Consider the following 72,089-nt stretch of genomic DNA (forward strand, 5'->3'; position numbering starts at 1 on the left):
ATTCATAACTGTTGTTATAAAAATCTGACACTGGGTCCGAGAGACACACACAATGAAGTGTATGATTTCAAATAACCTGTAGAAAAATTTCAAAACAAATACTGGTGTTTGAGGCTGAAAGGTTATACTTCCAAACTAGAAAGAATCAGTATTTTTATGCTATGTTTGACAAGATGCAGAGCAAGAGGAATATTAACACATTGTCTTAACATTAGCAACTTTTCAAAAGTTATTTTGAATAATTTATTTTAAAAAAAATTCATTTTATTTTAGAACTTCAATACAATTTAGAACATTTACTTAGTGTAAGTGGGGGGTGTTGGCCTAGTGCTTAGAGGAGTGCTCTTGTGCTTTGAGAGGGTTGCAAGTACCGCCTCCACTGTGGGTTCCTGAGCAAGATCTTTAACTCCACACTGCTCCCAGTAGATTTTCATAATTCCAATTCTCTTATCGATTCTGTGAAACAATGAATTTGGTAAGTGCACGGTGACATTCATCTACCTTCGCCAGGATGCCCTGCCCCCTCTGTTGTTATGCATAATCCTGAACCCCCTCAGCCAAAAAATCAACAAGAGTGGATGTGGATACTGACTTAGAAACTGGGCCACTATCAGCCACCTCCTGGTCATGGATGACATTGAGCTATATGCTAAGAATGAGTGAAACACTGACTCACAGGTCTACACCACCAGAATCCATAGCAGGGAAATAACCTTAGTACAAGACAGGCAAATAGCAACCACAAAGAGTCCACAAGGGAAGCAGTGACAGCCAAACATTTAAAGTAAGGCAAGTTCTTACAACACTTACTAACAACCCTGGCCTTGCCTTCCCGAGAGAGAAGGCACCAGCACAAACCACATACCGCACCATTGGGTTTGCTGCAGTGTCTTGGACTGCTCTGGCAAGAATTTGCCCAGCCCAGTACCAATATGTCCGCAGCCTGCTTTCGGCCTGGGTAGGCTTTCACGGAGGGATCCTGCCGCACCACCAGCTTTACTGTCTAATGCCCTAAAAGAGGCAACTCCTTGTAGACAGGTGCAGGCAAAGAAACAATGTTTATGGCAGCAGTGTTTCACTGCACTGCTCACTGCAAAAGTGCTTCTTCTACGAGTATTCAACACAAGCATTTTAAAATATGATACTGAGCTGAAAAGGCTCCCCAGGCGATAGCTAGTAGCGACACACTGCCCCGATGGGAGAAGAAATGGGCCAAGCCACCTATCCAGACCTTTATTTTGCAAATCTATTCAAAATAAAATCAATTCAATTCAAATGTAGAGGGTGAACTTATCCAATAATGCAATATCACTTTTGTGATGAAAAATGGAGGTCAAGGTACATTTGACCTTGAAGGCTAAAAGATGCGCACAAACTCAGAACAGCTCAAAGCATGTGAAGATTTCACAGACATATGTGGGGGTATTTACAAAAACAATGGCATAATCAAGTACTGTATTCTTTCAATGCCTTAGAAAAGTAAACATATTTCAAACTGAATGAGGTAGAGATAATCTTTTATTATTGCTTAATTTGCGATTATTATTCTGTCAAAGTAGAGCAAATTATAACAGAGAATTTCTACATTATATAACTCTGTCTATGAAAGAGGTGCAGTGTCCTCCTAATAGGAAATCAGAGACAATGGTCTAATCTCATCGCGGGATGTGGGATGTGTTTTGGCATTTGACTGCTGACTAATAAGGCTTAATGCCAACAAGTTTTATTAAGGCTGAACCTACAATGAGATATCAGCTTTGGGCACATGCGTTGTTGGGGCAGATTGAAATGAATCACCCCCTCAAATCCGTATCTCTCTCCCTCCAGTGTTGTTTTTCAAAGTGACATGACTGCCAAGACATCAACCCACCCAAAACGTGATACCTTTCTTCTTTTCTGACAGAAACTGGCAGAAAAAACTTCATGGAGGCTTTTCCTGTGCCTTAAAACAGATGCAAAAAAAACACCATCCACCCTAAATAGAAAATCTAATCCTATTTAACTGTGCCATTTTGGGGACCTGTGGCATTGGAAGGAAAACAGTAAGCTGCTCTTTTCTTAAGGGAAGCATGAGGAGAGTGGGAAACATTAATCACAAGGGCACGCAATAAGGGAGCGTAAAGGAGAGGATTGGAGTGGGGAGTGGGTGGTTGAAAGGTTGTGCTGGCAGAAATTACCAGCAGTTTGTCAGTGTTGTTGGTTTGCACGCTGGAGGCACCTGCAAACCAAGTTAGCACTGATTACTATTGGTTTCAGGAACATCAGGTTGGGGCTAACTAATCATGTTACAGAAGCCAGAGAATAAATACGTGTAAATGGTGGCTGCAAAGTAAGTAAATTGACAAGCTATATTTATGTACATGCATCACAGTTTTAACAGTCTATTGTTAACGGGGTTATGAGTTTGATTTTTGTAAATGTATAATCTGCAATATATTTGTTATGCAGGGAGACAGCTGATGCAGCAAAGCAACAATACATAGGGCTAAGCTAAAACCATATTTTTAGATTACTGGATAAACAGACACATGGCTTTATTACTAGCGTCTCTCAAGTAAAATCGTACTGAGATAAAATTTCATCTTAAATAATTTACCAACATTTACTGGAATATACTAACACAATGTGAGTAAGATAAAAAAAGGATAATTTTATTGCTTTATTAAGGTCTTAGGTTTACATACATTGGGATTTCTATAACTATTAACAGTTTGGAAAAGCCCAGATAGTAAAGTTATTGGCTCGTATGCTCACAAAATATAGGAATATCTGTGGATGTTCGGTTAGAGGGATTCACCTAGTTTTTTTTTATTAAAATAAAAAAAATAATTAGAATAAAATAAGTCTACTAGCCAGTTTTTGGTAGTTATTGTAAAAAAAGAAAAAAAGATGTATTTGTAAAGCAATCAGTTGTGTCAGATGCAGGATGATATAAATTAAAAGCCTAATAATTATTTAAAACTTTCCTGCTTATGGATCCAACACAACTTAAACATAGAAGGACTTTAGTAACCATTTAACTTTAAAGCAGGTCATGTACTAATATTTTATCAACTACAAACAATACCAACCACAACAACAAAATTAGTGTCTGTTAAAGACAGTATAACAAAATGTTAATCAATTTATGGCACAGGGAGTAAAGGGTAAAACCAATAGTTTGTGATCTTATTACTGTCAACCAATGGATTAAAGTTGTAGTGTAGTTTTTCTCACGCTCATTTAAATAAATATTCCTTGGCCTTTGAAAGGAATTTCAAACACCAGGCTGATGAATTCCCAGGGATTCTTTTTACCCTAGTAAAAAAAAAATGAAAATGGGGGTGTAAATCTTCAGTAGACTATAGGTTAACTGTTGGGATCTGGAGATCTGCCACCTGTCTCCAGCAGAGAGCGCTGTGGGGCTCTTGAGCTGGAGCCTTCTACACACCTGAGGATCATCAGCTCATCAGGAGACCTCCCTACTTAAGCAGCGACCAGACCTGTCTTCAGCGCCGGAGTGTTGACCAGTTTTGGTTAGCGGAACCTGAGCCTCTACTTGAACTAAGAATCTCTGTCTGCTCTAGAGAGTAACCTGATCCTAACCAGTCTCTGTCCTCTCTGCTCACAGGAAACCCGACTGAACTCAGTAGCTCTGGAGGAGGTCATGTTTGGAAACCAGCCTGCCTGCCCGAAGAAGCCAAACCTGAAGATCCTCAGCCTGAATCTTCCAACCAGTTCTCAAGAGAGAACTAGAAGAACACCTCAAGGTCTGAATCTCGCTAGCCTGAAGCTAAACTCTGTCGCTGCTGAACTCTCTGCTGGAATCACAGTCTCTGGACCCAACCGGTTCCCTCTCTCTACTGAACAGTCTGAACCTCATCAGGTACAAACCAAGATCCAAAACCCTGCCAAGATATCACTGCTGCCTGGCTAACCAAACTATCCCTCTCTACAGATACTCTGTGAAACCGAGTCCCGAACCAGTACCAGAACCAGTGCTTTGATACTCTGTGTTTTTGCATCTCTTTAATAAACTGTTAAACTTTTACCCTGCTTCGTGTGGTGTTCTGCATGTGGGTTTAATCACAGAGACCATCCATGACATTAACACAATTAGCCTGAAGCCAAAGCAAAAAAGCACTTAGACACTGAAGAATGATTGTCATATTCTCCACAAACACAGATAATCCCAGATTTCTGACCAGTAAAAACATCTCTTGTAAAACTTCGTAAAGTCAAGGCAGACAGAAAGGTAACCCTTTTTTCCCCAACAAGTGTATAAAAACAATTTGGTCTAAGAAGCTGAGCTTTCCCTTTTCCCCTAGATGCTGCCATATACTCTGAGGAGGGGTTCTAGTGAAACACTCTGCAATATAGCCATTTTTAATTGTCGGAGTGGGTCCCTTAGCATACTTTTAAATGTCAAGAGGTCCATGGTGCCATGTGTTTACTGTAAATTATGTTCCTAGGGTTTCTTCGAGAAAAAAAAATTAATTAAATACTTTATTTCAAAGGGGTTCAAAGTGGCACTGCTGTATTGCTGGATGAAGGTTCCAGGTTTGATTCCCAGCCCTGGGAATCTTCTTGGAGTTTGCATGTTCTCCCTGTGCATGCCTGGGTTTTCTCCGGGTACTCCGGCTTCCACCCACAGTCCAAAAACATGACTGTTAGGACAATTAGCCTCTCTAAATTCTCCTTAGGTATGAGCGTGTATGTGAATGGTTGTTTGTCCTGTTTGTCTCTATGTTGCCCTGTGATAGACTGCGACCTGTCAAGGGTTTACTCCGCCTCTCGCCTCTCACCCCAATTTCTTGCTGCTCCTGTCTGAGCACCAGAATACGGGAACCATGCTGTTCACTCAGTGGTGGGAAAAACGTTTTCATTATTACCAAATAGATGTTCAAGTTAGTTGTTTGTGTTGGGATCCTCAGGCTTGCCCACCAGAGGGTGCCGAGGATCCTCTTCTGCTCTTTGTATTTTTTCCCTTAGGACTGAAGTTACTGTTGGGACCTGGAGATTACCCTCTGTCTCCAGCAGAGTGCGCCGTGGGTCTCCTAGGGCTGGAGTGTTCCTGCACACCTGTTGTTAATCCACCCATCAGGAGATCTCCCCTTGATAAGCTAATGCCAGGCCTTGCTTCCACGCCGCAGTGTTGATCTTAGTTGGAAACCTGTCTCTGGTCTGAAGCTCAGGAAGAGCTGCCTCACTGGAACCCTGTCTCTGGTCTGAAGCTCTGGGAGAGCTGCATCACAGGAAACCTGTCTCTAGCCTGAAGCTCTAGGTGAGCTTAACCTGCTAATCTGCCCTGGTTAGCCAACCCGAAGATTCCTACGTGGATGTAACCTGAAGACTTCTATGTGGAGTTTACCTGGAGGTTCCTATGTGAAATCAGCCTGAAGAATCCTATGTGGATTTTTCCTGTTGTTCTCTGTAATGAGCTGAGGGCTCAGCTTGAAGAATACTATGAGGATATTCCCCTGTTGTTCCCTGCAAAGAGCTGGAAGCTCATCCTGAAGAATCCTTTGTGTTTATCCCCTGTTGTTCTCTGCAGTGAGCTGGAAGCTCAGATCTAGGTCAGCCATGCTAAGCCTGATGCAAGATGCTTAGCTTTTCATAAACTCCGCTAACCAACAATCTCCCGTCCCAGTACTGACTCCAGTGAACCTGCTCCCCTGCCTGAACCAGTTCCAGTATCATTATTCATGTTATTGTGCTTCAATAAACTCGTTAAACTTTTCATCAGACTCCGTTGTGTTCTTCATATTGGGCTTTTCTGAAACCCATCATGACAGAACACTGCGGCCAAACACAAAGCCCAGCAGATCACCTTCGTCGGTGGATTGAGGAACGGGACGCTAAGATCCATGGACATGCACAAACCCTCCGTGAGTTACATCTGAATCAAACATTCGCTAGCCACTTGGATAATGCTAACTCCACGTCAGCGGCACGTCCTGCCCCGAAACCACTTCCGTTTCCTAGGTCACCGGTAGTGACGTCACTTCCTAGTCAAGATAATAATCCTCCTTTCTGGTCAGAACACAGCCCGTCGTTTTCTTCACTCAGTCCTTCTCTGCCTGAGAGATTTTCCGGCAATCCAAGTAAGCTCAGGAGATTTCTGTTTCAGTGTCGGTTATTTTTTTAAATTTTATGAGTCTAGTTTCCTGTATGATAAGGAAAGGATAGCTTTTGTTATGTCATTTCTGTCCGGAGATGCTCTTGAATGGGCGGAGACCAGATTTCCGTCTAAATCTAGCTCCAACTGTACCTATGAAACATTCATCCAGGAATTTAAAAGAACCTTTAGTCAGGTCACTAAGTCCATCGTTTCTTGTAGTCTTCTGGAATCTAAACAGTGAAATAGTTCCGTTGCCGAGTTTTCTTCTGAGTTCCAGGGAAGAGCAGCCGTTTCCGGGTGGAACGAGTCTGCGCTCAAGACCACTTATCTCTTAGCTCTGAATGAACCCGTCAGAAACGAGCTTTCATTTTACGTCGAGCCAACTAACCTTGAGGACCTCATAGAACTAGCCATTGGGTTAGACATAGCACTACAAACCAGATCCAGTTCCCTTCAGCGCCAGGTTAGTCTCAGCTCACATATACTCGACCCTAACTTAGCTCCATCTGTCAAAGGACTCAAATTAGGCCCACAAGTTAAATTTCAAACTACTAGAGTTCCCCGCCAGCCTGATCAGACACCTGAACCTGTCACTTTCGTTCCTGAACCCGTTCCCATCCCCGATTCCCTAGCCACTGAATTAGTAATCCGTTCTGGAACTCTTATTTTTCAACCGGTTAATTTGTCGCCAGATTCAATCAGTAAACAGGTTAGCTTAACTCCAAAGACCCCTCGGCGTAAGAAAAGGCGTTGCCTTAAGTCAGCTCTGTGCCGTCTAGAGACCCCTGGGTCAGCTCTGTGCCGTCCAGAGACCCCTGAGTCAGCTCTGTGCCGTCCAGAGACCCCTGAGTCTGCTCTGTGCCGTCCAGAGACCCCTGAGCCTGCCCTGTGCCGTCCAGAGACCCCTGAGCTTAAACTTAAGAGGGCTTCAGAATTTGGAGTTGGTGAAGATATGCCTCCAAGAGCCCCTCAGCAGAGGCCACAAATTGCCAAGAGCCCTCTACAGACGCTTCAAGCCACCTCAGAGACTGAACATGTGCCTCCTTGGGTGGTCTCCCCTGTTCCTGAGATGGAACCACAGTCGGTGGTTTCTCCAGTTCCTGAGGTGGAACCACAGTCGGTGGTTTCTCCAGTTCCTGAGGTGGAACCACAGTCGGTGGTCCTTCCAGTTCCTGAGGTGGAACCACAGTCGGTGGTCCTTCCAGTTCCTGAGGTGGAACCACAGTCGGTGGTGTCTCCTGTTCCTGAGGTGGAGCCACAGTCGGTGGCCTCCCCAGTTCCTGAGTTGGAGCCACAGTCGGTGGCCTCCCCAGTTCCAGATGTGGAGCCGCGGTCGGCGGGCTCCTCAGTTCCTGTCCAGGAGCCCCAGGTGGCGGACTCCTTTGGGCCTGTTCCTGGGACTCGGTCGGTGGTCCTCCCTGTTCCTGATCCGCAATCGGCGGGCTCCTCTGTTCCTGACCGGGAGCCGCAATCGGCGGGCTCCCCTGTTCCTGACCGGGAGCCGCAATCGGCGGGCTTCCCTGTTCCTGACCGGGAGCCGCAATCGGCGGGCTCCCCTGTTCCAGACCCAGAGCCGCAATCGGCGGGCTCTCCTGTTCCAGACCCAGAGCCGCAATCGGCGGTCTCCTCAGAGCCTACTCCAGAGCCGCAGTCGGCGGTCACTACTGAGCCTGTTCCTGAGCTGCCGAGGAGGGGACGGTTACCCCGTGGGGGTACCTGCTGAAGTTTGGGCGACATCCTCCTGAGAAGCTGCTTCTCAGCAGAACCCCGGAGCGTCGGCTTCGCCTTCGGCCCCGCGGCAGACCCCCGGAGCGTCATCTTCGCCTCCGACCCCGCAGCCGGCCACCTAAGACTCTGCTCCGTTACCGGATCCTCGGCCGGCCCCCAGAACCTCTGCCATCCCTCCGGCCCGGCGGTGGTCCCCCTAAGACGCTGCTTCCTCCCCAGCCCCGTGGTCGGCCTGAGCATCTGCTACGCCTCCGCTGCTGGTTCCTCGGCCGGCCACCCGAGACTCTGTCCCGCTGCCGGTCCCTCGGCCGGCCACCTGAGACTCTGTCCCGCTGCCGGTCCCTCGGCCGTCGGCCATCATGACAGTTTGAATGTTCATTTTTCTTTATTTTATGAACCATATGCAGGATAACTGTTCTACAAAGCAATAACGCGGGTTACAGAGATTTTACAATGGTGAAGGGTCACTCCACTTACCCAGGGTTCTTTATAAATGATTTATATATTTCTCTTATATGTATAATTCAGTTCTTATATCAGAAAAAGACCCATAACTTTATAGGTCGTTTATGATACTTACCCAGAGGTTATTTTCCAAATATTTTCATTTGTGTTACTGTAGATTTTGTTGCAAGTTTGAAAAACTCATTCTAAGTTTTATCTGACCAAAGCACAAAATTCCAGTCAAAGTCACTGAAGTATTAAGTTCGATTCATACGCTTGTTTTGTAGTTTGACACTCATAAGATGCCATTCAGTGCTGCACTTTTCTCAAAATTGTATTGCGGGTTGATGGATTTTATGTTAATTTCACCTCATTCACTGTTAGAAATATACTAAAATCTTCTGCAAAATACTGCAACTAAAAAAGGTCAAACAGCAGTAAATCTCAAGGGGGAGAAAAGAACTCTGAGTTCATATTTGGCATTTAGGTCTTATAAAATAAATAACTGCATATTTAAATTATATTGCAGATGGACAAAATGCCAATTTCTTCAAACTATTAGAAAACTGCCTTGACCTTTTGTTTTTCTAAAGTCTGATAATAAAAACAAACTGTCAACATCTTCGATAGCTCTTCCCACTAAAACACACTCATGCTGATATTCATCTCACATTCTGTATGAACAGATCAAGAGAATTAATTAACTTTTTTCTTCATTTAGCTGTCAAAATAAGCACGTCCTGACAGTTAAATTTATTTTTAGTAGCTTCAGCAAAGATACATTGGAGATATCACTGTGCGTCAATGGTTAAATTCGCAAAAGCTTACAGTAAGAAAAGCAAGCTTTTAAATAAAAAGCAAAACAAAAACAACACTTTTGTGATAAGAGAAGGTCTGATATCTGCTGATTGCCCCTTGGTGACATTTAAAATCATTCAACCTTTTGTAGAATGTGTAGAGCCTGCGGTGCTTCACAGATCAAATTAAAGTTGTTTACGGTTTTTCAAAGGTTGTTCTCAAGCAAAAACATAGCTAAATGATGCCATTTCGTTTACCCTCTGTTCTGCTTCACAGAAGTACTCTGGCTGATTTCTTGACATTTGGCTTGAGGGAAAAAAATCTGAAGATATTGAGTTTTCTGTTAAGAAGTAATTACAGAATCTTTCATGCATGTGATTTTACATAAACTACTGTTTATCTGTTCCCAGGAATAACTCTTTGATAACAAAAATGTTATGTCCCTCTAAAGAGATCACAGGGATAATTTGTATGGCCACCAAAATCTAGTCTCTTACTCACTCGCTATATTGACCAGGTTGCTCCTGTTGGGTATGGTGCTACTCTTACTCCCTTTTTTACTGTACCTCTAAAGACAGCAAACCAAAAGATGTGCTGGCTGTGCCATAAAGTCACCCTTTGCAAACATGCAGATATATCATCTGGCCCTTCGTTAGGTGCACCTGATAGTATAAGCTAGTTAGAATAAACTTTCTGAAGGAGTGGTGAGGACTAAAGTTGATCTTACAGGAACTGTCATCATCAATATTTTGCAAGCCATATTTTCTTTCCATGTTTGCTGACAGTAACTTCAATGGTAGAGAGAGCGCTTTTTATTTCACTTTATTAAACGTAAATATGAGTCCTGTCGCTCCTGTCAATGAAACTGCTCTCACCTTCTTGCGAGAGCAGATTCTGTAAAGTGATTCTGATTGAAGTTCTCTCTTTGAGACATCATATAATTATCAACTACTGGCTATCAACTACTGTATGTAGGCTGTGTTACAACAGAAGTGATTAACAGCAATGCAGTACTGGTGAAAATCAGTTTCCCAGTTGTGATGGTGAGGTGAGGGCTAACTATATAATAATAATAATAATAATAATATTATATTATATATAATTAATAATTATAATATTACTGTTTTCAAGGCTGCACTTTAAAATACGAAATTGTCTAGAGCTGTTCTAAGCAAAATTTCATTTTGTTTACACTTGTATATACACTTGTGTATACAAAATCACAAAATAAATCTAATTCATAAGTAATTATTGTCTTTTATAGGCTTATAACAATGAAAAAATCTAAAAGAAATAGAGTTTAGCACATTTTCCCAAAGTAAGAGTTGTAGTCTGAACTAGATGAGGTTATCTATGTGTGCTACAAGTTTGGAGGCACTACAATGATCTATCCTGTCTGCAGTGTTGTGCCTGAACGCGTTCATTGAACGAAAGTTCATGAACTCGTTCATATTTTGGGCGAACGTGAACTGAACGTACTGCATTACTGCCTGATGAACGTTATTGTGAACTTGTTCATTCTGGTGTCTGTGAACGGCACGCTCTCTCAGTTCAGCTCCGTTCAATAGGTTGCCAGATTTCTATAGAGTCCTCCAGGCGAAACCCCGGCTAAATCAAACCGTAAACAGGCCTTAATATGTAGCGGGAAAAACACCCAATCTGGCAAATCCAGCTACCAGTGTCGTAGCCTACAGCCGCGTGCGTCATCAAAACAAAATGCCGTGTGGAAGCCACAGCAGCGTGGAGGCGACAAAGCAGCAGTATGATCACTTAAAACAGTTTTATGACCAGGTGGTCGGTGAGGATGATGGCAACAAGTTTGCCCGCCGGCTTTCAGTAAAAAAATCCGCACTTCAGTAACCTTAAATTCCTACCTCAGCCTGGTCCCTCAGTTTGTGTTAGTAAAATCTTCTTGAGTGGAGGTCTTCAACAGGGGATCCGCGACCCCTAGGGGGTCTACGGAGGTACTGCATGAGGGTCGCATGGTTAGTTGATATTTTTATATTCCCCCCTGCAATTTTTCCCCCCACTAATTGAAATGTCTTTAAATACTCATTAACATGAAATCAACACACTGTAGTAAACAGATAAATGGAGACAAAAGATGTCTTTCAGTCATCAATGCACACATTCAGCGACACACAGGAGCTCTTTCAAGCTGGGCACCGTTTCCTTCACAACAACCAGGAATCAGAATCAGAAAAACTTTAATAATCCCAGGGAGAAATTAATTTCTTTACATTACTCCATCTGTAATAGAGTGACTATAGGACACAATTTCATACAATATAAATAGTTAGGGGGTCCCCGCTCCATCTCACCATCAGTTTGGGGGTCCTTGGTCTGGAAAAGAAGACCCCTGTTCTTGAGGGTTTTACTATCCATGTAACTTGTTTGTTAAACCTGCCTGGTATAATTTTCCAGGATTCCAGTATTCCTTTTTAGTATGTATTGAAATGGAATTTCAAATGGAAAAAATTATTAAAATAAAAAAAAAAACATTTGCACCTTAAAGACTACTTTCCTATTTTTCTTTTAATAATTACTCATAAAAAAGACCATTCAAGCAGCACATTTTTCCTGATGTTTTTGAGAATATACTGTAGGGGTGAAAGCTGCAGCTGCTACTAGTGTGAAGTGAATGGACAGCAACAAAGCGTTAAAGCAACAATGGGGAAATGCTGTCCCCTCAATGCTAATGTAAACCCTGGTTGGATAAGGATTCAAAACTGGATAGGAAGATGAAATCTGACGCACAGTTTCAGAGTTACAACTGATAAAATAATTGCTGTCTGTGGTTCTACAGTAGGCTATGGTGTAATTGAGCAATATATGAAAAAAAACAAAACAAAAAAACTATGAACTAGTTCATTTTTTGGTTTTGAATTATGAACTATGAACTGAACTAGTTCATTTTAAAATGTGTGAACTGAACTTTGAACTAGTTCACGTAGAAAGAGAACTTTCCCAACACGGCCTGTCTGGCGATGTGGCAATAAGAATAATTGTCTTGATGCCAAAAAGATTTTACTTTCACAAGTGGAGCAGTAGGGCTATCGCCATAGTGTTCCGCTTGTTTTATGCATAGAAATTGCTTTATTATAATTATGCAGGGAGTTTTACAGATTATATGGACACTGCAATGTAAGTAGAACAGGAAAGGAAAAACAGAGATGAAAGAAAGAGGAGATAAAAGGGAGATAATGATAAAACATTTTGTCTGCTTCATCACCTGCAAAGAGAAGTACAAAGAACAGCACAACCAACTGACATGGTACAAGACATACAATAAAGTAACACCTAGATACTATCGCTGAGGTAGTATTATTTAATCTGACATCTACTCTGTGTTACCTGAAGATAAGAATATGGGCCTTCTCTATGGAAGTAAATCTCTAAGTACGAAGCAAGTTTACATTAACATCATTTATTTTTTTACACAATGCAGTCTTTTGTGTGTGTGTAGCATGTTTTTATTAACCTGTGGGGCCAACAAACGCCAAAGAATATGGTTTCATCTTTACCAGGGGTCGGTAACTCAAAATGTTCAAAGAGCCAAATTGGACCAAAAAACAAAACATAAAAATGTCTGGAGCCGTAAAAAGCTAAAAGTCTTATCTAAGCCTCTTATGGCAACATGGGCTCTGAATGTATTATCCCACTATAGAAAAGGACTATGTGGGCTTAAATATATAATAAGCATTCATGATTAAACGTTTATCGTGGAGCAAATGTCACATAGAAGCATAAGGGGAGGGAGGAGGAGTGAACATTCCCATTGCACGCCGCTTCACTGCGCGCTGCTTCACCGCCCTTCACTGCGTAGTTTAAGTTTTGTTGCATTGATGAAATTATAGAAACACAATAAAATAATCTTTCTATGGTGGACATGTTTTTGTTGGGAGGAGTTGATTGAGTCATGAGGAACTAAGCAGGAACCGACATCCATCAGAGCATTGCTTTCTAACCCTGAAATCCCACATCCTCCGTCTTTGGTGTGACTTATATTTTTAGGATTTGGGGAAAAAATTGAAGAAAGTTCACATACCTGCATCAGAGCGCTACCTGTTTGATCTGTGGATCGTTTTCCATCCTTGCAACAAAATTAGCAGCAGTAGTGGAGTTTGGATAAGCAATGCATTTCTTAAATCTATCTTTGCGCTCCTCTAATTTATCCAAAAGTTCTGCAATCACACTTTTTCTCTCCCTCCTAACTTGGTGGTCGGCTGCATATTTAGCTTGCCTTCCCTGGAAATTCCTTTCCAAATTACTCTTTTTATTTTTTGACAACCTTTCATTACAGTGCAAAAATGCAGGCAATCCTTCCGCATTGATAATGAAAGCAAATGATTTGGTCCATTCTTTGAATCCTCTTTTCTCATCAGCTAGCTTCCTTTGGGATCCATGGTCCGGAACACACCTGCAGCTTTGCCTGGCACCGCGCCACACTGGTTGCAAGTTATGACCACTGATCTCTATCCCTATGATGCAAATTGTTGTTTAAATGTATTTATTATAGAAATTTTTACAGTCTTGGAAAACATGATTAATTTTTGTTTGACCTCCTGCACACCATATATATATATATATATATATATATATATATATATATATATATATTTATAAAAAATCGATTTTCATAAATTTTTGAAAAAGCTCCGGGGAGCCGCAAGGGGAACGCCAAAGTGCTGCATGCGGGTTGCCGATCCCCGCTTTAGATATAAAAGTACAGTAGAGAGCTAAGGGAAGACAGTAGTTGACTTGGATTATTGTAATTTCACAGCAGAAATGTACTGACCAAATAAATAAGCAGGTGTATTTTCGGGAGTTCGGGACTTCAAAAATGTTGTGATAAATCATCTTGTTTGCAAGGTAAGCTTTGTCCAGCTCCACAACAGAATTTTAACCCTGCCCATCAGCGCAGACATACACTTTTGCCCATATTCCAGGCCAGGCACTGGTCATCTCAAAAGCATCCATTATTACTTCACAAAAACGTCACTTCTATGACACACGTTACAAAGTCTGAGCTTGTCTCAAAAACCACTAACACAAAAGAATTATAAAAGGATGCTCACACTGATTGTGAATTTTCACGTGGGTCACTTGGTGATGTTAGTTTGACATTTCAGCTTCCTATGAAGGGCACTGTGGTAAAATTACACCCAGCTCGCTTCACCATTTAATCAAACAAAAGGTGTCTGTTAACCAGTGTTACACCATTATCTGTGCACCAGCAGTAACAGTATATGAATGGGAGAAGAATGAAGTGTATCACCATTCTCTTTCCTTTCATTGTGGCTGAGACTGAGTCATGGTGCTGGATGTGGTATTAAAAACCAAACTACAGTGTCGTTATCCAGGACCTAGAGACAGAAGCTGCTCTGCTACTGCAGATCAAATGGACTTGGTGAGTTTATGACTAAAAGAAAAGATTTGAGTCTCCTGCATATGATTCCAAGCAATGTTGTAAAAATATTTATCTTGAAATGTGTAAGACCAAGGACACTTTTCAGTTATATTTCCGTCTTATTTGTAAATAAATAGAATTATATTTGATCAAACTGCAGAATTTCAAGATATCCTGAGAAAAAAAATATAAAACCTGCCTTATAGTCAGGGATTAGAGTAGCTTTAAATTCTTGCCAATAATGTTACAAAAAAATTTAATTCAGTCCCATGTGTAGTAACATTGTTTCTACTTTTATGCATAAAGAAAAACAAGCTAAGTCGAAACACAAACAGATAAAACCCTCTCAATAGCATAAAAGTTATTTACAGGACAGATTATTTCTAATTTATTATTGAAATATCGCTCAGCTATTTTAGTAAACAAGTAATCATTAATTGAATTTAACAGACTCTAAATCATGACATTTGCTAAGAGAATGATTTCAGAGCAATAATTAAGCCAAATCTACAAAGGTTATAAAGATTTTGCATTTAAATACATCTGATTTAATAAGGTGTATCAAAAACCCAAATGGCATTATTATAGTTTCCCATCACCTGGTTAAAATTCTGTAAAATTAATTGTTATTTGTCAATTTGATTATTAATCATTTAAATGGTTATATTCTTATATTATTATGTTTATATTTAAACACATATTATTAATATGAGATACAGCAAAGGAGGATGTAAATATTTTCCATGATACCGTACAAACAGATCATCATAAGACGGTTATGAAACAGAATAACTCACTATGAGCTTCTATCCAAACAAACCACTTGGATTTAAGATTATTTATTACACATCAAAAACTGAACAGTGTTGCAGTAATACCATGTGCAGACTGAATAAGAACTTGCTTTTTGTGTAGGATGAGGGAAACACGTGATAGATGAAACTCTCTTGGGGCATAAAAGATTTAACTTCCAACTTTTTTACACATCAAACCACCCTCATCATATCCCGTTGCAGGAGCAGCCTCTCACAACCCCCTGCGTCGCAGTAGCCCTGGCGAAACTGGTACCATCTGTAGCTTCAGTAATGATGATGGCAAAGAGACTAATCACAGCTTTGAAAGTCAGTGCTTTGACTTTGGTTGCCCAAAATTAGGATGTCCAAAATTGGTATGTTCCATTTAGAACAGTGCAGCAGTTTGATACTCACATGTGCTTCGATACCGAAGATGCATGAAAATCGCTTCCTAACTCTCTGTATAATGTGATTTATAATATAACAACGTCATAAGTCAATGGACTGATCATCAACAACTTAAAGACTAGTTTGATATAGCCTGACTAACTCACAGAATTATATAATTATAGAATGAGCATGACCAAAATTAAGAAATTTACTAAAATTACTTGTTAGGCAAATTTTTAGAATAAGGTACTTGAAAAATCTTTTATCAATAATTTAAGCCAAATCTGATTTGTCTTAAATAAGAATTGGAGAAAGTAACAGAAGTAAAGTGCTTTCCCAGCCTGCTGTCTTTAAGTGGTCAATGTATATCTAAAATTTTATTTGGTTATGCAAAGCAAGTTTTTTTTTTTTTTTTTTATTAGACAGAAGTTGCAGTAGAACTGCCTTTCTATATGAGTTTACATTTTAGACACTTTGCTTTTATATTTGCAAGGAGTATTACTTTCTCCATACTACCTTTGCAATATGCTACCCTACCTTAGCTTGAAGATTCTCTGAAAGTTGTGATTATTTCTAAATAATGAATGACTGATGAAATAGAGTAAAATATCAATGCTTTCTCCAGATCAACATGCTGTTCCAGAATATCTACAAGAGACTGTAATGGTTTTCTTAGAGACACTCATACAGACTACAATTACATACACCAAAGATAAGTTTAAATTGTTTAATAAATAAATTAATAAATAGTACAGTAAGATGCCTCAGTTTTTCTTTTTTCAGTAAGAGATATAAGAGATGTTTGAGCAATGGGGGTGGAAAGGCAGGTTAGTAACAATAAATGGCCAGAAAGTTGATTAGCGATACATGGAATAATTCTTGAGGTCAGGAATATAATGTTTACTAAAGAAATGTTTTTCCGAAAGGAGGATAAATAAAATTTAAACCCAGGAATTTCAAGCAACGCAGGAACTGAGAGAGAAGTAGGCCTGCTTAACACTAATTGAGCAAAGCAATGTCCTCTGCCTCAGGAAATCCACAGCTCTTTAAACTTATGCTGATAGTGCTTGATAAGCTCCAGCTGTGAGAACACACCTGTCAGTCCATGCAATCAGATGCAGACACCTACCTACACACACCTGTGGGTAACAGAGAAATAAAGCAAAGATTGTGTTTCTTCTGTTTTTGATGAAATTCAGCTTAGATCATTTTATTAAGTTGTCATCTGATTTATTTTGTCTTTGAAAGAGAAATAAATGACAAGTTACAGAAAGCATTTCTAAAAGGGAGGATATCTCCAGCACACCTTTAGCAGATTATTTGAATACTTTATAGAATAAAATGTGTTTAAGTAACCTCTACTAAACAAAAAAAAAGAAAACACTTTTCAGTGACAGTTGATTAAGGTGAAATCTAAAAAGTGCAACAAAGTAAGTGTAGACAATTGCATAAAAAGGCCTTTCAGTGCATTGTGAGGGTAATCATTGCGATACAAAAAATCTCCACATATTGAGACTTTATTTAAAACCCAACTGAATCAAGAGGAATAGTTTTAAAATACATTTTTTTCTCCCAATTAAAGTACAAGTTAAGACAATATTTTGATCTGAAGAAAAAATATAATACTTAATATATCTTTGTAATTCCAAAAAAGCAATAAAGTAAAATAAAATGATATTGTGGTGCTTTAAAAGGAAAAAAAAAAATAATCCGTAAAAAGTGCTTGAATTTTGCTGGGGGAAATGTATGAACACTATATATTGCAAAAACCACTCAAATATTTGCACCACCTTTGTCTAAACATTTCAGCACACGGATTTGCTCTTTTAGCAGTCTCCAATCTCAAAACAAAAAACAGAAGAATTCCTGCTCTGCCAATATATTTTCTGCTGTTTTATCTCTCATAAAACCTGTCATATCACGCAAAGCCAACATCCCTTTGAAAACATCTGAAGTAGCAAGTCACAATGTTTCTAAGAAATCCCCTAAAAGTGAAATCCTGATATTTGCTTTTATCTGCATTGCTCTAAGTCACTAAAATCCATGTCATCCGTTGTATCTCTGTGATACACACAGGATAGCAAATCTAGAAGTTGTTGGTTATGATAGCTAATTATGTGCAGCATTGTATATGATTTCCCTCTAATCTTCATGTCATACAGCCAGGGAAGAGTAAAGAGAATTGATCATTTATTCTCCAGCTTTTGCAGCTATTCCTGACACATTTAAACAGGAATTCTGCTCTTCTGTCATACTTAACAAAAAAAAAAACCGTTTCACACAGCTGATCAAAAGCATGCTTTTACCACTCATATTTAGAAGTGACATTTCTCTTCTGCTTAATTTTAAGTGTGTTTTAGTGTGTTTTTACAATCAGAGCAAAAAGTCAAAAAATAATCAAAAATATGAATTGGGCAATTGTTATTCTGACACAGTACACGTGGTAAAAGCCTAACCTCGCAGTAAAGATCAACCAGGGTTTTGTTCAATGCAAATTACAGTCACTGATCTGCTAATCCAATCTGCCTCACCTATCATTGACACCAGGAAATCTAATTGCATGTGACTGATCTGAACATCCTGGAATTGGTCTCGGATAACATCAAGAGACGGTTAGAATTGGGGATGAAATCCACAAAACAGCTGTGGCTGGAAAAGCATTGCTGCCAGTGAACTTAGAAAAATGAGAAATAACTTTTGGGCAATTGCGGTTTTGGCAACAAATATAAACTATTTACTTTTTTGTTATTTTATTAAATCTATCAATTTCTCTATAGTGGCACATTGTTATTTTTGTTGGGTATTTTGAGAGCTCTATCCTTCCAAATAAGATTTTTATTATGCAAAAAAAAGACACGGTGGTTGAAGTCTTAAAAGTAACCATTTGAGTTTTAGTGTGATATGGTGTGTTTCTTAACTAAATAAGTCTAGCTGTATGTCGATGACAAGTATATAACTGCAAACATCTCATTTATAAATTATTTGTACAACAAAATTGAGAGAAGAAGGTTTTACCGGAAAATTGATATTTAAAAACATCTGAGGGAAAAAAAATGGGAAAAAAAGATGTGGACCAAATGAAACATGTGATACACCAAAGCTGCAACTGCTGCTGCTATTGGGTGTCTCCGGCAGTCTATGGAAGAAAGGCGGGGTACACCCGGGACAGGTTGCCAATCTGTCCCAGGCGACATACAACTACGCCTACATAATCACACCTCAAGACAATTAAGGGAAGCCAATTAACCTAACACTTGCGTTGTTAGACTGTTTGAGGAAGCCAGAGTACCCGGAAATTGAACCCAGAACCATCTTGCTGCAATGCAAACAAACTGTGCCACTGTGCTGCCCGCTTATGTTTATCTCAGCAATATTGTAGCCACAGCCCTATTATGAAGTTTGAGGTACCCCCCACCGCCACCACCCTCCTCGCCCCTTTAATTGTTTCTGCAGCCAGGTCTGATGTTGGTAATAATAATAGTTTTGATTAAGCCATAAAATGAATAGAAAATGAAAGGAAATCAATGGACGGTTCTGTAAGGATAAATGGATGTATAACATATGTCTGTGTGTCTCAGCGTGGAAATAGACAATTGTCAAGGATGTATAAATGCATTCACTAGATGTGGAAAACAACAAACAGAAAAAAAAATCTACAAAGAAATGTTTTAAATGGATTTCAAGCTCTCAGAATTTCATTCCTTCATTTACCAGCAAGAGAAGCTAAAAAGGGGCCTGTCAGAAATATCCATCATCATTATCAGAAAAATCTCGTTTGTATTCATCATCAGATGTGGGTTGAAATGTGAACCTGCTTATCATCCCTCATGGGATACAGGTCATTCTTGAAAAGTCAAAGACAGTTCCTGCATGCTGAGATAGAAGTCATCATATACCACATTCTCCATTTCTTTTTGAACTTTAAATGGATTCTCCGGAGAAATAATACCAGCTCATGAAAAAAAAATAAAAGATACATTGCAAGATAGAATCTCCTGTTGGATCCAATTTTTTTTTATTACATTCAGATGTTTTGTTTTTCATCAAACTGTACTTCTTTTATTTTGTATGAGTACCATTTGTATATATTTACTTGGTCATTTTGGAGAATATTAAAGCACCAATGGACATCTTGTTCTCATCTGAGATCAAAACACATCATAGATCAGTATAAAAAAAACACTCAGATATTTTACAATACAAAAAAAGCCACTTAAAAATTTAAGTTTATGGTAATTGCTAAACGCAATTTTCTGTACGCTTTTTTTTTTTTTTTTTTTTTTCGAAACCCCTTTTGAGCAACAGTCAAGCAGAAGAACAAATCAAAGGTAACCACACTGGGAGTTAGTGTAAAACATCTGCTGCATTTTTTTCCTCATTGGTTGCTCAAAAGAGGCTTCTTCATATTCTTTGTTTCGTCTTTCAGGGCAAAGAACACAGTCAAACAGCCACAGAGTGATTCCACACCCATGAACTCCACTGAGATCATACATCCTTTACACAGAAAATTAAGATCTAACAATTACTAATTATTCAGGGCAGAGCAATAGTACTGTATGATATGGGGTTAGAGATGGGGAAATATTATATATTTTTTTAACAGTGTCCTGTCTGGCAATGTGGCAATACGAATAATAGTCTTGATGCCAAAAAGAGACCAACAGATTTTACTTTCACAAGTGTAGCAGTATGGCAATTGCCATATAGCTCCACTTGTTTCAAGCATATAAATTGCTTTATTATAATTATGCAGGGAGTTTTACAGTTTATATGGACACTGAAGAAGAAAAAGGAAAAAAAAGAGAAAAGATGAAAGAAAGAGGAGATAGAAAGGAGACTGACAAAACATTTTCAGTCTGCTTCATTACCTGCAACAAGATGTAAACAGAACAGCACAACCGAAAGACATGGAACGAGACATACAATAAAGCAACACCTTGAAACTATCGCTGAAGTAGTATTATTAAGTCTGACATGTACTGTGTTACCAGAAGATATGAATGTAGGCTTTCTGTATGGAAGTGAATCTCTCAGTACCCGGAACCAAGCACCTGTAATTGTTTATGAGGGTGCACTTATGCATGTAAAGTTTATCCATAGAGAAAATGCTCAATAGTCGTGGGGAGAGCTGAAGAGGCGCACCCCCCAGAGCACTGAGTCCAGCGCCGGGAGATCCAAAGCCCCAGACGCCCAAAGGGACCCCAAGAGCGAAAGCACCAAGGAGGGGCCAGCCCAGAAAATCAGACTCCCACCAAGGGAGGAGGAGAGACAGCCCCAAGGAAGCCGCCCAGCCACTGCAATGCCGGCGCCCCGGGGAGCCGCGGGGACGAGTCCGCGGGCTCCGCCGGCAACCAGCCACCCTGAAGTGAATCCGGTCCTGCCTCATCTCGATCTACCTGAGCACTTTGACCTCATTAGACTCTAGTCAAGATCTTGCTTTCCAAATAGCCCAGGAGTTTTATTTGTAAACGGGCTAATTCTGAAAGGCCCAGCAGTTGACACCCACTTATCTGAGGCAAGAGATTCTAGATGCCAACTGGGCATTTAGTCTCCATCAACCTTACTAGAATGGGTAAGGATCAAATTGAAAGTCCATTAAAGAGTTAGCTAATGCAGGTGAGATGTCAAGTTCCAACCTAGTAAAAGCTCCTCTTGCGCCTGCGTGATTTCACACAGGTGTATTTCATCCATTAATTACCTGTGCAGCATAAGAGGAGCAGTTCACCAGTAACTCATTGCATGTGTGGTAAGCTTCCATGGTAACGTCAAATCAAACTCAGCCATTTGTTCCCATGTTTGCCTGCATCTCTGTGTTCTATCTATGTCCTACCAACTCTTGTGTGTATGCTGACGGAAATGCATCAAGAAGTGGATCACTTTGTAAGTAATCAGGCTACAAGCTACAATCACTGCTTCCAGAGTATTTCTCTGTGACTGACCTACTGTCATCTAGCATCATGAGCTGCACGCTCTGACAACACACCCCAACTTCAGTCAGCGTTCAAGTTAGCACAGATAATTTTTTCCTATTTACATTCCTGGATCTGGTCAAACCATTTCCTTCATAAGACCAACCAACATCCCACAATCCCAGATTCCCTCATCTCAACCCCTTGTGGTTCTCTTAATCCACAACAGTAAGTTCAAATCAAACCTTTCTTAAGTGCTGTGCTCTTACAACAGTCTCACCTCTTGGAGCCCCTCATTATCCTCCTTTGCTGCTTCTCTGCTGGATCACCTGGTTAAATGATTATTTTCTTGTACAATAAAAAAAAAAAATCAGAATTTTATTTTTTGCTCCTTAGAGTCCTTCCTGCATGTGGGTCAAAAGAATAGGGAAGACAAACATGACATACAGCTTTTCATTTAAACACAATGTTCTCCTCCTTGCAAGTGCCATGACATCTAACAAAAGAGCAGCGTGTAGATTAGAGTGGGCAGTTTGATTAAGTAAGGATTTTTCTGTCAGGGAGGAAGAAAGGTGGGCCTGTGAGGATGCTGGCACATCCCTCCTTTCTCTTATCCCTTTGCTGATTAATGGTAAAGTCTCACATTCCTCTGACAGATCGTTGAGGCTCAGGGAAACCTCCAGAGATGAGGCTCCCCGCCAATTACCATCCTCAATAATGCCTGCTCAATGCCTGAATGACAGGGATCCACCCCCAAGGATCTAACCAAGCTGGTATTAAAACCAAAAAGGTGGCAGCTTTGTGATTTGTGTGGCTGCATAAGGACACATCTGTAGGTGGTGGAGAGTAAAAATGTATGATTGCTACAACACTCCTGGTGCCCAACACAAATGCTGCTGTGTGATTATGTATGAGTACAAAGAAGGTAGACTGTAATTCATCCACCATGGACAGATCAAATCCAATCTTGCTTACATACAATAATCTAAATAGCCAGATGTGTTAAAACCCTGGAAAAAATACTGTAAGTGGTAATAAATGTCTTTGCTGGAAAAACAAAAAAAACGGCATATATTGTAGCCACAGCTGCCCTGGGGCTCACTGACAGAAGCGAGGCTGCCATACACTGGCCCCACAGAGACCTCTGACCACCATCAGTTGGCAGTATGAAGTGTCCTGCCCAAGGAAACACCAACACTGAAAGCCAGAACCGACAAACATCCGGTTGCAGTGCAAGATGATAATAATAAAAAAAGAATAGGTACTACTTTTTTAATCTAAATTTTATTTAGTTTGGGCTCTTACAGAGTCTCAGCCTGGTGGATGCTGGATATGCAAGCTGGCTTTATTCAATAAACAAAAGTTAGCTCTTCTTGAGCATTATCTGGCTACTTTTCAATGCCAGTTTCAAATATCACTATGAAACAAGTTCTGTAGTAAAAAAACCCCAATACTTTTAAGAGTTGTATTCGGATTATTATTCTTAATAAAACATTGTTGTCCTTTAAAAAAAAAGTTCAGCAGTTGTCTTTATTCTGCACATCAAAAACCATTACAGGTGCATCAATAATCCAGTGGAAGAAGAATATTTAGTAGCTGTCCAAATTATTTACCAGTCTGGGCTTTCAGAACAAAGAAACTCACTGGTGTGTAACAGCCCTGCTGTCCAACATGCACACAGCTGAAGACGCACCTGTTCACTGCGCAGCGCAATTCTCCATGTGAGCACTTGAGGAGAGTGGAGTAATTACTAGAAATTACCGTAATTACGGTTATTCTAAGACATCAAAGAAAACGTTTTCAGTAGGAAAAACTACATTTAGTCTATTCTTTGTGATACCTTGAGACATTAGAATTTAAATCTTGACTAGTGAAAATAAGAATTTCTGATAGCTTTATTCAAATCTAAATTCTTTTTGTCATATCTCAAATGACATCTCTTGATTCACCCTATAGGAGTAATCCATCCAGAATTATTTCCATCTGGAATTATAATCGAGTTAATTTTGACTAGTCAAAAGTATATTTTTTAATATCTGAATAATTAAAATAGCCCTCTAGTGCTGTTACTGGGTGGTCCAAACAGTTGTCTGCAACATTTTGGATGGCTACAGTGGTGCTGACATAATATAGAAAGAACTCAGCAGTATGGGATGTGTTGAGAACCAGACCTTTGAAACAGCTATAAGGTGAGTTTAAAGTTGGATATTGGATATTCAAGCTCTGCGGATTAGCATCACCTGGCTCTTGGGTGATACAATTAAGGAGCTCAGACTTTGGGCCAGCAGCCCTCTGTTGACCCTTCTTCTCACGGACAGAGGTTTACTTAAGGACTGTCAACAAATTTCTAAACTAAACTCTCTTGAGATATTAAAAATTAATAAAGTCTCTGTTATGTGACCAACTTAAACAAATCCAGCCCTTTTATTAAATTTTTAAGTCTTTTAAAAAATGTTAAAATTTTTTGCCAATACAAATTTCGGTATTATTTTTTTTAAAGACTTTAGGATATATGAATCACTGACTCAAAATCTGTGTAAAATTATTCTATGAAATTGGATGGATGAGGCACAATCATCTTTATTCCATTATAAGCTTTTTTCATATAATGTTTAGGAATGACCAGAGGTGTCAAGTAACAAGTACAAATACTTCCTTACTGTACTTAAGTACACTTTTTAGGTATCTATAAATTTTTAAAACAAACGTTACTGATTACTCTTGGCTTCAGTTTAATGCAGAGGTCATGAATTAGCGAATGCGATCCGGACCCACCTGCTGGCTAATTCGGACCCAACCTGATTTAAAACATTTATACATTACAGCATGTTGTCTGACAACAGTGTCTAAACGTCACTTGCTCCTGTTACCCCGAAACCCCACATCCTCCATCACCTTTCCGCCCCGCAGCGCTCCAGACCTCTTGCCTACAGTCTCCGCTGTTCCTCCCGTATTGCTGTGCCCCGACTTATCCTCGGTGCTCGAAAAGAGCATGCGTGACATTATCATTAAATTTGTTAAAGCAAAACATGCAGAAATGAACGCTTTATTTAACATGACATATTAAAAAAATCCCCATCAACATCCAGCATATGTGCTAAAGGAAATCATCACAAGCAAGCACATGTTCTTCAAACTGTTAACGCGAATTGTCTATGCCATGTTGCAATGGCTGATTCAGAAAAAAGATGTGACAATGTCTGAAAGGTTGGAAACAGGCGAGAGCGGACTGGGGGATGGAGACCAACAAGACCTCCCTCATCCTTTGCCTTTTTTCATAATAGTTGAAAAATCTATTGATATAGTGACATGTGCTGTTTTTTTTAAAGGTTACTTTATACTTTTATACTTCAACTACCGGTAGTTTTTGGAGCACATACTTTTTCACTTTTACTTGAGTAAAAAGATTTATACTTCAACTATTACCAGAGAAACAGGACTACACTAGAAAACAGGCCGATCTCTAACATCTATAAACAAGGGTGTTGATGGCAGCAGCACAGCTGATATTTCTCTCCAGGATGGCATCACAGCCAAACAGGAACAGACAAGGCAAAGGTACTATGAGAAAAAGAAGAGAGCATAACATTAAACATTGAACTAACAGATTCTGCAGAGTGGGAGAATAGAGATAGGATAAAGCAGAATGATGAAATGGGGGTCCCTATGTCCTCCAGAAGTCGAAGCCTATAGCAGCATAACTATAGAGATAGCTCATGATAACCTGAGCCACTCTATCTATAAGATTTATCAAAAAGAAAAGTTTTAAGCCTACCCTTAAAAATAGACAGGGTGTCTGCCTCACGGACTAAAATTGGTATTTGATTCCACAGGAGAGGAGCCTGATAACTGCTTCCCATTTCACTTTTAGAAATTCTAGAAACCACTAGTAAACCTGCAAAATGAGAGTGAAGTGCTCTGTTAGGGACATACGCAACAATCATATCTCTGATATAAGATGGAGCTTGGACATTTAAGGATTTATATGTGAGAAGGAGGATTTTAAATTGTATTCTGGATTTAACAGGAAGCCAATAAAGAGGAGCTAGGATAGGAGAGATATGATCTCTATTGTTAATTTTCATCAAAACTCTGGCTGCAACATGTTGGATCAGCTAAAGGCTTTTAACTATAGTTTGTGGACTTCCTGATACTAAAGAATTACAATAGTCCAGCTTTGAAGTAACAAATGCCTAGTTACTCAGCATCACCCCTCGACAGGATATTTCTATTTTTTTTTTATATTCTGCATATGAAAGAAGGAAATCTAGACACCTTTTTGATATGGGATTTAAATGACAGGTCCTGAGCAAAAATAACACCAAGATTTTTTTGCTTTATTATCTGAAATCAGTTTAATCCCATCCAAATGAAGTGACTGACTAATAAGCTTCTTTTTCAGACTCTGGTCCAAATACTATAACTTCTGTTTTGTCTGCATTAAAGAGCAGAAAGTTAAAGGTGTAGTAGATCTGTTCTGACGCATTTTTACCATTTGGCTTGAAGATCTCGACACAGCCAAGTAGCAAGCAGTGAAATAGAAGGCCTGGAAGTGAAACAAAAAAAATGGTCCCCTCTACAGTGTGAAATCAATGAGTAACCCCTAGCAATCAGTCTGTGGTCCACTATTGGTTCCTGACACGTCAATCAGAATCATCTGCTTCTCCCTCGCCACGTGCGTGTACCCTGAAACATACACAAATCGACCCCCCAATGCTCGTGCAGGCACGAGGACCAGTACAAACTGTAATTCTCATGTGTTTTTAGTTAGTTTTGAACACGCAATCAGCCAGCAACTACCCAGCTCGACACCTACAAAGCGAAGACTTTTAAAGCACCCTCCACCTCCACTCCTGTCCTTTATTCTGGCTTCACTCTCCGGCTCTGATAAGTAAGTACCATATGTTCAAGTAAACATGGCTTTGACAATCAAAGCCCATGCTGTTAATGTAATTCTTTGGGGAAAAATATGTTTTGTCGGTATATCTTTTGATTGTTTGGGAATGTTTAGGCTTGTTTTCCTACTTGGCTTTGGTAATCAACCACAAGCGTTGCTGCTCTAGCTGTTCACTGCTGTATCGCAAAATCATTATCAAGACCACCTTTGATTTAAAGCTAGCCACTGTTATGTTGTTATTAGCTCATGTCACAAGCACTCGGTCTCAGCTTGTTTTGTTCTTAATCTCGGAAACATCCGAACACCTCGACAGACAGCATGTCCATGTGTTTTAAAGGTGTGATTTCGAGGGGTGGTCTGAAGGTAGAGGCATGGTTGTGTGTATTAAAAAAATTATCTTGCTGGAACCGTTTTTCCGAGTTCCTACGGCACCTTTAAGAGTCATCCAGGTTTTTAGGTCTTCAAGACATGCCTGTAATATATGTAATGGGTTAGCTTCGTCTGGATTTATAGACAGCTATAGCTGGGTATCATCAGCATAACAGTGGAAATTAATCCCATGCTGTTTAATAATTCTACCGATTGGCAGCATATATATGGTAAAGAGAACTGATCCTAGCACTGATCCCTGTGGTACTCCACAGGTAACCCTTGAGCATGAGGAAGATTTGTCATTAAAGTGAAGAAGCTGAAATCAATCAGATAACATTTAAACCATCTAGAGCTGTTCCATTAATTCTTACAAAATATTCAAGTCTTTCTAAAAGAATATTATGATCAAATGTATGAAATGCGGCACTGAGATCTAACAGGACAAGTACAGATACAAGTCTATTATCTGAGGCCATGAGACTATCATTATCGGATTTCACCAGAGCTGTTTCAGTGCTATGATGAGTCCCAGGGCCAGATTGAAACTCTTCAAAAAGTCCATTATGGTGTAAGTGGTCGCACACTTTTTTGGCAACTACTTTCTCAAGAATTTTAGATAATAAAGAAAGATTGGATAGAGGTCTATATTGACCAAGTCATCTGGGTCAAGAGACAGTTTCTTAAGGGTTTAATTACAGCAAACTTAAAGGCTTTTGGTACATATCCCTGGAACAGAGATGGATTAATCACATCTAAAATGGAGGATGAGGTCAAAGGTAATACTTTAAATAACCTGGTTGGAACTGGATCTACATACAAGTTGAAGGCTTAGATGAAGACAATACTTTTGCTAACTCTGAAAGTTAGACATGTTGTCATCACCGCCAGCGTGAATAACAATCTTACTGTATTTAACCTTATCCTTAGTTTCAGGTAGGATTTGATGTCGCCCGTGGCCCCCAGCAAACATTTGACTATGGTTCCTGGTGTCTCTAATGCCACGTTTCTGATTATGGAGCTGCCAATTACCAGAGTGGGATTTTCAGGTGGTGCTTCACTGAGTGGGGAAAATCAGTTAGAAACTTGGACGGGTTGGTGGTGACCATTGGGCAGAGATCCAAGACTATGCTTTCTGTGTACCGTTACCCAATCGGTTGGCTGCTCAGGCTCTTTTGGAGGACAGCTACGTGGGAGGGCTACTTTAACTCCTGAATGTTCAACAGCCTGAAGCCTGAATTCTAACTCTGGCACCCTTGCCTCCAAAGCTAAAAAAGTACTGTAATTATTACACATTCCATTATCCCTAAAGAGGCAGAGGAATAACTGAACCTCTGACACAGAGAGCAGGAGGGAGGAGAGGAAGAAGTAAGAGTTGAAAAAGAGTCAAGGGAGGGACAAAGAGAAGCCATGGCTAAGTTAACCTAGTGCTTGCCTAGGCTAGCTACTCCTTACTACCATTAATAAAAGTGAGAAAGTGAGAAAATGTGAAACTGACAAGTGATCAGTAGAGAGGTGCAGCTATGGGTGCTATGTTTTAAGGTGGTTAGTTAGCTAAATTTCTTTCAATTACTGCTTTTTTGTTTCTTACTTTTATTTATTCTAAGTATAGCTGCAATCAGGCCTAGGTGTGGACAATCCGTTTAACTAATTTCTCAAAAATGTGATTAACCACAGATGATTAATAATTGGCAGCAGCAATATTTTAATTTTCATACTGCAACATTTGGGTTTGATTGATTTGTTTCACTGATAGCCTCAATTATAATTAGAAAACTTTTAAATAATTTTGTAACAAGTAAAATTTGTATGATGGATAACAACATGAAAAACTTATGAAACAGTAAATACAGAAGAAACCTGGAAACATTCATTTTGTGAAAACTGTTTAAAGACAGAAAAAAAAAATAGATGCTGAGGTTCTGAAGTTGTCTCTACAAACTTTTTGATTACATGTCTGGGGAGAAAGTTAGCTTTCAAGGGCAGGGCACAAGGACTTCCAATTGTTCCCCCTTTGGAAAACTTCCACTGAGATTGTACAGATAAATGAGGCTGAAAAAAGAGATTAGGAGCTTGCAGGAGAATTTGCTTCTCCCTGCTGATTTGGACATTCATTTTAATGGAACACTTAACTCTTATTCAGGAGCTGGACTCGGAGGCTCAGGGTTTCTCAAAGCAGAGCACAACCACTCCCTTAGCAGGGGAATGGTTGCCATCGAGAGCATCAAAAATGTATTACCTATGCTCCATCTGCACAGAGTTCTCATCAATCCTGTGTTTTATTGTTAGTGTGGTTCTACATAACAGGATTCGTTTCAGAATAAAGGAACCAACACAGTAAAGAACAAATTCCAGGCTTTACGGCTATATCATTATGGCTCAGTGGTTACTTTATAAGTTAGAAAAAGAAATGGTAGACATTTCTTAAGAGAAAGAAAAAGTTAATTAATGCTATTCGATTAACATTTTAGATGGCTTCTTAGCTTATGTTTTTAGTTCATGATAAAAGACAAGAAAGCTTACTGATCTTTGATGAGAATGTTTTGTTTTTCATATCGAAATACTTGGTGCTTAACTTCATGCTTCTATTGTCCAGTAGATGGATCAGTTCTCAACATAAAAATCTCATTAACTGTTGTACCTGTAAAGCTACTTATATCAGGCCCCTTTCTAAGACTGGAAATGACCAATTCTGTAGAGTCGACAGATACTGTGAAAATCAATTCCAAAGTCAATTACGGTATGACATCAAGCACTCTGATAAGAAACATCAGCAAAAAGGTATAAATAAAAATTAAACTGAGAGATAAATTGTGGCCTTAGCTGTTTGCTTTCAGTACTGTCTTGAATTGGATTCTCTTAGAGACTATGGACACCTGATATGTAAGTGGAGTTCTACTAAATATCAAAGTTTATGTAGTGTATTTAATTCAATCCGTTTTCTAAAAATTTAGACAATTGTTTTGAAAATTAAGCTCTTTATAAGCTCTGCAGGTGTGTAACCAGTTTAGAGCAGAAGCCAGAAGCAAGACTTGTAATTAGTAAGCAGGTTCAATAAGAGGCAAAGCAAGATAAACGTGACAATCTCTGCCCCGAATTCTGTCTAGTCTTCAGTCTAGATTTTGGGATGGTAATCCTGAGTTCTATCCATCACTCAATCCATATATATATATATATATATATATATATATATATATATATATATATATATATATATATATCTTAGTACTTGCACTATTCTGCAGTGAGATGTCTGATGTATTTCCAGAGATCTGCTGTAACCACTCCTGAAGTTTGGGGGTCGCTGCCCCGAGTGCCCCAATGACCATGGGTACCACTGATGCCTTGACCTTCCAGGTTTTTTCCAGCTCTTCTTAGAGCCCCTGGTATTTCTCTTGTTTCTCATATTCCTTTTTCCTGAAATTTGCAGTCACGGTATTGCTTTGTCAGCCACTACGGCTTTCCTCAGCCTTTTGTCCACCACCAACCACAATGTCCGGTTGGTTTGCCATTACCATTCAGTCCGTCTCTATCTAGAAGTCCCACAGCATCTTGGCTCCGTCATTCTCTACCATCTTTGGGGGTGTTCCAGACTTTGACCTTGGGGTTTCCAGCCCATACTCTGCACACACTCTGCACCATGACAGTCACTTTGTTATGGCGATCCATATAATCTTTCCCTGCTAGCATCTTAAACCTTGCAGTTATGTACAGGATTGTCTCAGCGGCCAATTTAAGTGGCTGGTTAGCACAAGTGAAAAGTACCCTGACTTGCACCCAGACGGCTCGTCTGCATGCATGACATTTTGAGGTGTAGGCTACTTTCTTGCTCAAATAAATGTAAACTACTTTGAAAATAAACATAAGACAGTCTCTTGAGGACATTGTACATATAGTATGGCAAACATGTCAGATGCGTCCAAACTGAAAGGTTGGGTGTATTTTTGATGCTCAAAAACATCGCTGGGTGCTGGGGAGGCTGCAGCAACCCTTAGTGGTGAGAGGGAGAATTTAAAAAAAATTATTAAAAATACATTGTACAATTTAGAAATTTCTTATGAATTGTTTGAGAAACAGTTTAGAATTTTTTATTTTACTGCTGCGTGGATTTGGATTTTAATTTAATTATTTGTCATGGAAACGTCAAGCAGGCTAGTGCTCGCCAAGTAAGGAGGTATCCCCCGGCAGCAGACTAGTAAATTTACATAGTCTAATGACAGAAACAAGAAGGAAATATGGCACAGAAACATAATATGGGTTTTTTTGGAAAACCACTTCCAGGGAAGAATAAAACTAGTACTGCAACCTCAATAACGGAGAGCAGCCAAAGTGAGGAGACTGTCAACCCGCCTCTAACGGCAGTTGCACCAGCAGGCCGAGCCCCAGCACCCGCAACCCAAGCTAGCGTAATTAGATTAGACAAGCCCTGCAAGCCAACATCCAGTTTCAAATTTCATGCACAGTATTGGGGTAATGAAACGTTCTCACATTCTGTGGCACCGGCTTGGTTTGCTAGGTGGCAGAGGCTGCATTATGTGAAAGAGACTGATAATATTTTGTGCTTCGTTTGTCTGAAAGCATTCAGCAAAAAAGTCATACCTCCCTGGTTGCGTGCACTGAAGTGTATGACAATTAAGTAGTGAATCTCAATCTATTAATTAATTTATTATTTATTGTATCTTACATAGACGTAGAGACTCATTGGTCTTTTGTCCAAAAAAAAAATAATAATCAGCACCCCCTGTTTAAAATTACTTCCAGCAACCCTGCTCAAAACCAATTATGTGTGAACGCAGCATAAATATTCTGTCTTAAATCAGCTTGTGTGTGTGGTCAGCTATGCTTTCGTGTAATTGGAGACAACAAACTGTAAAACCAAAACTGTTCAATCACAATTGTTTTATCATTGTTTGTGGGGTTTCCTAAATTTTGAAAATCACACAAGTTTGAAATCTTGCCATGTAAACTAGCCTTTACTTTTGCATCGCTTCAACCTATCAGAACCAAGGAGCTACCTTGCTGTATAATAGCATTGTAATGTTGTCCTATGTACTATATACAACAAGGAACCCTCAAAAACAACTTGCCATCTCTTCTCCTTTAATTTTCAAACTAAAAACCTTTCCGGACTTCAATATTTGATAAGTTGCTTTTGTATAGGTCTCCATGATTTTAAGAGTTTAAATGGTTTGCATTACATTATTATAATCTTTATTTACTTTTTGCACCACATGCACATAAATATTTAAAAATTGCGTTTAGTAATTTCTTTGCTAATGTTTTTGTTAGTTGTTTGAGCTCACAAATCCCAAAAACAACTCAGAATCTCAGGAGGTAACCAATTTTAAGCCATTATAGGAACAGCCAATTAGCCTGAGTCAAGTACTGTAACAAAGCCACCCCATCAAATTATTTTTCTTATTTCCCTTTTTTTTAGAGGCTTCAGACTGTTATGTGCTTTGTGCATGCTGTGTGCATTCATATCATGAAATGATTCATGTGTAAGAGGTGAAAGAAATTACAGTCTTCATCAACTCACACTGGCAGCACACATGGCTGATAGGAGTAAAAATCATGTGGGGGTGGAACTGCTACTGACTTATTAAGTTGTTTTTGTTTTTTATTCCGGCTTAAATCTAAATGTTGTTTATCTCCAAAGATCTTATGTTTGTTTTGTTTTTTTTGTTTTTATGGCACTAGTGGCTTTTTTTCTGACAGTAGGCTGACAGGAAAGGGGGTATGAGAGACGGGGGGAGACATGTGGCAGGCCGGATTCAAACCCAGGTCAGCCGGGTTGAGGACTGAGTGCTCCCTAAATGGGTCGTGCGCACTGTGCCAACCGTACACCCAGATCTCATGCTTTAGTCTTGAGTAGCATTACTGCATTGAGTGGACCATTGTTTCATTTTTGGACAAACATATATATGAGATACTTTCTAGTCCAACTCAGTTACCTTTTTCATTCTTGTGAAGGGATACATCATCTATTCGATATCAATACAGATACAACAAAAGAACCCTTTTACCAATAGAGTGTGTAAAACATGTATTCTAGGCCTTTAGATTTAAATTAGTAATATAGTATGGAAAGAAAAGAATGTGAAGAAAATATATGTGATTAAATCTTTAAAATGAAATTAAAATTACTTTTGGTCCCATGTGTGATTGTGGATGCTCTGCATTTCATTTTGGGTTCATAGATATGTGACTTGAAGTGAAAAAGCATAACAGCTAAAAGCATTTAATGCTGCGGTAAAAACAATTTGATCTTAAGTTAGGAAAGACTGGTTTCTTTGGATATATCCAAAAATGTATGTGGCATGAATATTGCTACTCAGAGGTACCATGCATATGTAACACAGCTTTCAAACTTATACCAATTCAGCAATATTTTGCAGAAACTTCATAATATTAATGATGAGTCACGTTAAGTTAGGTTTACTTAAATAACTACTTATGCACTTTAGAGAGAAAATTCAATCAAATCATACAGTCAGAATGGAGGTTTTCTGTCCAAGCATCATTTACTGTTGACCATGTGGCAACTTTAGACATTAACTCCCATAGTGCCTCTAAAGCAACCTCTTTTTCCAAGCAGGCATTCAGTGACAGTTGAGGGGGAAAAAAACTCCCTTTGATCAGAAAGAAACTAACAGCACAACCAGACTCAGTGTGAACAGCCTTCTGCTTAGGCTGTCTTTGGGTTGAGGAAGCACAGTTACAAGAACAAGGAAAATAAGAACAGGCCGAACAAATGCTGGGCTGAAGCCTATGGCAGCAGAACTACAGTATAGAAATAGCTCAATCTGAATTACTTTATCTATAACCATTGCCAAAAAGGAAGATTTTAAGTCAAGTCTTATAAGTAGACATGGTTCTTTAATTCTCTCTATGAGTGGCAATTATGTTGATGAACAGCAGTTAAGTTGGCAACCATGAATATTCACACACCACAGCATAACAATATCTTATAGTGGACCCAACAGCAGTTCAGTCCAACATATGTTGTAATTAATAGTTAGTAATTATTAACCCATACCAATAAAGGTACATTCACAGCCTGTGAACAGTGTTTTAAACTTTATTCCACATATGATCACTAGTTTTGGATATGATCAAAAGGCAGTTATTAGCAGTTATTGTTGGGATCTGGAGGCTTGCCCACTTTCTCCACCAGAAGGCGCCTGAGATCTTCCTCCTGAGAGCATGAGCTCACTCCTACACACCTGTTTCCTGTCTCCTCATCAGAGGACCTATTTAAGGAGGAGGAGGCTGACACTTCCCTGCCAGAGTGTTTGCCAGTAATGGTTAGCAAAACCTGAGCCAGCCTGCTTATCTGAAACCCTGATTTTGAGAACCTGTCTGACCCTGTTTCTCTCTGCCTCACAGATCCTGACTTGTCTGAAAACCTGAAATCCTGGAGATTGACATCTCTGCCTGGAATCTGCCTGCCTGCACTCCGTTTCAGTCTCTGCCTCTGCCCTCAGCCCTCTGCCTGCCGACTAGCCTCTGGACCCTCAAGGTTTCCCCCTGCTGATCAGATCCATCTCTGAGCAGGTAATTTTCCCCGTCATCTGTAAACTTCAAGTTTCCTGGATCAATACTAACTGCTCTGTCCTCCTCAGTGGTGTCCCTCCCGTGACCAGTTCGAAGAACCCAGAACCTGTGCATCATTACTCTGTGAACTTTGTTTAAATAAATCATTTAACTTTTCCCCTGTGTTCTTGAGTGTTTTCTGCATGTGGGTTAGACGCCTTGAACCCAACATGACAGTTATCTATGAGGTGCCCCCAGGGACATAAATCAGAATTAACTTGCATATACACATATTAAATTACACTCTTCCATATAATATACTGAAAACCTCACACAAACACTAGTAAAAAGCTCTCACATAAACTAGTGAAAACATTGACCTCTTATATAATCTACTCAAAAGCTCTCATACAAAGTAGTTAGAACTGTTCATATAAACTGGTGAAAAGCTTTACCTTTCATACACACTACTAGAAAGCTTTCATATACACTATTAAAAAGCTCTCATATACACTACTAGAACGCTCTCATATACACTATTAGAACGCTCTCATATAAACTATTAGAACGCTCTCATATACACTATTAGAACGCTCTCATAAACACTATTAGAACGCTCTCATAAACACTATTAGAACGCTCTCATATACACTATTAGAACGCTCTCATAAACACTATTAGAACGCTCTCATATACACTATTAGAAAGCTCTCATATACACTATTAGAACGCTCTCATATACACTACTAGAACGCTCTCATATACACTATTAGAACGCTCTCATAAACACTATTAGAACGCTCTCATATACACTATTAGAACGCTCTCATATACACTATTAGAACGCTCTCATAAACACTATTAGAATGCTCTCATATACACTATTAGAATGCTCTCATATACACTATTAGAAAGCTCTCATATACACTACTAGAATGCTCTCATAAACACTATTAGAACGCTCTCATATACTCTATTAGAACTCTCTCATATACACTACTAGAACGCTCTCATAAACACTATTAGAACGCTCTCATAAACACTATTAGAACGCTCTCATATACACTATTAGAACGCTCTCATAAACACTATTAGAACGCTCTCATATACACTATTAGAAAGCTCTCATACACGCTACTAGAAAGCTCTCATACACACTACTGAAAAGCTATTAGCGGATTTCAGTTGAAACGGAAGGTGTTTCAGTGAAACAGGAAGGACCGTCATTACACCGGAAGTTGTTTTAAACGGAGGTCATTCTGGCTAGCTCCGTACATTTTGTGCTATCTCCGGCCGAAATTGTATCAAATAAAATTATTGATTCATGCTCAGCTATCCGATAAACAACTCACAGAAGCATGGGCATTACTCGACTTTATTTTTTATGTTTTTGCTTCAACAGAGATCCTTTTCCGGTGTTGTGCGAAATTCTGTTCCCATGTGAAAATCTGTTCCACCTGTGTCGGGAGCGCGCCGCGCATTGCAGCCACATAAGCGGATCTGATTATTTCCCAGGCCTTTCGGATCATTTCTTGGTTAAATAAAAAGTCGTAAAATTATACAAGGTTGAGACATTTAGTTTAATCAGCCGCTGTTGTTTACAAAATTGAAAAATAAAAAAAATAAATTCGTTTTTCTTATGCTGTTTTGTGTTGTTATTTTAAACGCCAAGAGAATCAGTCTCTTTCCAAGTTTTTTCACTTCAGCCTGACAGAAATAAAAGTCAAGTCACCAAATACCAAATTTGTATTTATAATTTTTTATTACTGATATAAGATGATGGGAAGTGCCTGATAGCAGTTCCATAATATAGAAACAAATTAATTTAGCTGCAAATCTTAAACTGTGTTTATTCCTCTCTTCATCAACAACAAACCATCTGGATTCGGTGATATTTGAGCAATGTTTGCCTAAATTAAAGGAGGGGGACCATAAATTCTAGCTTTCTAATAGTGTGTATGAGAGCGTTCTAATAGTGTATATGAGAGCGTTCTAATAGTGTATATGAGAGCGTTCTAATAGTGTTTATGAGAGCGTTCTAATAGTGTATATGAGAGCGTTCTAATAGTGTATATGAGAGCGTTCTAATAGTGTATATGAGAGCGTTCTAATAGTGTATATGAGAGCGTTCTAATAGTGTTTATGAGAGCGTTCTAATAGTGTATATGAGAGCGTTCTAATAGTGTATATGAGAGCGTTCTAATAGTGTATATGAGAGCGTTCTAATAGTGTTTATGAGAGCATTCTAATAGTGTATATGAGAGCGTTCTAATAGTGTATATGAGAGCGTTCTAATAGTGTATATGAGAGCGTTCTAATAGTGTATATGAGAGCGTTCTAATAGTGTTTATGAGAGCGTTCTAATAGTGTATATGAGAGCGTTCTAATAGTGTATATGAGAGCATTCTAATAGTGTTTATGAGAGCGTTCTAATAGTGTATATGAGAGCGTTCTAATAGTGTATATGAGAGCATTCTAATAGTGTATATGAGAGCGTTCTAATAGTGTTTATGAGAGCATTCTAGTAGTGTATATGAGAGCGTTCTAATAGTGTATATGAGAGCTTTCTAATAGTGTATATGAGAGCGTTCTAATAGTGTTTATGAGAGCGTTCTAATAGTGTATATGAGAGCGTTCTAATAGTGTATATGAGAGCGTTCTAATAGTGTATATGAGAGCGTTCTAATAGTGTTTATGAGAGCGTTCTAATAGTGTTTATGAGAGCGTTCTAATAGTGTATATGAGAGCGTTCTAATAGTGTATATGAGAGCGTTCTAGTAGTGTATATGAGAGCTTTTTAATAGTGTATATGAAAGCTTTCTAGTAGTGTGTATGAAAGGTAAAGCTTTTCACCAGTTTATATGAACAGTTCTCACTACTTTGTATGAGAGCTTTTGAGTAGATTATATAAGAGGTCAATGTTTTCACTAGTTTATGTGAGAGCTTTTTACTAGTGTTTGTGTGAGGTTTTCAGTATATTATATGGAAGAGTGTAATTTAATATGTGTATATGCAAGTTAATTCTGATTTATGTCCCTGGGGGCACCTCATAGTTATCAGTCCTATAGAATGGGGTTTTGAACCTTAAACCTTTTAAAACTGAGTTTTAAACTTTTACCTTGAATGAAGTCCACATGTTTCACTCACACAAATATCTAAAGTGCCTGGATATGATCAGGAAATCATTAAGTAATGTAAAATCAATCAATATCAATCAATCAATCTTTATTGTCAAAGATTAGGGGTGGGGGGGGGGGTGGGGGGGGGGGGGGGGGGGGGGGGGGATTTACTGAGGCCATGCATGCTGCAGAACTCAGCCAGTGGCACATTCTTATGGCTTGCTAGGTGCCCATCAGTTACATGGCTTCCCAGGTCCCAGGCAGTTACCTATAGTGAGGCCTTTGTGGAAAGATAGGAGCCACATTTGGGCAGAGAGGAGAAAAAAAAAACATATTTCACACTTTATCCTTTACAGCTTGAGATATGAAAAAAAAAAAACCTCAGCACAAGAAAAGCATGTAAAAACACGAGACAGACGTTTCAGGGTCACGTCAGAGGCAGAGTCACATGATGTCAATCTGACATTTGAGACATTAGTTGTGTGTGTATGATGAATGCTTTCAATATGTCCATGAATGCTAACCACAGGCAATATCCTTGATGAGATGGAAGTTTATCAACAGTTTTGAGCGCATCCACAGATGTTTGCGGATAGGGGAGGGGGGTCAGTTATTCTTTGCCCTTTCACCATAACATCCTGGGGAGATTAGAAAAAGGGGGAAGGTCGAATCCAGAATAACACTTATTGTTTTGAAAGAAGGCTGCACGGGAATTTCCTTCAGCCTTGAATCTTTTCTTGCTGGATCTTTCGTGGCGAGACCAATATTCCAAATTTGTTGGGCTTTTCTGCCTTGTAGGGAGCGTGCACATCCAAGATATTATCCCATCTCACCTTTGAGTTCAACCACTGCAGCTGGCCTGCGTTTAATCACACCCAGCATGCGGGTCATCTCCCGATCCTGCTCGTTCACAGCCTTTGTGAGGGCATCAACCACTGCCCAAATTGCCACCGACATCCTCAATTGTAGATACATCAGGTATCCTCAAAATCAAAACAGGAGAAATCCGAGTCTTATAGAACCAAAAATCCACAGATCTTTGATATCCTCCACTGGCAATGTTGTGAAACACATTATCCTCCAAGCCTTCCGGGAGTCCATGGTGTATACAACGAAGTGTGTACTGGCAGGAAGGAAGGCTCCCCTTTTTCCTACCATGGTATCATGAGTCAGAACAGAGACAGGGAGCTAAACTAGAAGCTAAAATAGAGAGTGATACCACGGTGTCACACTCTAGTTAGTGATTAAGCTAGTGATTAGGTTAGCTTTCCAGTCCATGGAAAACTAACTTATTCACATAATGTAGCAAACTGTATAATGAGGGGATATCAAGTCCCCTCATGAGCAACTTTCATACACAAGATTTGTACAAATATGCTGTTTTTTTTTTTTACATTTAGAGCCACATTGTGTTTTTAGATATGTTATTATACAGTGTAGAAATTATAATACAATTATTATAAAACAATTATTATAAAACAATTAGGTTAAACAAATTCTGGAATCCTACAGAGTAAGATAAAAGGTACAAAGAACATCCTAATCCCAAATTAACAAAATCAGGCAGAAGGAAACACTTTTCAAAGTATTTTTTTTTTCCAAATCAGAATTAAGACTGCAACTTTGGGCACATATGTTGGGGTATAGGTCTTAGATTCATCCATAATGGTCTTTAAAAGGCCTTAAAAAGTCTTACATTTAAGTTGGTGAAACCTGCAGAAACCCTGCGTTATCACAAATGATGCTAACATTATGTGTATACTTCTGAAGGCTGAAGTTCCAGGAAAAGCAATGCTCAGACTTGCACCAACACTAATCCTGTCAGGTTTGAGCCCATCTCTGCCTTCACTGATTTCACCAATGTCACTCAGGATTATGAGTTTTTAGAGAAACTATTTATTTCTCACAAGGGTTAGCTTTTCAGCAAAATGTGTCTACAAAATGAAAAAAAAAAAAAAAAAAAAACATCTAAAAATATACAGTTTTGTCTGAGGAACCCAAATTGTAACTAAACTGCACTGTAGGCTACTGGAGAGAATTTAGTTGTAGCCTTGTGCATTATCAGGGCCAATTACGGTATGTACAAAGGTTAACAAGTGAAAACAAACAAACAAAAGAAAACAAAAAAAATCTTAATATGTTTAGTGTTATCTTGTTTTTTGTAAATAAATTAGAAACAAAATTAATTGGGTGTCTGCAATATATAATAGTAAAATTTGCTTTTTTTCCATAATTTCTGATAGAAGAAATTAAACTGGTATTGTATTGAGTGTAAAAAAGTAGAAACTAATCAAAAGAGTTTAATAATATTTTACTTTTACCAGGGGGTAATTTTAATTTTCAATTTATGAGTGCCCTGTCTGTTAGAAGACCAAGACCTAATTTACTTCCGTTCTTCCTTTTTCTCTCAAGAAAAGGTTAATCATCCAACCATCCTACCAAACTTTTTCCCTACAATCATCAATGTTACAACTAAAATAAGAGATACTGCATTTCAATCTAGTTTACATTGTCCTGCGCAGGAAAAAAACTTTTTTAAGACTTCCATCAGTTATTCAACAGAATCAGAGGATGAGGGACGGGGCAATTTTTAGTAGAGCTGCACATTATCGAACAGGACTTCAAATAAAATTCGATGGATGCAGTGCTGTGTGGAAAGACACATAAACCAGTATTGTCACGGTTGAGTGGATGTTTTTGAGAACCCAGGTGCACAGAGCAGGAGGCAGAGGTGAGTATTACAGATAAAATCATAAGTTCAAGGCAACAGAGGCAAAATACAAAAAACCGAGAACCAAAATAAAAATCAGGGAAATCTCAAGAGGTAGACTCAAGAAGTAACAAACAAAACAACAAACTGAGTGACTGCAGAGGTGGTGTATATATGGGGAGACTGAACCAAGACAGGCTAAGTTGCAGATAGGGAGCAGGTGTGAGTGGAACCAAAATTGGCAACCATATTGGTCTTGGCTTTTAAAACACTGAGGGTGACTGTTTTACTTTACGAAAGGGACACCAAACCTGTAAGTTACCGGTCTAGCACCTTTAATGGCTAAAACTTAAACCATGTTCTTTTAAGGAACTACATGACATTCATGTTGTAAGAGACATAGCAATATGAGGAAGCAATACAGCAGTCAAACACCAATATAGATATATTTGAAGTGAACACTACCCTATGTAATGAGGGCATTACATAGGGTAGTGTTAACATGATGACAGGATGAAAAGCCTTTCTAAGATGTTCTGATCTTGAGCTCCTCTATGCAGCCCCAAAGACCAAAAATACCAAAGCCAGTGCAATAACTCCCCATTAAGTGCATTTGTTTACATTTGAAACTATGATAGAACTTACACATGTCATGATTTTATCAAGGGCTCTGACCCAAATGCAGAAAACCAAAACAGAGAGACCAGGAAAAAGTTTAACAGGTTTATTTAGAAGGAGGTGTAGAAGTCCAGTGCTGCTCTGAACACTGTTCAACCGGAACTGGAAAGTGAAGGGGAAGACATTGCGGTTAGTTCAGGCTCAGTGGGAATTTGGATTCTTGAACTTGAAAAGGAGGAATAGGTTGCTGACTTGCGTTTCCAGAATATGGTGTCTCTTATTGACTCCAGTCGGTGTGGGATGTTCCTGTGATTGTCTTGTTCGATGGAGGGCAGACAGGGTTTACCCAGATTGCGGTTGTTCCTTGGAGAACGGAGAGGCTGACTGCCACTTAGATTTCCTGCGGTACTTGAACGCGTTGTTGTGGAGATGAATCCCCTGCTCAGAGAGAAGCCCCAAACAATCCTTGGGGAAAAAGGTTTATCCAAACCACAAACTAGAATCCTCAGCTCAGTTTGGTTCTCAGAAGATCCTTCCAGGGGAGAGAAGGTCCGAAACATCCAGTTTGCAGGATGACCTCCTGGCAAGAGGCAAAGACAAAAAGAGCGAGATTAAAACTCAGGCAGACAAAACTCAGTTTGACTCAGCAAAACTCAGCTTGGCTAGAGTACCCAAAACTGGCAAACACTCTGGCGTCGAGGTAGTGGCAGTCAGCAGCTTAAGAGCACTCCGTTAATGAGGTAAACCTCCGCAGGTGTGTGAGGAGGCCAACCAGAACCAGGCGCCGCCTGGTGGAGAAAGGAAGACAAACACAAGCCACACAGACTGGAATCCTAACAACACAACTCTTTAGGAAACTGTGAAGACAATTCATCTTCTGAATAATTGTCAGTGCTATTGTTGGGTCTTGTTGAAAGTTGACCTTATATTAGTTACAAAAAAAATTAGCTCATGAGCATCCTGCAGTGTTAAACTATGGTGGATTTAAAATACCATTGTTGGTTCCCCCTTTTTAGGCATCCTTACATCCATCCCTTTTTTAATCCCACTATATGCTTGCATTGGTATGGAGGACTGGTATCTATCTCCATTGTTCAATATGCAAGAGGCCACACATTTCAGAGAGACACATGACCATGCATGAACACACCTAATAATAATTTAGGAAGGCTATTAGCTTTCATTATCAGAAGTTTGGACCTGGAAATAAAACTTGAGACCCCAAAGAGAACCAAGTATGCATGCAGACTCCCTGCAGACTCTATGCATCAAGGCCGCGAACAACATTTAAACTCATCCCTTTGTTGTTGCAGTGCAACAGTGTTAACAGCTGTATCACTGTGCACCCTTCTTTTGCAACAGTTGGGGAAAAAAAAACAAAAAAAAAAAAAAAACCTTAACAGTTGGTGCTGTTAAACCCAGGGTTGTGTAGCAATTTCCAAGGTAGCAAGAAGAAAGCCTAATTTGTGATTATCAAACTTTGGCCATTAAATATAGCATGTAACATGGTCTTTACAAAGGTGTTTTTAAAGTTAACAACCCTATAACTTAAAGAAGAAAAAAAAGTGACAATAATATATTTTTTTACTTTAATTAATAATCATGTCAAACTGGACATTTTACTTAGACCCAAAATAAAATCCACTAAAAGGCTGATGAAAAGAGATTCCCCAGTACAACCCTCAATCTTCACAAGCAGATCCAAGGTAGGCTTAATAGAAAATAGTGCTAATAGCATTAAAGTGACAAACATCATTGACCGACCTGAGTAATAGGGGCCAGTTGGTGTTAAACAGTTCACCCAGGCTAATAGGCTCTGAGTTTTTTTATTGATTGCAATTCTGCTCTGGCTGGTGAACAAAACGTTTCCCAACAGGCCTCCGTTCTAAGCTGTGCTTTACAAAGTAATGCATGTCTTTGGTTGACAGTTATGTTTATCACTTTGTGGCAAAATTAGAAATAAAATGTGATCTATAGAAGCTGTTAAGAGTTAACTAAAATGTTTCAGAGAGCATTTGTAAAACAAGTGAATAACAAAAGAGACATATTTTTGTTTTAACTATTTACTATTACTATTTGTATTTGACATTTTTTATTGTTACTGGAATAGCTTCCACAAATAAATGGCAATGGAATACCTTCTTTCACTTTGATATTTATACAACCCTCACGCCCCCTCCCCTGCAGACTTTCCAGAGCTTAAAATTATCCTGAATATTTGTGCTTGGTTCTTTTTTCAGACCAAGATAAATATTGCCAATCTGGCCTCACCGGCGTCCTGCTCAGCTCCTACGCTGTGGCCAAAAAGAGAAAAATTGTCTGCTGTCTCAAAGGGGCAGAGTCAACACAGCTAAGTGCAGGGCTAGGAATATAGATGTTTTAGATATTAGATTACATTTTCTGCCATGAAAAGATAAAATGTATCTCCCCCGTCCTCACCCACCTTGATTGGTGGAGATGGCTTTGTTTGTACTGATGTTATGGAGTGACATTTCAGACATCTATCTGAAATCGAATGTTTGAAGTCTGTCAGCACAATAGCTCAAATTTTGACGGCACGGGATATGCCAAGTCATATGAGAGTACACCCCTCAAGTGATGCATTTTAGAGGCTGGCTGCACCATATGCCAGATGGAACAAGATTATGATGCCCTGGAAACTCTGACAGCATCTGGCCTTGTGCTGGCAAACAGAGAATGCTAAATTTGTTTACATATCAATAGCTACCTGTCTACAAAGCTACATCAACAAAATTACTTTATTATCCTGCCTGGAAGAACTATCATTCAGAGCTCAAACTGACTAAATGAAAGCTCACTTTGCTTGTTACTTTGACAGAATAGACAAATATTCAGTGGAAGAAATCATAGTTTTACATAGGTATTCAATAGCTGTGCCAAAGGAAAACTGTGATGCATTCGATCACAGTTATAGGTGTGGATCGTTTCTTTATAGGGGTGTCAAGACATGTATAAAGTGGTGTGATCTTTTCTTCAATTGACAACCTCACACTTCCACAATAGTAATAAGCCCCTCTGAGACATAAACAACACAGTACAAAAAAAGATTTTATTACTTCCTCATGCTCATGTCAGGGGTTGTCCCAGTTAGATAAATAAACTAAAATCAACAACTTTTAGATATAAAACATTTCGTTATATCATCTGTCATTGTTTTGAATGCTTGTTTATGCGACTTCTTTAAATCTGACATTAAAAGCAAAATGCACATTTTGATCAATTTGCATTTGGGCTCAGGCATATTGTTTTCAAAAGGGGATACTGAGTCAATATAGAAACTGAGAGCTCCATGTAATAGATTTTCAAGGATTTGTTTTCACACTCCCTTTTGCGGTTGTAATTCCCCAGTTTAGGTTGCTGATGCTCTGAACCCATCTTGATTCAAAAAACATAAAATAAGACCAGGAACAGATCAAAAGACATCCAATACAAAAGTGTGTAACAAAAGTAATTTCCATCTGGGATTATTAAAGTATTTCTGATTCTGATACATTAAAAACAGGAGGAAAAGTCCTATCACTGAATATAAATTGCCTGATTGTCATGTTGGGTTTTCCTTTTTCAAATTTCAGTTACATATCCAAAAACTAACATCAGTCGGATAGATAATGCTGCACTGGGTTACATGGCAAAATCTTATTAGGTGCATTGCATAATTTGACCAATCTTACTCCTGTTAACATTAACCTGTTAGCATTAAACCTGACTGAAAGTAAATCAGAATCTGTGGTGACAGATCATTTTTTCCATGAGCAATGACTAAAACTAGTAAAATGCTTTCTGATATTTCCAATTTATAAAATAAGACTCTTCAAATAAGACATTTCTGTATTATAATTGAAGATATTTCTCTAACACAAGTGAGTATAACACTTTGCCTTGATAGGATCACCAACATTTTGATGATTGATTCGTCAGCTTGGAAAAATGGGTCATTCTGGCTTACTGTAAGTAAAAAGTCTGTTAAAGATAATTTTAAGATACGTGCAAAAGAGTAGTTTTCATAGGTGCAAGTTAGGTGCCATGTGTTATTCATACTACAGCAAACATAACATTTAACAGGCAATTTTATTTGTTTTGATCCTCAGCACAATGGATTTCAGAAATTTTTGAATATATAGTTTGAAATGCTACTATCAAGTCGGGTCTTGCAAATGAGCATCCTTTTTCCTGATATGCCGATTTATTCTAAAACATACTGGATGCCTAACATTACTGCTGAAAACTTTAAGGCTCACATAACAGAAAAATAAAACGGAACATAATGGGTGGGATGCTGGGGATAGGTGGACCGCAGCGGCTGCAGGAGGCAAGGCGCATCCATCACTGGCACTCTGGATGCGGGAGAAACACAGGTAAGTGACCATGATCATCTAAAAGGAGATGAGTATCAGAGTGAGTTACTTACCTGGTTTAACAGTTCAGCCCATTCTCTCCAAGGAAGGCAGGATCCAGCCGATGGACTGCCAAAGAGATGCAGCCCAGAGCCGTCCAAAGTGTCCAAGATGTAGCAACCCCAGTGAGCAGGCAGGATGTGCGACTAACTTTTTATCTGGAAGGGAACAAAAAAAGTTAGTGAATTCAGTTAAGTAATTTTTACAAATAGCGTTGTACCGATACCAGTAGCGGGCGGCCACGATCCAGGACCAAAATTGGTGGTTTCTGGGAGTATCTACTGTACAAATAGGGCACCGATACAATTTTGAGAGCCAAAAGTTTATTCAACGATTGTCACTCATTCCAGGTAGCTAATAAAAAGTTCTACTGGATTCACTTAGTATTAGTCTTTTTCCTGCTTCACAAAGGTAGACAGCAGTTTGACAAGGCCATGATAGCAATTATTTTACATCCAAGTTGTATGCAGTTCTTCATGTATACACACTAGTGTTAATTTTAGCAGCCATTTTTAAATTTAGTTTTAGTCTTAGTCCAGTTTCAGCATCGCTTGTTAGTTTTTATCACATTTAGTCGACATCATCCCATTTTTATTTAGTCTAGTTTTAGTCGACTATAAGTCGAGCATTTTAGTCTTTATTTTAGTCCAAGAAAACATAATTTTATTAGTTTAGTTTTAGTCAACAAAAACCGTCAACATTTTAGTCTAGTTTTAGTCAGGACATAATTTTAACCTTTTACTTTTTTGTCAGCAGATAATATTTAACATTTCCTAAAATGATTTCACATTTCAACATTTTCTCTCATCTTTTTGATAAAACCCCCCCCACTATTTTAAGGAACAAATGCAGACATGGAAGATGTTCTGACAATATTTGCATATTTATTTTGAACATTGTTAAGGTTTAAAGACACAAACACAAATGCTTGCATTAAAACAAATAAAATACACCTGACAAAGGAAACAAATAAATAAAATAAAGTGTTTTATGAACTTAACACAAGTGCTGGCTGTTTAAAGCTAGTTCACATAGAATAATAAAATAAATAGATAGAAATAAATAGATTTGAGATCAATGATGTGAAAAAAATAACTCCAACTGATACAACAAAAGTGCGTTCCTGCCAGCTAGTTCACATGGTTTATAAAGGTACAGTATTTATGTGAAACAAGGCATAGCTTGCTGGTCCTGAGAGTCAGCTTTGTATTTGGTGTGGGCAATTAAGGAAGCTTGTATAGCTGGCCTGTCATTGTTTCTGGGTGGTTGTTGGTGGTCGATGTATCTTCAATCTGGAACAGAAATTAATACAATGTCAGGATAGATGCACAGCATAACAGGAATTCCAAGTGTATAAGTAGCATATAGGTCTCTTTTTTTCCTTAACAAAAACTAAATCTCTGTAAAAACTACATTTGACAATCCATTTCAAACTCATACAAACAACCTACCGTAACTATCATTTTATGCAGGAATAAATTGCAGACATTTTTATGTGTGCATGCATTTTGGTTGTATTAATATTGATTAATATTGATGTTTGCATCCAAATCCCCGCAGTGGTTCCCCTAGCAATGGCTATTTTGTGTATGAAAATCTAGGTTAAAGTTGTTCTGAATTATGTGTGGCATATTATTTTAATTTTCTTATCCTGATACACACTGCCAAAGACCGATAGTTTCAGTTGGTTTTAGCATTTAGCATACATGTTTAGCTGCCGAGGTGTTTTGTGTTAACTATAGTTCACTTGCTGCTCCTAGTTCACCTAAAGCGTCTGTCTGCTTTAATCAAACTTGCAATGTAACTGAAACTATAGTTTCCCGGCCAGTATAACATATCTAAGTTCTATCAGCAATGGCTACGGTCGCTACGTGCTAACAAGCTAACGTAACATAGCCAGCCTGGATACTAAATGCTATGAAAGTTAGCCAACATCAGTTAGTTTATCATTAGGACATTATAGCTGTTGATTAATGTTACATTATAAACAACCACCACCAATATTTCTGTTAACTTACCATAATGTCTTTGTGTTGAACTGCGACGTGTCTCTTCAGATTGTGTTTTTTCCAGCTACCATGTGGCCACATTCCTTCCCTTCGACTAAAATCAAGCATTTGGTTTTGTTCTCCACTTCAATGAAGTGAAAATGTGTCCATATATCACGTCTCCTCTTTCTCCCGAGCCCCAGAGTAGGCTACTCTCTGCAGCCCGCTCCAGGTTTGAAAGTGGGTGCGTGGGAGCTGACGAGGAGGAGGCGGAGCAGGAGATAGGATTTGAAAAAACCATAAAATAATAATATGTAATTTTCGTCTCGTCTTTGTTCGTGAACTAAAATGTCCATAGATTTTAGTCCAGTCTTTATTTACCAAACTGCATTTTCGTCTCGTCTTTATTAGTCAACGAAAAATGTTTTTGATTTACTCCCAGTTATTGTTTATTAGTGGGGATTTTCGTCTCGTCTCGTCTAGTTTTCGTTGGGTGAAAAATGTGCGTTGACGAAAATATTTTCGTTTAGTTTTCGTTAACGAAATTAACACTAATACACACACACACATCAATTTCAAACAGATGGTATCGGTATCAGCCAATAGTGCACAGCCAGGTATCGGGTATCGGGGCCAAAGAATGGCATCAGAGCACCACTAGCTACAAATATATCTGTTATTTGTTTATTTTTAGCTTTCTTCCTATATATTAAGTTTTTCAAAATTTGAAACGTATCTACTGGGCCAGAAAGTAATGGTTTATGTTAAAATAAACATTTGGGGTAAATTTGGTGCTACCAGGTTTTTCTTGTGTTTCTTGTAAAGTTGGTCTTAAATTCTTATTTTAAGTGGCATTAAAAAGTCTTAAAAGTTTTGACTTTAACTTGCCTTATGCTGTAGGAACCTAGTTAAAAAAATTTCTTTGTTTCCTTGAAATATTTCAACATTTTAGTTAGCATATTCATTGAATTTAGTTCTGGATTGCCATGGCATTACAAGGCATTTATGTAGGTTCTCTCTGTATGTTCTTAATATCAAACCCCAGTGAATTTAGATCTACTTTGCAAAAATAGAAACAAGAATGTTTTTGTTATTTGCTTCTTTGGAGTAATGAATATTGTATTGATCATAATTCATAGTACATCAGGAACTGCTTGCTTTTGGGATGGAAACCTTTTATGTCTAAAACCATTCCTTTATTGTAAATTTTGTTAGCTTTTTTGTCTGCTACATTAACCAATGTTGATGTGTTGAACTAGATGTGCATTTTCACAACCTAGAGTAAGGCATTAATTCATAAAAAAGTTTATTTGAATGCAATAAATTAAAGTTTTCTGGCCAACAGCAATGATGAACTGCATGGCAGCATTCTATACCCACCAATTGTAGTATCTCTGTAAGAGCTGTCAGTCTGGTAAAGAATCTGGTTGTTATTCGAAAAATAATAAAGTCAAACTTTATTTTTTGCAACATAAAACTAGACTAAAGTCTAAAACTGACCAAGACTATCACAAATCGTAATGACTAAAATGTGACTTAGACTAAAAATTGTTGGGAGCTGGAGAAAATCCCATCTTTCTCCAGCAGAGTCCGCCGTGGATCCTCTGAGGGAGCCTCCTGCACAGGTGCAGCTCATCAAGACCATCAGAGGATCCACTACATAAGCTGTCTTCAGACCTTACCTCAAGGCCGCAGTGTTGTTCCAGTTGGTCAGCGCTAAAGCCTTGCTCCTTGTGAATCTCCATGACCTTGAATCCAGATAGGATTCTAACTTCTCTCTCTGTGTTCCCAGGAAACCAGAGTCTCTTCTGTGAAAGCTCTTGGAGAGCTAACCTGCCGAGCCGACCCTCTGAGCCAAACCCTGAAGACTTTCTGAGAAATCCCAAGCAGCTCAGGACTAGAGCTGGAAGAACCAAACTAAGGTCTGTCCAAGCTAGACGTGAGACGCTGAAGCAGCTACGGACTCTGCTGATGAACTCTTCTCCAGAACCAACAGAAACTCCCCCAAGGAGAATTACTCAAGAACCCTCAAGGTACTATCTGAGCTCACTTGAAAACCAAGCCCTGCCAGCAGTTCATAACAGCTCTGTCTCTCACGCAGACTCCAGTGAAACCAGGACCCAGGCCCGAACCAGATCCCAGTTCATATCGTGTTGTGCTTAATAAACTGTTGAACTTTTATCCTCGTGTCCGCCTTGTGGTGTTCTGCATAACTGGGTCTCCATTTGAGAACCCATCATGACAGAACACTGCGGCCAAACACAAGGCCCAGCAGATCACCTCACCCGTCGTTTGGAGGAACAGGATGTCCAACTTCAGGGGCAAACCCAAACGCTCCGTGAGTTATACCATTTAGTTGGGACTCATAACCAAATGCTACAGAGTTGTGCTAATTTCCTGAATAGCACTAATGCAGCATCTGTACAGCAACCATTTCCGGGTCCAGTCCCTCCCCCGAGGTCACAACCTGTGACGTCATCAGAGTTCCGCCCTAGTCTTCCAGAGAAATTCTCCGGTAACATGAAGGATTGCAAAGGATTTTTATTCCAGTGTCGGTTGATTTTTCAGAACTCCCCTGGTAGCTTTCCCACAGATCACAAGAAGATAACGTTCATTCTCTCTCAGTTAACAGGAAGAGCCTTGGAATGGGCTCAGGCAAGATTTGCCACCGACGACAGTTTAAACTGCCATTTTTCTGATTTCATAGCTGAATTTACCCAGGTCTTCAACCAGGAAACTGACCAAACTATTGATTCCAGAGCTCTTTTCAACCTCAAACAGGGAAATTCATCTGTGGCAGATTTTTCGATTAACTTCCGGGTTAAGGCGGCAGCTTCCGGATGGAATCAAAGCGCCTTAAAAGGAGCTTTCTTCATGGCATTAAATGAACAGATTAAAGATGAACTAGCAACCCTCGACGAACCAGCTTCCCTCGAAGATTTAATCCGCCTCTCCATCAGACTTGATAATAGGATTCGAGCCAGAAACAGTTCTAAGAAGCAGAATAATTTCTCTCCTGCCTCTCTTAATGTGACTGTGTGTTCTCCTTCTACAGAGCAGATGCCCACTCAGAGGTCTAAGCCCCAGTCTCTTTCTTTGCCTGTTCAAGCCTCTCATTCGGGAGAAAGGGACTCCGAACCCATGCAGGTGGGACACACTAGGCTCACTCCTGAGGAGAGACAGAGGCGGTTCCTAAGTAAATTATGTATCTACTGCGGTGAGAGTGGACACTTTATCGCCTCCTGCCCGGCAAGATCAAAAGCCGGGGCCCACCAGTGGATCTGAGGAGTCTGGCGGGCCAATTAAACACAACAAAATCTCCTCGTTTGATGCTTCCAGCCACCCTGTTCTGTGATAACCAGAGTCTTTCTTTTTCCGCCTTCATCGACTCAGGCTGTGAGTGTAATTTAATAGACTCTAACCTCGTCCAGCAACTTCACATAAAGACCATTCCCCTTTCCCAGCCTCTCAGTGTTTCAGCCATCGACGGAAAAAGACTCCACCGTGTAACCCATCAAACCCAGACCCTCGAGCTACTTCTATCAGGTAACCACCGAGAGACAATAACCTTCTTTGTTTTTCCCTCTGCATGTTCCCCATTGGTTCTCGGGTTTGAGTGGTTGGAGAAGCATAATCCTCACATTAACTGGACTAAACGTCTCCTGGAATCATGGTCCACTACGTGCCACGAAACATGCCTTCGTTCAGCTGCCCCTATGGTGGGGTCTCCTAGTGGTGGGGGGGAGATGGACTCTCCTGACCTTTCTTCAGTTCCCTCTGAGTATCACGACTTAGCCCCTGTCTTCAGTAAGGTCAGTGCTACGTCCCTACCTCCACACAGACCACATGATTGCGCCATTGAGCTTTTACCTGGCGCTCCTCTTCCTAGCAGCAGACTGTATAACATTTCCAAGCCTGAAAGAGAAACTATGGAGAAATACATCAATGAATCATTAGCTGCTGGAATTATTCGTCCTTCTTCCTCTCCGCTGGGTGCAGGGTTCTTCTTCGTGGGCAAGAAGGATGGTTCCCTGAGGCCATGCATTGATTATCGGGGTTTAAACCAGATCACAATTAAAAATAAATACCCTCTGCCTCTTCTTGCTTCTGCTTTTGAACCTGTGCAGGGAGCTACAGTGTTTACTAAGTTGGACTTAAGAAACGCTTATCATCTTCTGAGGATACGAGAGGGCGATGAATGGAAGACTGCCTTTAAGACTCCTTTGGGTCAATTCGAATATCTGGTAATGCCCTTTGGTTTAACCAATGCACCTGCCTGTTTTCAGGCCCTAGTAAACGATGTTCTCAGAGATTTCCTCAACGTGTTTGTTTTTGTGTACATTGATGACATTCTCATTTATTCCAAGGACCTCAATGAACACAAGAGACATGTTCGCCTTGTTTTACAGAGACTACTGGAGAATAAGCTGTTCGTGAAAGCCGAGAAGTGCGAATTCCATCAACCGTCAGTCACCTTTTTGGGGTTTGTGCTCGAGGGCGGTCAGGTAAAACCTTCTGAGGATAAGATCAAAGCTGTTTTAGACTGGCCAGTCCCTGAGAACCGAAAACAGCTACAGAGGTTTCTAGGATTCGCTAACTTCTATCGACGTTTCATAAGAAATTACAGTCAAACCGCCCTTCCATTAACCACTCTCACCTCCATCAAACAAACTTTTCAGTGGACCCCTGAGGCTCAAGCAGCATTTGAAAAACTAAAATCATTGTTTTCCAGAGCTCCTGTTCTCATCCAACCTGATCCAGCAAAACAGTTCATCCTAGAGGTGGATGCTTCTGACTCCGGAGTTGGAGCAGTTCTCTCCCAGAGGCTCGATTCTGATCAAAAGATACACCCCTGTGCTTTCTTCTCCCGTAGGCTTTCCTCAGCTGAACAGAATTATGACGTGGGCGACCGTGAGCTCCTGGCTATTAAGCTGGCGTTGGAGGAATGGAGGCATTGGCTGGAGGGAGCTGAGCATCCAGTTCTTGTGTGGACAGACCACAAGAATCTGGCTCACATCCAGTCAACTAAACAGGCAAATCCTCGCCAATCCAGGTGGTCAATCTTCTTCTCACGTTTCAACCTTATCATTTCCTACAGACCCGGATCCAAGAACGTGAAGCCCGATTCTCTCTCTCGTCTCTACTCTGTGGATCATCCTGAGACACCTGAACCCATCCTCCCAGCTTCATGTACCATTGGAGTGGTCAACTGGGAGATATCGGACCTCATCAACTCGGCCCTAGCCACTGAACCAGACCCAGGTACCGGTCCTCCTAACCGCACATATGTCCCATCTTCAGTCAGGTCCCGTCTCATCCAGTGGATGCACGCCGCCAAATTCACCGCTCATCCAGGAGTGAGTAGGACTATAGCTCTCATCTCCAGGCGCTTCTGGTGGCCCAAACTCCACAGAGACGTTAAGGAGTATGTGTTGGCTTGCCCCACCTGTGCCCGCGACAAAGCCTCACACCAACCTCCTTCTGGCCTGCTTCAACCACTTCCTGTTCCCTCGCGCCCATGGTCTCATATAGCTATAGATTTTGTCACCGGCCTACCTGTCTCCCGAGGTATGTCCACTATTTTAACCATTGTTGATCGTTTCTCGAAGTCCTGCCATCTGGTTCCTCTCAGGAAACTTCCCACGGCCTTCCAGACTGCTCAGCTATTAATAAAACATGTTTTCCGGCTTCATGGCATCCCCCAGGAGATCCTATCGGACAGAGGTCCACAATTCATCTCGCAGGTATGGAAGGCCTTCTGTTCTGCTCTCGACTGCAAACCATCTCTCACTTCAGGTTACCATCCTCAATCAAACGGCCAGACAGAACGCATGAACCAGCAACTGGAATCCACCCTCCGCTGTCTCACTTCCAACAACCCTGTGGATTGGAGTCAATACCTCCCGTGGATAGAATATGCCCATAACTCTCTCCGTTCTGCATCCACTGGACAGTCCCCGTTCCAGGTCAGTCTCGGTTACCAACCACCTCTTTTCCCTGCAGATGAGAGAGAGATATTGGTGCTGTCCGTTAACCATCACATCCGTCGCTGCCAGAGGATATGGAGGGAAACAATCGCTACACTCAACCAGTCAACCGAGTCAGTCAAGCGTTTCGCTGACGCTAAGAGACGCCCCGCCCCTGAGTATTCTGTGGGCCAAGAAGTTTGGCTCCCTCGAAAACTCTCCCCGAGATTCATTGGGCCTTTCAAGATTTCTCGCATCATCAACCCCTCCTCTGTTCGTTTGCAACTTCCCCAGACCCTCCGTATCCATCCAACTTTCCATGTTTCTCAGATTAAACCTGTTTCCTCGAGCCCTCTGTGCCCACCGTCCGACTCCCCACCACCCGCCCTGGAGGTCGATGGCCATCCGGCCTTCACGGTGCGCCGCATCGTGGACTCCCGTCGACGAGGTCGCGGATGGCAGTACCTCGTCGACTGGGAGGGCTACGGGCCTGAAGATCGTCAGTGGGTCCCAGGCTCGTACATCCTCGATCCTACACTCATAGAGGAGTACGAGCGTTCCTGTCCGTCCACTTCCTCCGGACCGCCAAGGGGCGGTCGTTGAGGGGGGGGGGTACTGTTGGGAGCTGGAGAAAATCCCATCTTTCTCCAGCAGAGTCCGCCGTGGATCCTCTGAGGGAGCCTCCTGCACAGGTGCAGCTCATCAAGACCATCAGAGGATCCACTACATAAGCTGTCTTCAGACCTTACCTCAAGGCCGCAGTGTTGTTCCAGTTGGTCAGCGCTAAAGCCTTGCTCCTTGTGAATCTCCATGACCTTGAATCCAGATAGGATTCTAACTTCTCTCTCTGTGTTCCCAGGAAACCCGAGTCTCTTCTGTGAAAGCTCTTGGAGAGCTAACCTGCCGAGCCGACCCTCTGAGCCAAACCCTGAAGACTTTCTGAGAAATCCCAAGCAGCTCAGGACTAGAGCTGGAAGAACCAAACTAAGGTCTGTCCAAGCTAGACGTGAGACGCTGAAGCAGCTACGGACTCTGCTGATGAACTCTTCTCCAGAACCAACAGAAACTCCCCCAAGGAGAATTACTCAAGAACCCTCAAGGTACTATCTGAGCTCACTTGAAAACCAAGCCCTGCCAGCAGTTCATAACAGCTCTGTCTCTCTCGCAGACTCCAGTGAAACCAGGACCCAGGCCCGAACCAGATCCCAGTTCATATTGTGTTGTGCTTAATAAAGTGTTGAACTTTTATCCTCGTGTCCGCCTTGTGGTGTTCTGCATAACTGGGTCTCCATTTGAGAACCCATCATGACAAAAATGTTTTTTGTCTAAAGGTCGCCGTCAAAAACAACACTCATTGTGCTTTCTCTTTGATGTCATTTAGTCAATGTCAATCTACATTGAGTGTTTATAACTAATCAAGTTTCTTTATGATAACAACTTTGAATTAAATATATTTACTAAAGCTGATCAGGCTGAGACATCCCAATTACCTGTTTGCGTTTCCATAACTTTATGCACAACCATAGTGAACAATGTTTGTGTAATGTCTTTTTGTGTGTTTTGTATTTTCTTGAATGGGCTGGCCCCTAAATGGAAATTTCACCCTGTCACTCCAGGCCGTGTGACCAATAAAATCACTTTGAATCTCGTTGAAAATCCTTGAATCTCTCAATCATATATTGAACAAATTCCTCATCTGATGAACAAAGTTTTGGGCAAATATTTTTTTTAAATCTGCAATTCTGTGAAAAGTATGCATTCTCTTTCTGGTGTCTGTTTCGGTTTTTGCCAGGCTGATCATGCGTTGTGTAGTGTACAGGGGGTAACGAGGGGCGATCAGCCTGTCACGACCACCTCCCGATCAGGAATAGTAAGGTCACTCACATTTCTCACCCCAGTTCTTTGAAAAGTGTCTATGAAGTATATGAGAAGAAAAGAAAGGCCTCAGCAGATATATCCCAGAATGCTTTGCGCGGAGAGCTGTCCTCGCAAAGCATCATGAGTGCTGTCACAGCAGCTGACTGTTGCCATTGGCTGCCGCTACACGACAGCAGCGACTGATAACAAAGATGGTGCAGACACAGTGGACCAACGGTGAAGTGATCATCTGTCCGAACAGTAAGTTGACTGAGTTCACTATAAAGTCCATGCTCTATATAGTGATTGAGGGATTTAGGGGTTAGGGTGGACCTTCGGGCACAGTAAGCTTGTATGAGCTATGAGAACAGCAACTTTTAAACAGAGCGTGTACAATGAGAAATAAGCTCATGCATGCTCTTGCACACACATTTTTTTTTTTTAAGTGGAGGGGGGTAATCTAAAAAATTCGAAGAAATCTTCCACAATACTTTTAATGTTTTGAAAATATAAAAAGTTAAATATTACACAAAGACATTCTAGGTAGATAAATGCAAAATTTGTGTTGCTTAACTTATCAATAGAAAAAAGCTTTTCAAACCATCCTGTCCCTATACAAAAATAAAAATATCTAGAACAAACCATAAAATACTAATCCTTGTTTTCATAACTGCCATCAAGCATATGAAATAACAGACAATGAATCTCTCACATTTTTAAGCACAAATAGCCTTTTTAACTTCATACTAAAGCAATTAATAGAAAGTTCTATAGACTAATCATAGTGGTTGGGGCTAAGTGTGGTATATTTTCTAATGAAGACTTGATGACCAACATGAGGCCATAGTGGATCCAATCACATCAAGGTTATGTCTCTACGGAGAGAGCCAATCATCAACGCAGAACCTATACTCATTACATAATTACTATAAGAACTCTAGTCATTATTTTAGGCATTGCTGTTCATTGCAGTATCTTTCTCAGCCACCTGTAAACCTTTGTGTTGGAGATAGTGGATCCTTGTTTTCATGCATTTTTTATAAAATAATGTCTATGTTTGTTTCCTTGATTCATATAAATTGGTTAGTTTATTCTGGACCCCAAAGTTTTTTTTTTTTAAATATGGATTCTAACCTTTATGATCCTGATAAGCATGTGACAATGAAATTGGGAAAAGAATAAATTATTTCCTTAAAGACATTGAGATTTTGTTTTACTACACTTTGCTTTAGTTGCAGTACACCAAGTAGCATGGTTTAAATAAGCTTATGAAATATTGCAGCAGTTAAGGTTAAGGTCTTGACTAAAGGTTGGCAAGCCTACTTCAGAATACTCTGTGAAATATTGATTTGAGTTTTTTAAAAACATGTTGGTTTGTGTGAGAAGCACAAGCCCACTGCTACTCACACTTTCATCTTAAGACCAGATTTACTGTTTCAGGGATATTTTCCTCTGAACACAAATGTATGATCACCAAAAACATATAACTGACTTAATTTAAAATTATTTGAAGGCAGACCTTTGCATACCATGATGCACACACCTGTTATTACAACAAAGGCTGTTTTGCTCTGATGTGACAGAAGTCATGCCAACTCTAAACTGATTACTCACTCTGGCTTTTGTAAAAACAGTTTTGGTTAAAGATTTTTTTGTCTCTCTCCTCTTAATAATGTTTTGCTTTTACATGAATGTTTTACAATTTCACCCTTCAACTGAAATTTTGAAATGAGAGATTTTATGTTCTAAAATCAAAACAAATCAGGACAATTAATCAAAGTTTAAGAGCACCCACATATCTCATAATATGGACTCCAGTTAAACATAAATAAAATGAAACAATATGGCTTGTTTTGTTCTTCCTTTATTTTCTGCTGCCACCTTTCTACTATTATTTACTAATATTTATTTAAATTCTTCTGTTACCCGACAGTTTTTAAATATCATCAGGAATACCAAACATCCCTATTTAGTGCCTATGCAAAAAAAAAAAAAAAAGAACAAAATCTAAACATTTCTTGCATTGTAGTTGTTTTTTATCAGGACCTGTCATTTAAATCCCATATCAAAGAGGTTTCTAGAATTCCCTTCTTTCATCTGAGGAATATTGCAAAAATTAGAAATAACCTGGGGTTTCCATGGGCTGCTCAGTGTCGCAGTGGGTAGCACTGCTGCCTTGCAGCAAGAAGGTTCTGGGTTTGATTCCCGGCCTGGGGTCTTTCTGCATGGAGTTTGCATGTTCTCCCTGAGCATGCGTGGGTTTTACCCAGGTACTCCGGCTTCCTCCCACAGTCCAAAAACATGACTGTTGGTTAAATGGCTTCTCTAAAGTCCCCTTAGGTGTGACTTTGTGTGTGAATGGGTGTTTGTCTCTGTGTTGCCCTGCGATGGACTGGCGACTTGTCCAGGGTGTACCCCGCCTCTCGCCTGTAGACAGCTGGAGATAGGCAACAGTACCCCTCGCGACCCCACTTGGGGTAAGCGTTTAAGAAAATGTATGGATAGAAATATCCTGTCCAGGGATGATGCTGAGAAACTATTCTGTGCATTTGTTACTTCAAGGCTGGACTATTGTAATTCTTTACTATCAGGAAGTCCACAAACTGTAGTTAAAAGCCTTCAGCTAATCCAAAATGCTGCAGCCAGATTTTGATGAAAGTGAAAAAGAGATATAATTTCTCTCCTATCCTGGCTTCTCTTTATTGGCTTCCTGTTAAATCCAGAATAGAATTTAAAATCCTCCCTCTCACATATAAAGCCTTAAATGGCCAAGCTCCATCTTATATAAGAGATATGATTGTTCCTTATGCTCCTAAAAGAGCACTTCGCTCTCAATCAGCAGGTTTACTATTGGTTTCTCGAATTTCTAAAAGTAGAATGGGAAGCAGATATTTTAGTTATCAGGCTCCTCTCCTGTGGAATCAAATACCAGTTTTGGTCCATGAGGCAGAGACCCTGTCTACTTTTAAGGCTAGGCTTAAAACTTTCCTTTTTGATAAAGCTTATAGGTAGAGTGGCTCAGGTTATCCTAAGCTATCTCTATAGTTATGCTGCTATAGGCTTAGACTTCTGGAGGACATAGGGACCCCCATTTCATCATTCTGGTTCATTCTGTCTCTATTCTCCCACTCTGCACAATCTGTTAGTTCAATCTCTAATGTTATGCTCTCTCTCCTTTTTCTTATAGTAGCTTTGCCTCGCCTTTTCCTGTTTGGCTGTGATGCTATCTTTGAGAGGAGTATCAGCTGCACTGCTTCCATCAACACCCTTGAGATTGGCCTGTTTTCCAGGGCAGTCCTGTTTCTCTGACTGTGACTGGCTTGATGTGCTCTCTCATCCTCTGACATGGGAGCTGGCTCGGAGCTTGTCTGCATGGCTCTGTGTTTTCTGGACGGGGCCAAATTTTATAGCTGCTTTTTGTATCTCTGCTTCTGTCCCCTTGAACCCCAGTTGGCCTCGGCAGATGGCTGCTCACTCTGAGCCTGGTTCTGCTGGAGGTTTCTTCCTGTTAAAAGGGAGTTTTTCCTCTCCACTGTCGCTACAAGCATGCTTAGTGTGAGGGATTGCATTTGAGTCAATGAGTCAATGCAATCAGCTGGTTTTCCTTAGATAAAAAACTTTGAATCAATTTGACTGTATGATCTGATTGAATTGTAAAGTGTGTTGAGATGACGTGTGTTGTGAATTGGCGCTATATAAATAAACTGAATTGAATTGAAATAAAAAAAATCTAAAGATTACCTGCTTAACTTTAAACATGTAGGCCTGTCATTTTAATTTACTATTTCGTGTTGCATCTCCTAAAACAGAAATTGCACTTTGCAGTTTTAACTCTGAAAGGTACTTTTAAAAGAATCCGATGTTATTTTACTGTACCTATCTTTCATATGCATGACTCAGGTCAAATCTGTGAGACCCTTTCATTTTCTGACTGAAACTTGCAACTTATAGAGAAGTTTGTTGAATTTATTTGACTTCAGCATTGAAAATATTCTGATATGAAATTACATGCACTGTGCCCAATTATTAAAGGAATAGTACACCCAAAACATGATTAGCCTTCATTTTCTACTCACCCCCATGCTGAACAACACCCTGGAGTACTTTTTTGCTGTCTGCTGACATTCAAATAATGGAGGTCCATGGCGCCCGAGGCAGAAAGGTCCATAAAAGTCCACAAAAAACGTTTCAATATTCCTCCATACTGCTCGTCCAATGTATTCCAAGTGTCCTGAGTGGGTAGCATCCAGAATTTACTCGAAACGAAGTCATTTAGAATGTTTTTAGAGCATAAACAGTAGTGTATAGGATTTCCTGAAAGCGCGTTCACGGCGCTACGGAAACCGCGGCAGACCAACCCAGACGAAAGTGTGCATTCAGCTCAGCAAAGAACTCATGCTCTTCCTCAACACTGAAGTCCTCAGACATTTTTCTTTCGTTGTTTCTTTCTTTGCACAGGTAAACAGCACATTTCTTCTTCTATGCTTGCATTATTGGCAGAGCAGACGCTGAATGCGCACTTTCATCTGGTTTGGTCTGCCGGCATCCGTAGCGTCATGAACGCGCAGGTGCGCGCTTTCAGGAAATCCTATCCTATACACTACTGTTTATGCTCTAAAAACATTCTAAATGACGACTTCCCTATGACTTTAAAACACATGAAAATGAAGGAAATATAGAAACACGAATAGTCAGTTAACATGATCAACTGAGATTAATGTAGTTCACTTAAAAATCTCAGAATCATCAAAATAACTGCCTTAGGAGTTCAAGTGTTAAGTCTGTTACTGTATTATAAATTCAGCAATATGCCACATTTTGTAACAGTTATTTTGTATAAGAAACAAAGACATGCCTAAAATGGCCTACACTAGAGATTTTTTTCTTCTACATTAGAGAAAATTCTCATTCATAGCATTTTAAATCATTTCAAGTTAAAATGTCAGAGAAAAGTGCTTCATTCACACCTGAGGTAGACCTACTCTTTTACCACATTAGTGGGTGGCACCTGAATCCATTCTGACAAGCAGCTGCTCCCAACAGAGGCCCTCTGTTGTTAATGCTGCACACTTATCCAAGATATCCTGGGGCAATGTTGTCTGTGTGGACAATACATCAAGTTGTGAAATTATGGGTGCTTGTCTAGAAACAAATGAAAGCCTCTGAAAGCTTACATCAGAAAGGTTTGCTTGGGCCTATAGGTAACATTTATTTTCATTTAACAGCATTTGGCAAACAGACCACTTGGAAAGTATAGTAGATAAAAAAGAATATCAATACTTTCCACTTGGCAGATGGGTTACTTGCTAACAGTTTAATTAATTTAATTTTGTTTTACTTTGTAATCACAGAAAGCACATTTCTTTATTCTAATCACATGTTATGGCCCAAAAGATCTTTTTTTTTTTTTTACAGTTAAGACCCTCAATACTTTTCTAGAGTGAAACCTGTTGCAATTTAATACATACTTTTTTTTCATTTTTTAAATAAAATATGTAAGTAAACATTAAAATAAAAATAAATTAAAATAAATGCTCTCAAGTAAGCCTGAATCAATCAGCTGTCAGCAGTCAGAAAACAACACCCTCCTTATCAGTCTGCTTTCTCCCCTCAGACCAAGCAGAAAGTTCAGCTGAGTTCCTGCAGTCTGTTCTTCAAGATTCTTGTTTGCTTTGTATAAATAAAATGTTAATATCAATAAAACTTATAAATTCATTTGTTCTCCATGTGACTCCTCAAGCAGGTTAAAAAAACTACATACTGTACCAACATCACAAAATAGCTTTTAAAGATCTTGAGTAGTCCCCTAAGGGATCTCATATTGGTTCAAAATGCCTTGAACATTTTCACAAGCTCATGCAATTTATGATCACATACCATAACAATGATGGATCAAAGGACTATAGCATCAGGACTCAGAATGTTGGACCCAGAATTCAGGCAGACAAACTGAAGTAATTTATAAAAGCGTTTTTTGGCTGTTTGGTTTTGGTAAGTTACCAGGTCAGCAGCTACGACTGAATGGCTGGAAGCTCCGTAGAGGAGAAAACACAGTCTACTGACCATGTAACTCTGACTGAGGATGATAATGAGCATGTGAGTCACTAACTTGGTTATAAAGTTCAGTCCGAGCCGAGAGGAAGGAGTGGAATCCAGCCGGATGAATTTCCACAGCGTTTAGCAGGCACAGCCCAGAGAGTTCAAGGAGCTGAAGCCAAGAGGGCTGCAGAGCCAGCTAACGAGCAAAAGCCAGCAGACGAGAAAGAGCAGGAGTTTCTGGAAGAAGAAAAAAAAAACTGGTGTCAATGAGGTAGCAGAAATCCAGGCCAGAAGATCAGAGATCCGAAGAGGTACTGTAAGGAAAACCAAGATGGGGTTGATAGACAGATTCAAGGTCGTTAGCAAGCAGAATCCAACAGGAGTCCGAAGACTGGTCAGGCAAAGAGATCAGAACAGGGGCAGGCAGGCTCAGAGGTCCGGAAGCAGAAATTAGTCAGGGTCAGGCTATCAGAGTAACTTAGAGAAATCTCATCTACAGCTTGAACAATCTGCCACTGATGGCTGGGACCAAACAGTTTAAGTAGAAGCTGGAACAGGTGGAGATGATGAAATTAATGAAAACTGGGCAAAGCTAGGTAGGTGGATGAAATGAACCAATAATATAGTCATCACATTCCAAGATCATGAGATATTTCTTCTAAAAAAAAACAGGTATTCAATAGCTGTGTGACAAAAAGCACCAGTGAACCCTTATAATATGAAATGCAGAAGAAATACAGTATGCCCGAAGATGTAGATTTTCAAATCATCAGGTGCATTAACAATAAACAACAGCACTGGTGGGAAGGAAAGAAAACAAGGTACCCAATTCAAACTGAAAATAAGTTTAAATCTATGCTGAAAATACAAGCAGCAAGATTAACTCTGAGCTAAATCATCGTACATGTGTAGATAAAAGTGAGTGTAGAAAATACCACCTCTGATTCAAAATCCCTGGTATGTAATTAAATATCTAGACACTACCCCCCCTTTGTCAGTGTGAACAAACAGGAGAACAATGAAAGCTTGATTAGGTTTAGCCATTTTCAGCATAACACATTGGGGTTAAAAGTTGTACACTTCTATGAGATAATTGTCTAGAATTGTCACTTAATATTTTAATAAATTAGGAAAATTAGATGATGCTGTTCATTATTGTAAAGAAAAAAATATTTCATGGAGGTAAGATTTCAGGGACTTGATCACAAGAATATGTTTCTGCTGATGTTTTTGTTTGTATTTTTGGTGGCATTTGTCATAAGGCACATTGCATAACCCTCAGGTGAGCATAAATAAAAAATCCTTATCCTACTACACACTACTTGTTTAATAAACTCATCAAGATATATAGGGGGGCTCTACAAGCCATAAATCATACTGCCAGTCAAAGATACATGTACTGTATTTTAACCCTCATATACATATATATATATATATATATATATATATATATATATATATATATATATATATATATATATATATATATATATATATATATATATATATATATATATACAGTGGCCCAGATAGCACATGCGCTTTCATTTTCAACCTCTGTGGCGCAACCAACTGAGCAGGTGACAGTGTTCTGAACAGCATTTCTGCCAAGCAGCCAAGACACACCATTTGAGGGAATGTGAAAATAAGGAGGGGAGGAAATCTTCCGCAGGTTCCAGGTACTAAGTTGCCGAGATCTCTCTCCCCCACTTAGTTTGGGAAATAATGTGTTTACAAATATGCAAGTCTCTCCACATAAACCATTTCAATTTCTATTCAATTAAATTCAATTGAGTTAATTTATATAGCGCCAAATTCACAACACGTCATCTCAAGGCACTTTTCCTTCAAATTGATTTAAAGTTTTCTATCTAAGGAAAACCAGTTGATTGCATTGACTCAAATACAATCCCTCACACTTAGCATGCTTGTAGCGACAGTGGAGAGGAAAAACTCCCTTTTAACAGGAACAAACCTCCAGCAGAACCAGGTTCAGTGTGAGCGGCCATCTGCTGAGGCCGACTGGGGTTCAAGGAGACAGAAGCAGAAACCATACCTTTTCTCTGTTATTGTGGTATGAATTTCATAGGTCTGGGACAATGAATGTGAAAATAAGGAGGGGAGGGAATCTTCGGCAGGTTACAGGTTCTAAGTTTAACAAATAAAGTGTCAGAAATTATCTAGAATGTTGTTGATAGCAAAATCGGGAATTGGCATCCACTGAGCATAGAATGTTTTCATCGCACACTGACTGTAGCACATCGACTAAAACGTGTCTCCATACTGGTAAATCCTATTAATTCGAATTTATCAGTCCACCAAAACTACCAGTTTTAAGGCATCTATGGATAAGAAATATAAAAACATTAAGAATATGTTAACATTTCCTTTTTCGTTCATATTTCAGTCCGTTTTCTCATCAATGGGCATGAGAAATACAATAGTGTAAGAACGTGATAAAGTTAAAATAGGTATAATTATCTTATCGGGCAAGTGTTTATTTGATGTAGTACAATTCATTTGGTTTATGAGAAAATATGTGCTCAAACTCCTTTTTTTTTAAATAAATACTGTAAATGAATATTTGAAAGGTGAGTAAAAATAAAAGATTTTATATAGGCCTATTTCATTTTCAGCAGTTTTTCAGATTTTGAAAATTATTTCAGTTGTTTCAATTTAATTGAGTGAATTTGAATAAAAAAATACTTGACTTGAAAGGATTCAGATATTAATTTGCAATGTTTTGTGAGATTTTGTTCCAAATCTTAACAGATTCATTGCCAAAAGATTTTCCAAAGTAAAATCCAAAAAATGTCCTACCATGACTATGAAGCTGTTCCCTGTGTTAGTTGTTAGTTGAGAGGAGAATATCTATGTGAGAGATAAATTATATATATATTTGAGATAAAATTTGAGATAAAATAAATATCTTGCTTAATCATGTTGAAGTGATCAGTTAGGTAAGCATTAAAACTGTTACTTAAAACTCACCATTATTTACTTGTATGTTTTTGGCCCTTCATACAAAGAAAAACAAGACAACAAAAAGGAAAGTAAGGGCTAAAAGATGAGTGTAAAGAGTAGGAAGAGATGAAAGAATTGGTACCACAATGACAAGGAGTATAAATATAAATATGTTCATTACATTTCTTTCTGGGGCTGGTAGATTAATTGCATCTGCATTAAAAAAAATAACAATTTTAAAGCGCAGAGGCACTCAATTTTGTTCACACTACATTTAACAGTAGTAAGACACTGACCTTCTCACTACAGCCCTTTAGGTGGTAGTAATATTCTTAAAGGTGGATTGTTGCCAGACTGAATTTGGTGAAAATGACAGCAGATGTGAAAACAAGCCAGTGTCTGAACGATTTCTGTCATAGCGCTTTGGTGGTGGTTATGGAGGATAGAGAGGTGGAGAATACACCAGGACCTGGCCATCAAGCAGCTGCCATCCCATCCGCACAGAGTCCACCCCTTGTCAATTTTGATCTAAAAATAAAAATCCCTCTGTTTATTCATAGCCCTCTTCTTCTCTATCATTCATATAGACACATGCATACAAAGAAATTGAGAAAACATGCCAGAGGTGCACAGGTCCACTCGGAATGCAGACACTTCGGTAAAACTTAGAGATGTCAGCCAACAAGGCTGATTGAGCTCATCATGATTTAGCTTTAAACTAAATGGCAAGGAGGTGAATATGGTTCTTTTTTTTATTTTGTAATAAACAGGGAAAGCTCAATGGTGTTACTTAAATCCAAACGTAACATATTGCATTAACAAATGTTGAAACACATTGATAGAATGGATAAAAATAGCTGTTTTTCCTTTCCCACTTCAGTCCCATGAGAAGAAACCTCCACCTTTTCTTGCCCCTGTCAGGCAAATCTTTTAGCATGTTTTGACAGTCACCACTGAGGAGCTATTATACATACATTTCATAGATCAGATAGAGGGTTCAACTATGCTACTGCGACAGTCAAGCATTTGTTTTGTGGTAGGGGAAACAGGAGCAGCACCCACATGAAACATACGCAGACACAAGGAGAACTGGCAAGCAACACAAAGAAAGACTGTAGCTAGGACTCGAACCTAAGACCCTCCTACTGTGAGGCAAGAGTGCTAATCACTGCACCAATTGGCTCCCCTGGTTAGTATCGAACAGAGCCCTATTTTCTCACAAGTTACTTCAATGCACAGAGGCTAAGTCTCAATTGGAATATTGCATAGAGACTGACAGGCAGTGTCCTGCTTTTCCAGAGCAGAGGGGAGATTGCTTTCAAGAGCGGGTCCAACAGCTGATTAATGTGCAACATACCGATAAACTCCAGCACATTTTAGTGCACATTTCAGTTTACTGACCACATTTATGAAGTTTAACCTCTTACACCCTAAGGGGGTATAAATAAATTTCTGCCTGACAAAAACACACAAAAGTAAATAACTTATAGCCTCAAAGCTATTAGATTTAAGAAGAAACTTTTGGTACGTCTGTAAAGGTAAGATGTCATAGAATGGTTTTCTGGTGTCAGCACCATTGTAGCTTTGACCCTGCCTGAAATATTAGGGACAAAATACAAAATATTTTGCATTTTTTGAACCTCGCCAAAATTTTCTTTGAAATAAACATTGCAAAACACTACCAAAATATTATGTATAGCACAAAAAAGTAGTACAGACTTTTAAATCCAAATGTTGTGTAAAAATATACAAAATGTGGACTCAATCAGATGAATCATATTTATTTTAGAATGGTATTAGTGAGAAATTTCTTAGGCGGAGAGGCCATTTTGGCACATTTATCCATAAATGTCACCAAACTGTGCCAAATATGTTTTTTACATCAATACTGGGGGTTTGGTAAAGTTACGAGGTCATGTAGCAGCTGGACCCGCCGGCGGGTCCGTAGGGTTCAAGGGGTTAACAAAGAATATATGAACAATTAGTAACTAGATTTACAGGTAAGGATTTGGCCTCCCTTGTGTTTATTTGAGAAATTAACTCTGGTAGTAACCTGCTTCTGTAGGAAAGACTTGGTTTCAGCATCTGCATGAAGTTTGCCCTGCTATTTTCACTGCAAACCTCAGTGGGAAAGCGGCAGCACATGCAGGTGTTGACAATTTAACTCTTTTATGGCTTTAAAGCAGAGACCAACAAAAATGGTGGCCTCCATAGTTCTGTCATTGAAACTTGTCTATAGACATGTAAATTGTTGCAAACAGATGGACAATGGTACAATTGTAAATCTTCGACCCTGACTTAGTCCCAGAAGCATAAACCGAGCCTCATACACAATGTCGTGGTGGGTTGGAGGTTAGAAAGGACCCAAATGAAGAGTCTGAAGCTGCTGTGGTTTCTTGCAAGATTTAATAAACCAAAAAGAGTAACAGAAGCAAAAATCCAAAAACATAAATCCACAAAATCCAAAAATACTGAAAACCAGGAATACTCACAACAAGAAGTCAAAGAAATGACAACAAACCAGCAAAGAGTGACTGAACAAGAGGAGAATATATGGGGGAGAGAAACAAAGACCAGGCCAATTAGCAGATTGGTAGCAGGTGTGAACAGATGCAAGAAAGGAGCAAGGGAAAAAGAGACTGACACAAGAGAGCAAACAAGAAATGTATAAGGTTATATTCACACTGCAGGCCTTTATGCTCGATTCCGTTTTTTTTTCTTAAATCCAATTTTTCAGTGATAAAACTTGAACAGAACCAAAACCATGACACTCAACCAGCTAGGATGCAACAAATAGTTTCTGAATAGTAAGTAGGCTATTGTTAGCCTTAGCTTGCACAAAATGACAAACTATGTATTTGCCATACAGTAATACAAAACACACAAGACTCATCATTATGCACCTACATTTGATTCATTTGGAGCAGATAAACAGTAGGGACATAATTTTCCTTGAGTCAAAGTCGTTTGGCAAACAGCAAAACATTTGTCACCTATGGCATCCTCTGTACATAAAGCAGTAAAACCAGCTGGCCAAACATGCCTATTACCTATTAATAATTGGAAAAGTTCTAGTTTGCTCGCTAGGTGGTGTTTTTATGTTATGGGTCCAGCTGCTACATGACCTCGTAATTTTACCAAACCCCCAGTATTGATGTAAAAAACATATTTGGCACAGTTTGGTGACATTTATGGATAAATGTGCCAAACTGGCCCCCCTAAGAAATTTCTCACTAATACCATTCTAAAATAAATATGATTCAACTGATTGAGTCCAAATTTGGTATATTTTTACACAACATTTAGATTTGAAAGTCTGTACTACTTTTTTGTGCTATAAATAATATTTTGGTAGTGTTTTGCAATGTTTATTTCAAAGAAAATTTTGGCGAGGTTCAAAAAATGCAAAATATTTTGTATTTTGTCCCTAATATTTCAGGCAGGGTCAAAGCTACAATGGTGCTGACACCAGAAAACCATTCTATGACATCTTACCTTTACAGACTTACCAAAAGTTTCTTCTTAAATCTAATAGCTTTGAGGCTATAAGTTATTTACTTTTGTGTGTTTTTGTCAGGCAGAAATTTATTTATACCCCCTTAGGGTGTAAGAGGTTAAGACCATAAATACATTAATTAGGAGGAGATTTACCCACCTTTAATCCTAGCCCGACCATGCAAACATCTTCAGTGGATTCAGTTTTTCCACTTTCAGGTAAAAATTTAACAATAGCATTTATAGAGTAATAGTGTTCATTTTTTTATTCTTTTAACTGACAGCTGTAATTTGAGGCACTTTGTTGGGATTGCCTGAAGATGGCCAGCAATCTCTTCATACTACAGTGAGCTTCCTTACACTCTTTATGACAAAATGAAGTGCTACTCCTCGTTCACACTTCATTACCCACAGTAATGCCTAACCACAATGATGTATAGAACACTTCTCTTTCCCAGACATGCCTCTGGCAGAAAAAGCTCTCAAAATTCGTGAAAATGCTCAGAAGAAATGTGTCAACAACTAAATTGTATTCAGACTTGAAAAAAATAAACCTTTTTGTGTGTATTTTTGCTTGTACTGCATCATAATAGGAAATCCAAAGTGATGGTAAAAAGTGAAAGTCAGAAGACCTATGGACTTCACAGTCAGATTAATAATCAATAGGATTGATTTATTTTAAAGGTATTATCAAAATGTAAGCATTAGGAAGTGGATTTTGCATTTCCACATATTAAAAGTAATCCAGAATATTCATCATAAAAATATTCCATGATGAAAATCACCACGGTTTTTGACTTCAGAAAAGTTAGCTGGTCATAGCTAATATTTAGCATCTTGCTAATAGGACTTAGGATAGGATTTACTCATTTGTTTGTCTGCGATGTTTGGTCTGTTTCTTTACATCATCTTCGTACCTACAAAAGTGTCTGCATCTTTGTATGACCTGAATAGAGTCAAGACAGTCACTGAAGTCTCACAAGAGCTCCTTGCCTTTCAGCCAATGGCGCACCAAGTAGAGAAATATTATGCCTCATAGAATCCTGCTGTTATTGGTTAAGACCATGTAGGCTGTTTGGCTTTGTACCCAATGCAATAAAGTTTCAAACAAGGCTAGACATGGCTGGGTTGCATAAAGCAGAGCCATGCGCAAGAGTAAAACACACAGCTGAGAATGGGTCAATGCACGCAGTTCGAAGCTGAATATTAACGACGGTCCGATATTTTTGAAGTTTGGTCGCTGATTTTGTTCTATTACAATGCCTACTGTAAGGCTGAAAAAACAAACAAAATACAGCTCAGAAAGGGCACTGGTGCTTATTATAGCTTGAAAAACAACAGTTTCACAATTTTTTATAGATTTGTATGTTATTTTAGGTTAATAAATGTTACATTTTGCAATATACACTGATTCTGAAAAAAGTGGAAAACACTTGCTTCGTAAATGTTTTGTGGCCATGGGTCAAATAGTTGAGAAAAAGCATTTGGCACAATTTGGTTTACTGCAGTAAAGGCTATATGGTGTTTGAAAAAAAGGCAAGTGCGTGAAACCTTGTGGTGGCATATGTCAAAATAACAGGTGGCAGCTTGCTTGTTCACGCTTCATGGTGACTGGCATCGCCACAGAGACTAGCATTGCCACACATGGTTGGAACTGACTTTGCAACACCTTGTGGCAGCTGGCATCGCCACACCTAGTTTGAACTGGTATCTAGAGTAAATGTTTCTGTTTCACCTTGTTTAATTTTATAAAAAATCTTCAAGGAACCTTTTGCTATCCGATTTTAATTGATTAATGAAAAAAATTAATCAACAGCCCATATTTTACTGTAACATTGCAAGCAAATTTCTTAAATAAAACATCTAAGAATGAACTAAGAATGAGCCTAAGTTTATTCAAATATAAAATTACTTAATTATAAAAGAAAATATAACACTATCTTATCTGTAATGTAATAATATCTAAAATAAACAGCCAAATTCAAGCATTTTTACAAGACACTAATGTTTGTACTAATTTACTTATGGACTGTGGCAATTTATGAAAAATAAAATCAATGTAAATAGTGTTCCTCTGTTTGTCTTTATCCTATTTCTAGAAGTAGAAATAGTAAATCATATAGGACTGTTATATGGAATGCTAATTATTCTTTCTAAACAAAAAGTGGTAGATGTTTAGCTGTCATCTTGTGTCATTACACTCTATAAAAGAAGTAATACGACTTCCAGTTTTGGGACTGATGGAGTAAGACATGTTGGAGGGAGCTTCCGCAGACTATTAATTTTTTTTACAAGGTGCATTTGGGCTCTTTTGTGTGTTTTTCCTGCCCTCTAAATCTTAACAATAACTTTATTAAAGCTCAAGATGCCTCCAAAGCCCAAGAATAAGAATAATTCGACAAATACGGTGGCAAGACCTGGTCCGCCACCTGCATCCCTGCCTCAGCCTGCTGAGATCGACCCGCCGCGGGGCCTGACTGGTAGACCGCCGCCTTTGGAAGATTCTTCCACCCCCCGGAACGTGTGTCCCCCGGTTTCTCAGGCTGAACTCCTCGCTACACTTCGTGAAGAGATGCCGGTGGTTTTCAAGACACAATTGGAGACAGCGTTAACAAATAATCTAATTCAGATTAAGTCGGAGCTGCACGGCGTGAAGACCGTTCTAAGTGCTAGCATTTAGGTTATCAGGTCGGAAGTGGATGCATTAAGGGTGTCGGTTGCAGACATAGAGGGACCACTGTCTTCATGCACTGATGGTGTGGTTTCCCTCAAGAGCAGTATGGACAGGCTTTCAGCGCAGGTTCTTGCCCTCAACAAGAAATGCGAATATTTGGAGTCAAGGTCTCGGCGTAATAACATTAGGATCATAGGACTACCTGAGGAGCGCAACCCACTCAATGCGGACACGATTTACACTCTGCTTAAAGATGCCTTCGACCTTGAAAAGAAGCCGGTGGTTGACCAGACGCACCGATCTCTACAAGCCAAGCTGAAGCTCGGTGAGCGGCCCCGTCCCATAATAGCTTGTTTACATTATTACACAGACTGTACCGATATCCTGCAACGTGCCAGGGCCCAGCAACGGGTAAAGCTGGGGGATTCCACAACTTCCATCTTTCCTGATTTCGCCGCTCAGATCGCAAAATCCCGTGCAGCCTTCAATGACGTCAGACGCCAGCTCAGAGGGGTTCCGGACATACGGTTTGGGTGACTGCCTTTGTGAAATCACTCCAGATAAAATAAAAACTGGCTCCCTCATCTTAAAGTTAAATTCAGGTTCGAATATAAGTGTAGTTGCAGCCAGGCTTTTTTTTACTCTGGCGAATTCAAAGTGACTTTTGGCAGTGATGGCTGTAATGTACATTTCAATCATTTTGGTTTTGCATAGTTTGATTTGATGTGAGTGGAGCCGCTCATATAAGGCACAGGATGGTTTGACGGCGTTTTGATGTAATGTACCTGCTCTGTTCTTTGTTACAGTTCTATTTTCACTTGTTTGCAGGAGCTCCAACTGAGTTGGGGTAAAATGAAGAAGACTTTTTGGTCCAAAATCTTAAGTTCTGTCTTTTGGCTCATGACTCCATTTGGAGTTTGCACTGGTTTCCCGTCGTTTGGGGATGGGATAGTGGTAGGTGCTATTTGGGGGAGGGTAGAGGGACATGGCAGGTGCCTGTTCAGAATTTATTTTATTTTATTTACTTATTTAATTATTTATGTATTTATTTTCCTCTTTCTTTCTTTTTATCCTTTTACCGGGTGCGTGGGGGCGAAACCAAGTTATCTTATCAGTGTTAACTCAAATTTCCTATGGCTAATACAAACAACTCAGATGTAAGATTAATCACCTGGAATATTTAAGGTTTAGGGGCTGCTCTCAAGCGGTGTAGGGTGTTTTCCTATTTAAAGCGTTTGAAACTTTACATTATTTTTTTACAGGAGACCCACATGAGAAAAAAAGACCAGTTCAGACTTAAGTGTCCAAAAAAATTATCTCCAAGGAGCAGACTGGCTTCATAAAGGGGCGACAACTTTATTACAATGTTCGCACTTTGTTAAATGTTGTTTATTCAAGGGAGTCTACAGTTGCACCCGAGGTTGTTATATCAATCGATGCAGAAAAGGCATTTGATCGGGTTGAATGGAGTTACCTGTTTGCCATTTTAACAAAACGTGGAATTGGGAAAAATTTTATATCATGGGTGCTCCTTCTCTACACACTGCCGTGTGCCAGTATTATTACCAATAACAAACGATCTGGATATTTATTTTTAAACAGAGGTTGTAGGCTGGGCTGCCCCTTGTCGCCCCTGTTGTTTGCACTTGCAATAGAACCTTTGAGTATTTTTCTGAGAACCTCTCCTGGTGTTGGTGGGATCATCAGGGGTCGTGCTGAACTAAAGCTATCATTATACACAGATGATTTGCTTTTTTATGTCACTGATCCATTAGGAACCCTCTCTACCATTGTTAAGTTCTTTCACAGATTTGGCCAGTTCTCAGGGTATAAAGTTAATGTCGCCAAGAGCGAATGCTTTCCGGTTAA

Source organism: Cyprinodon tularosa, unplaced genomic scaffold (assembly GCF_016077235.1).
Source record: "Cyprinodon tularosa strain WSP-4 unplaced genomic scaffold, ASM1607723v1 ctg415, whole genome shotgun sequence".
NCBI lineage: Eukaryota > Metazoa > Chordata > Actinopteri > Cyprinodontiformes > Cyprinodontidae > Cyprinodon > Cyprinodon tularosa.